Source organism: Colletes latitarsis, chromosome 11 (genome assembly GCF_051014445.1).
Source record: "Colletes latitarsis isolate SP2378_abdomen chromosome 11, iyColLati1, whole genome shotgun sequence".
Lineage (NCBI taxonomy): Eukaryota > Metazoa > Arthropoda > Insecta > Hymenoptera > Colletidae > Colletes > Colletes latitarsis.
This window is the reverse complement of record NC_135144.1, coordinates 29,806,460-29,878,548: the sequence shown is the minus strand read 5'-3', so window position 1 is coordinate 29,878,548 and position 72,089 is coordinate 29,806,460. Positions and strand designations below refer to the sequence as shown.

Sequence of the window (72,089 nt, the reverse complement as noted above, 5' to 3'; positions counted from 1 at the left end):
AAAAAATTTCAAATCGTTTTGGAAAAAATATGATTAGCTGTGGGGGTCAATTACAATCATTTTTGGTCATTAGACATAACCTCGAAATCCTACCCACTTTCTAGAAAAAAATTCGAGAAGGAGTGAAATTTTTCGACAGAAAAAAAAAATTTCAAATCGTTTTGGAAAAAATATGGTTAGCTGTGGAGGTCAATTACAATCATTTTTGGTGAATAGACATACCCCCGAAGTCCTGCGCATTTTCGAGAAAAAAATTCAATACGTGTGGAACTTTACACGTTAATAACTTTTTAACGAAGCCTCCATCAAGAAATTGGTATTCTTGATTTTCGTCTTATTTTGGCCTCTAGAATCCCCCATTAAAATTTTTCCCAGGGGTGGCCGAACACCCTGTATAACTTTTGATACTACTGATACAAAATTCAGACAGAATATCCTTCTTTCGATAGTATCAGGATCGTAGAACGCATTTCTATGCTTAGATTACTTCTTTTAATACCTGTCGTGCAGTCGAATCGAACTGACTTCGAAAGAAGAACAGAATGGTTTCTACATTTTGTAGAAACCGATACTAGGAGTTCCGTTGCGACAATAATACCGCCATTGTACCGTGCACCAGCCAGACGAGTCAGACATCTTTCGCGGTGGTAATTAAATCTAGTCTTTGAGATCTCGTAAACCGTTGATGTACCCACAGTGTATACTTTGCACGCGTCTGGTCTCGTACCGATGGGCGCCACTTCAAACGGCCGCGAAAGTAAACTTTGCTGGAGCTTTGGTGGTTTTCGAGCTACGGCCAGTCGGTTTCCTACGGTCACCCGTGGCTTTGAACTTTGAAAACAAGGCCGATCCGTAGGGGATAGCCGTTGCCCGGGACCAGTTACCGGGAATAAGTGGATAACTAACCGTTAAATGAATTATTGTCGGGTAAACACGCCTCGCGACATTTAGTACCGCGGCGAATCGTACGCTCGCTAATCGCCGGGCACGGATTCCGCGTTTGTATTTAAATAGCAAATTTGAAGAGGCGCTACGCGGCAAAGAAGAAATAACCGTTTATATAAATATGCATTAAACGGCCAACCGCTTTACGTAATACTTCTTAACGAGTGCTTGCTTACATCGCATGTTCAAGGTTCGAAATGCTCGAATATAGACGCGATGCTCCTACGATTCCGTACGTCGTGCAGGATCTCTGTCCCCTCGAGAGACTTATTGCGCGACGCGCGAGTGTTTGCGTCAAACATTTATAAATATGTCGACAAATATTTCGTTTTTTTTCATTCACCGTTTTACGTCGCGTCAACGTTGGCGACAACCTTCTTTTGGTGTGGTTATATTTTTTGGTAGGTTTCTTTTAGATATTTCAGGGTATCTTCTATATGTTTCTGTGACATCACGTTCAAATTTCAATAAACATCCTGTTATTTTAAGTCCCATCTCAAGACCATCTCAGATCCACGTAGCACGACCGATCAACCAAAATTCTTACGTTTCAAACAATCACAACCTCAATCCCTTCCCGTAGTTTAAGGAATCTGACTCGTGACGAAGAGTTTGGCCCGAACGTAAACATCAGGAGTCAGGCTCGCGGACAACAAATGACGATCGCGATTGAGTTTCAGTTCCTATCGGTACGCAGTTTAGCATCGGTCTGGTCTGTTTACCGCGGGTCAAACGCACAGTCGTCGATCAGAACTCGGGCAGAACACAGTTAGACCTCACTCTATCAGCACGCGATCTTTGTACATTCGGTTGCTGTTTTTAAAAGAACTGTGTCAGCGAATATTACCAGTTGAAATCACGTCAACGGTACGTATATCCGTTGAACCCCTGATCGATCGTCATCTCGCGTCGCAGCAAACTTGGACGTATTGTTTTTCACGGCGGGTTGAAACGGTACAAAATCATTAATCGGAAGTTTGTAGGGGCTTTTTTAGAATTACAGTAAGCAGCCCATTCGCGGTAACGCGCGTTGATAGTTGAAACCACCGCGACGACAAAAAGAGTTACGCTCTTTTTTTTCGCAACGGCTGTCGATTATCGTGTTTTCCACATTAGCATTGCTCACCGGACCTCGACGTCTAGACGCACGCTTGTCGGATGTGCACTTCATTGAACCCCCTGGGTACTCGTACGCTTTCGTAAGCGTCGCGTAAGTACCGTACGAAGAAAAAGACGAAAGCACGTCGATCGAGGTGGACGCTCGTGTACGATGCACACCGGGTCTTGTCCGAGCTACGAGCCTCTTGTCTATAAAACTCATAATAAAATTACGGCTTCATAAGCTAATAACGAGCGGCACCAGTTTCCCTTCGACGCGGCCGATTAATTAGCTGGGAACGGCCACGTTTCTACGCTTACTCGTCCAACCGATCGACGATCGTGCTGGAACCACTTGAAACACAATACCATCGCAGTATAGAGAATCGCGCGCTATTGTAACATGTCGATGACTCGTTCAATACGATTAAATTATTCAAATTTTTATATTTATTTTCATTTAAAGGGGGAGACTCGTGTAAGATGATAAAACGAGCAGCAATATTTGAGAATTTTTTTACAATATAAGGGTTCGAGAAAACTTTTCGCCACTTTTCACACAGTAATATTTAATAATACCTTATATGAATATAATACCAAATGCAAATTTAAAAATTGCATATATGCATCGTATAGTGTTTCTGGAGTTCGAAAAATGTGCGGGTCCTAAAAGCACGTTGAACGAACAGAGTGCGGTACGCAATGTGTTAATAGGAAGAACCTATCGTTGTTCCAGGCGCTGCTCGAGCCTGGAGACCTGCCAAATTCGATGAAAAATCGGTATCCTCGTTGGATCGGCGATTCAGCTACGCAGCACGAGGGGATCGTTGGTGTCGATCGCGCGAGGAGTCAGCACGAGCGGGACAGGTTCCCGTAATAAATCGCGATCGCGCGAGGAAGCCGCGCCATGCAATCAGCCAACGATGCGTCTGCAATCTGAGGAGTTGCACGTACGCGCATGTACGTGTACGTGGATGCATCGAGAGGGAACGAGGACCGCCGAAATTACAGCCATTATCGCGATAAAGGTGAGAACCAGTCGCTGTTTGTTTAACCCGATCGAGAATCGGGGTAGAGGTCGCGATCTTCCTATACGAAGAGAGAGAAAAAGAGACGAATCGAGAAAAGGAAAAAGAAAATGGGTCTCGAAAAAAATGGGGCGGAGTTTGACGTTTAACCCGCGAGTTAACGGGGCGTGTCTCGGTGAAACGGTAAGACCACGATTTACTCTCTGGCGTTTCACGCACGCTCTCGGGGCCTCTTACGATCCGCGCTGGACCGAATTTATCGTTTCCCCCGCCGATATTAACGAATGGATCACGATCGCGAGTAGCGTTTCTGTCCGTTCGCACGTGCACCGAACCCTGGTTCCATCCGATTGTTTGTTTCCATCTCTTCCGCGCCGCCGCGATGCGGTTTGCTCCCTCGTTTGTATAGACTCCGGCTGCCAGACAAGTATTACGACCCCACTGATCGTACGCTCTTGCGCTCGAGCCGCCGTTGCCTTTCGGCGATATAAACTTTGGTAAATTATTTCGAGGGGAGAGTAGCCAACGAACTTATCGAATCCACCGAAGGAAAGATTAACCTACTGTTGCTGGACACGCCAGACGATCGAAACATTCAACTTTCGAATTCCTATTAATATTTATGCTCCGCGCGTGTGTCCTGCCATGTTGCAGAACTTCCTTTATCGGTGGAACTATCGAAACAGTCGAAATTAGCCATTAGTCATATTCGTATATACGTATATTAGTTTATCGAAGCTGGTGTTCTCAAGACTGGTCAATTCACTGAAGACTGAATTTTTCTAAAATTTAGATTGTACATAGCGTTAAAACGAAATATTACTGAAATATGTTATTACTTCTAAGTTAGTCCACTCAACGGAAAACCGACTTAGGGCCGTTATAAAAGCCAAAGGTGGGCCAACTTCCTACTAAAACTTTCAATTATTCAATTTAAATAATTATTAAATGTTCCGTTCGAATACTTTTGTGAGCCGCTTCTGGTACGTGTTTACAATAAATGTAGTGTAAACACGGTACAAATCGTTGAATTATTGTCTAATCTTACTTATGTAGTCTTAAGACCAATCCCTTGCTATACGTGTCATATTACATCAAATGCTTCAATTTAACATACATATTTCATTAGTTGAATATTAGAATTGTAAGCGTTCGAATACTTTCGTGTATGAGTGTACATACGTTTCTTCGCGTATCTTCGTGAATCTGGCTGTTCGTTTTGTACTGGTAGCTTCTACACCCCTATTAATTGCTTCGATTCGAGGTGATCGAAAGATTTTTCTATGGTCAACGAAATTTCTAGAAGAGCTTCTGATATTGCAATGTTATTACGGGGTCTTAGGAACCTTTAAATTTTGTGATTCGTTTACCTTTAGAGGCACTCTTGGGTGTATTGCTAAAGATATTTTTTAAGGGTGGAAACCACTACGACGGATTGAAAAAATTTTTTCTTATCTCCTTCCAATGATCCTCGAAAATATTTAAATAAAATTCGCAAACGTGACAAAGTTAGAGAAGATTTAGTCGATGTACAGAATGTCACAGTTTTTTGAAACTTTTCCTTCAAAGTTCCACCGTTTTATAAAGAATATTTATTTTTTTTAATCCGGTACGTGCAACAGAAGCTACTGTCTTATAGTTTAAGAAAATTGCATGATTTCACAACTTGCAGAAAAAAAAGTCCCCCCTTTTTAACAAATTTTTGGAGGCCTCTCACGCTGATTACTATTGTGGCTATTATAGTAAATATTTTTATACGAAATTTTTAGAAGAAGTAGTTCAAGAAACGCACTTTCGAAAACATTAAACATTTATCAGAAAAAATTTCGTAGCTACGCCCAAAAAATTCTTGAAAATTTCCTTCAATTTCACAAAATTAACCCTCGAACGGACTCTCAATCTCAACTGAATCATTTTGCTTAAGGGTCAGGGCTATAATAATGAAAATTTTTACAAAAAACGTACTGTCGAAAACATTGAACATTTATCAGAAAAAATTTCGTAGCTACGCCCAAAAAATTCTTGAAAATTTCCTTCAATTTCACAAAATTAACCCTTGAACGGACTCTCAATCTCAACTGAATCATTTTGCTTAAGGGTCAGGGCTATAATAATGCAAATTTTTACAAAAAACGTACTGTCGAAAACATTGAACATTTATCAGAAAAAATTTCGTAGCTACGCCCAAAAAATTCTTGAAAATTTCTTTCACTTTCACAAAATTAACCCTCGAACGGACTCTCAATCTCAACTGAATCATTTTGCTTAAGGGTCAGGGCTATAATAATGCAAATTTTTACAAAAAACGTACTGTCGAAAACATTAAACATTTATCAGAAAAAATTTCGTAGCTACGCCCAAAAAATTCTTGAAAATTTCTTTCACTTTCACAAAATTAACCCTCGAACGGACTCTCAATCTCAACTGAATCATTTTGCTTAAGGGTCAGGGCTATAATAATGCAAATTTTTACAAAAAACGTACTGTCAAAAACATTAAACATCTATCAGAAAAAGTTTCATAGCTACGCCCAAAAAATTCTTAAAAATTTCCTTCATTTTCAGCCGCCACAGTGGTTTTCCCCCCTTCAACTTGAATTCCTTGCCTTCACGAAATATATAGGGTGGTCTAGAAATCGTAGAACACGATAATTGTAAAAAATCGTTTACAAAGTTGAACGAACTATCAATCTTCTCGAAAATGGAGTCGAGAATGAGAAAATGTGAAATTTTGTTCATCTCGGCGTAAAATCGTTCTTTGCATTCTCCTACCACCATGGAAAACAGAAATCAGAATCCAAAGCTCGTAAAGTTTGGTCGGTTTATCGCGTTACGAGTCAGCGGAGTCCGAGATCGCCATTGAAACGTATCCGAGAAGAGGTTGTCGTTTTCGATGTAATTTAAGCACACCTAATTTGTGTTACGGTTCAATCAGGGTGCGTTAACGTGTCACGCCGCGTACTATACGTCCACCGTGGTTTCGCAATACCCAAGATTGAATACCTTCGGATACATTTAAAGTACTTATAGACCGCTAACGTCACTCTTATCGCGTATGTTAATTCATGGTAATTTTGCTGCGCGGCGGCATCGTAAGTGGAGTAATGGTCAATCAACAAAGCGTCGCGCGAGTGTTTGTGCTTCGTGAAAGGATACTTGCCCACTTGGTAAATAATCGTAGAAAATTCTAACCTCGTTGGAAAATTCATACTAAACGGGGAGGGACAACCAAAAGCGAGAATTAGCGTTTTCTTTTTTAAAACGGCGTTCAAATTTATGGATCACGACGATCTTCTTGCTGGTTACAAAATGGGGAACAAATGGGGTACGAATTTTAGTGCAAAATAGAGATAAAATTCGGAAGTGAAACTTTTAAACGAACCACAAACTCTTTTGTGTGTTTGACAACTGTTTGAGAATTTTGCTACCACGGTTACCGGTCGAGATACGAATTTCTTCTACGAAAAATTAATCTCAATTGCTGTACACGCCTCGATCCTTTACGGAGTCGTCGGTGGATGGGGGAAAATGGTTTATTACGTGAAACGTAACAACGCGTAACAGGAATTCGCCGAAACTTGAAGAGTCAACGAACTGACGGTTTATAACATAAGAGTGGATAAATTTATTTTTATTTCAAGAGAAATTTACTTCTCCCATGGACTTGTGCTCTCTTAAGAATTGAAAACGTCATTTCATTGATTTGAAAGTGGCGTACGAACAATCATAGCCATCAAAAACATATTATTTCTTAAATAATGTTATTTATGCTAATTGGGATGATAAATTCGACACCCCTAGAAACTCAAAAACATTATTCTACCCATATTTTTAAATTTAATCTAACGCAAATCCTTCGATACCTCGAATGGACTTACGCCACTTTCAAAATAAACGGCTCAATTAATCAATCCCCAAGGTAAAGTACTCGTCGCGTTAAAACGTACTAATTTTCCTAAATTGCCCGTTATTTCTGACGTCGTTGTTACGACAAATACATAAATATATCTTCTTTATCTGGTTGTCAATTATTATCACAATTACGATCTACGATTACATGCAGTCATTCACATTCCGTATATATTTGCATATTAATTTCCGTGCGTGATTAAATTTTACATTGATTACGTATGCGCGCGCTCGAGCATGTTCATACCGGGGGGAGGGGAGGGAGGGAGATAAATATTAAATGAAAGAAACCGGGACTTTCTACCCGATAAACAAATCTTTAATTGATTAACCTGGTCCGTGCCACTTTTTTTTTTTTTTTTACTTGTTTTCGTAGACGACGTACGACTTTGAAATTTAAACAAAATTAAAATATATTAAAACCGAAGCGTGACTACTAATTCGACGCGATCCGCCGTTTTCTGTAATTAAATATTAAAATGCAAATTTCGACCCGTTTTTAAAGTTCAGGCTGGATCGTCGGATCTCGCGAAGCGATAGATAGACCACAGACGTTTATGCATTCGTGCAAAACGTAAGATTTACTCAAATCCATATACAGGGTGTTCGGTCACCCCTGGGAAAAATTTTAATGGGGAATTCTAGAGGCCAAAATAACACGAAAATCAAGAATACCAATTTGTCGATGGAAGCTTCGTTAAAAAGTTATTAAGCATTAAATTCAACAATTTCAAATCGTTCTGGAAAAATTATTTTCGGTTCCGGGGGTCAATTACAATCATTTTTGGTGAATACACATAACCCCGAAATCCTACTCAGTTTCGAGAAAAAAATTCTAGTAGGTGGACAAATTTTTCGACGAATTTGAAAAGTTTCTAATCGTTCTAAAAAAATTATTTTTTAGTAAAGGGGTTAATTTTAATCATTTTTGGTGGATAGATATACCCCCGAAATCCTACTCACTTTCGAGAAAAAAATTCGAGAAGGTGTGAAATTTTTCGAAGGAAAAAAAAATTTCAAATCGTTTTAGAAAAATTATTTTCGATTGCAGGGGTCAATTACAATCATTTTTGGTCATTAGACATACCCCCGAATTCCTACGCACTTTCGAGAAAAAAATTCAAGAATGTGGACAAATTTTTCGACGAATTTGAAAAGCTTCTAATCGTTCTAAAAAAATTATTTTTAACTAAAGGGGTTAATTTCAATCATTTTTAGTGAATAGACATACCCCCGAAATCTTTCTCATTTTCTAGAAAAAAATTCGAGAAGGTGTGAAATTTTTCGAAGGAAAAAAAAATTTCAAATCGTTTTAGAAAAATTATTTTCGATTGCAGGGGTCAATTACAATCATTTTTGGTCATTAGACATACCCCCGAATTCCTACGCACTTTCGAGAAAAAAATTCAAGAATGTGGACAAATTTTTCGACGAATTTGAAAAGCTTCTAATCGTTCTAAAAAAATTATTTTTAATTAAAGGGGTTAATTTTAATTATTTTTAGTGAATTGACATACCCCCGAAATCCTACTCACTTTCGAGAAAAAAATTCGAGAAGGGTGAAATTTTTCGACGGAAAAAAAAAATTTCAAATCGTTTTAGAAAAATTATTTTCAATTGCGGGGGTCAAATACAATCATTTTTGGTCATTAGTCATACCCCCGAATTCCTACGCACTTTCGAGAAAAAAATTCAAGAATGTGGACAAATTATACGACGAATTTGAAAAGCTTCTAATCGTTCTAAAAAAATTATTTTTAACTAAAGGGGTTAATTACAATAATTTTTGGTGGATAGATATACCCCCGAAATGCTACTCATTTTCGACAAAAAAATTCGAGAAGGTGTGGAATTTTCGACGGAAAAAAAAATTTCAAATCGTTTTGGAAAAATTATTTTCGATTGCAGGGGTCAAATACAATCATTTTTGGTCATTAGACATACCCCCGAATTCCTACGCACTTTCGAGAAAAAAATTCGAGAAGGTGAGAAATTTTTCGTCGAATTTGAAAAGCTTCTAATCGTTCTAAAAAAATTATTTTTAACTAAAGGGGTTAATTACAATAATTTTTGGTGGATAGATATACCCCCGAAATCCTACTCATTTTCGAAAAAAAAATTCGAGAAGGTGTGGAATTTTCGACGGAAAAAAAAAATTTCAAATCGTTTTAGAAAAATTATTTTCGATTGTAGGGGTCAAATACAATCATTTTTGGTCATTAGACATACCCCCGAATTCCTACGCACTTTCGAGAAAAAAATTCAAGAATGTGGACAAATTTTTCGACGAATTTGAAAAGCTTCTAATCGTTCTAAAAAAATTATTTTTAATTAAAGGGGTTAATTTTAATTATTTTTAGTGAAATGACATACCCCCGAAATCCTACTCACTTTCGAGAAAAAAATTCGAGAATGGTGAAATTTTTCGACGGAAAAAAAAAATTTCAAATCGTTTTAGAAAAATTATTTTCGATTGCAGAGGTCAAATACAATCATTTTTTGTCATTAGATATACCCCCGAAATCCTACCCACTTTCTAGAAAAAAATTCTAGTAGGTGGACAAATTTTTCGACGAATTTGATAAGCTTCTAATCGTTCTAAAAAAATTATTTTTAATTAAAGGGGTTAATTTTAATCATTTTTAGTGAATAGACATACCCCCGAAATCCTACCCACTTTCGAGAAAAAAATTCAGTACGGGCGGAACTTTAAACGTTAATAACTTTTTAACGAAGCTTCAATCAACAAATTAGTATTCTTGATTTTCGTCTTATTTTGGCCCTTAGAATCTCTCATTAAAATTTTTCCCAGGAGTGGCCGAACACTCTGTGTGAATTGTCGCATTTAAGGGTTGAGATCACCCTCTGCGAAGCTCCAGTTTCGTTAATTCTATCGATGAAAACCTGAATTTGTGTAGCGATAGAAGTACTCACCAGAACGAGCGTCGCACGAGCTTCCGCAGGTACCATTCGTAGATAATTTCGTCACCGAACAGCACAGATTTTTTATCCTGAACACAGACACGATGCTCGAATCTTCGCGAACGGCTTCTCCAACGATCCTTCACTGAACAATTTCACCATCGATCCCACGTTTCCTCGTTTCATCCAAATTCAGTTCGAGTGATATTAAAAGAGAAACTATCGCGATCCGTACGTTCGTACGTCAGATTTCATCGTAGAGCTCCCAGGGTCGATTGCCAAGTCCCGCGATCATCGAGATCTCAAAGTAATTGCACTCTCGACACGCGTGGCTGTTCACTTTCGAGATCTAGGTAAACGGAGCCCGCGGACACCGAATAACGGTACTCGATGCTTCCTATTTTCACTGACAGCTGTGCGACAGTGTCGCAAGAATTCTTCCGACAGTCGGCCAACGATGTTCAAAGAGTAGAAAGCATCCTGGCGGATTTATTCGCGGCGTAGAATCCTCGATGTTGTTCGATCGTTCCTCTCCCGCCAGAAAAATCAATCGCTTCGACACTGTTCCCAGACGCGTGCGATTTTCGGCTCGAGACGCCTTCGTGCAGGGCGGTCGGGGAAGAAAAATCTCAAAGTTGCAAAAGAGTCGCGTGAAAACACCGGGGGCGTCGCTTGGATGAGTAATGCCTCGTCTCGTGGCACGCGGAGAGGACGTCGAAGAAGAACGCAAATTTCACGAACGAGGGACGCCCAAAGTCGTTTCTTTAACGACGAATGGAAAGAGACGGCGGAGCAAAAGCGTGGCAGGAATATGGGGAACAAGAGAGGCAACTGTGGACGCCGGATTATCCGTAAGCGTAAACGCGCAACCGTTGCTCGGTTTTCTCGGTGGCCATGGAGGCGCGAGACGCATAATTTGTGCGCATTACCGACAAGATATACGACGTTCCTGCACGAGGACTATACTTCCTTCCGATCCACCGACTCGAAACCTGCGCCCCGAGCCCTCCACGGGGATTCCCCCACTGGGTAATTTTCGTTTCTCGAGATCGATCGCGATGTCGAGCACCGACGCGATAATAACGATTGTTTTATACGTCCGTGCCGGAGTCCTTCGAGGGGATGATCGATCGAGAAGATCGCGCAGTTCTTTTCACTGGAATCACATCGAAACCGCGCGTATCGTCCTCCGCGTTCCTCGAATCGAAGTCGCTGCGATTCCAAACCTAAACCAGACCTAATCTCGACCAGTTTCTTTTATATTTATTTTCGAAATTCCATCGAAACCGCACTTGGAGATATTCCGCGTATCTATCGTGTTTCCTCGATCAAACTCGGTGCAGTTCTGTCGACGTTGCGACGCGTGTCGGAAGAGGCAACGACTGGCGCCGGGCTGCGATCTTTTCACTTCCGTCTGCGAGAAATCGCCTCTCGTCGGTTATAATGTGCAGCGACCGTCGGCTGGCCTGTCCACGCAACACCGGTTCCGGACGATTTTCTCGATCCCCGTTGCACCCGTGAGACACTGCGAAAAACGACCGACCGATCGATGGAAAAGAACACGCACGATTCCCGAATTGCTCGCGCGGACACGTGCTCCTGATAACGCGCGTAAACGGCTCGCGAACAATTCGATTTCTCTCTGCTTACCCCCCCACCCCCCCATAACCCCGAGCGTAAAAATAACGGCGGAATCACGTTTATCGAATCGATACAGATCGCCGGGTACATACACGCCTCGATAACGGTTTTATCTCGCCGTGTATTTTTAGACGATCGCGCTCGATCGAGGTTCGATTCGATGAAAACACATTTCGAAACGGGTCCAGTCTCGCACGGATTCGCACTGGGGGGAAATTCACTTTTGTCGTTCGCGCGGCAATTCACACTCGTCTCGTTCTGTTTTTTTCTACTCCGTCCGTGGCGATCTAACGATTGCCCATTTTCATTCGAGCGATTTCACCGGGGTACATGCGTCGCTCTTCGACGCCGGAACGTCCGTGGACGCGCGACACTCATTTTCACGACGCCTCGGCGGGGATCCGTCGATTCGGATGATCCGACGGGTGGTTCGATGACGGGCAGGCCGCGGACCGGCACTCGCGCGGAAATCAAGAGTAACACTGACTCGATCGTCCAGTTGCGGAGCGATAGGTGGACCGCACGGGTTGGTCCTCCCGCGTGCGGGTCGTAGCAAGTTCGGGGGTGCGTGCGTGGTCGCCACGACGTGATCGTTGCCTGCAAGCGACCGTGGAGGCGTCCACGTTCGAACTCTGCGCTCCCCGCTGAATACGGGCTCCGGGTAGACTTTAGAATTTCTAAGGAACGAAAGGCAAGAGGCTCTGTCTTCTCTGTGTTCCGGGCGTCGACGAAGGTGCGATGCTCCGGTGATGTTTCCCCGACGTGCAGCGGTCGACGAACGGTCCCCGTGGATCCCGGCGACGGTGAAATTTCGCGGAGGGTCGACGATAGATTTTTGCCTGGTGTCGACGAGGATATCGAAGGCGACGCATGGCCATACGGGGACACCGTGAGGGCCGAAGATCGCCGTAGACTGCTCCGACCGAGAGCAGCGAGGCTTCTCCGCAGCGTGTGTGCTGGTGCTGCTGCTGCTGCCGCCGGCTCTGTTTCTCCACCACCGGTCCCGTGGCTCCTCACCACCACACCGAACCCTAAATCCTGCGTAACACACGCCCCCACTCTCCCTACAACTTCCCCCCACTAGCACGCCTCTGTCAAACATCCCCGATACCGTGTATACGCGACACGCGACAGCCAATATCTCGAGAAAGTTAATATTTCGACAAACTTCTACGCAACCAACCACACTGTATCGACACTCTTTAGCCAATAATCTTCAGCCAACGAGGAATTGTTCCAAATGCCATTTTGACAAATTTCTTCAAACCTCTTCAACACCCAACAGTGTATTGACACTCTCGCGATAGTTAAAATCAATTTTTAGCGCCCTCTATTACTCAATTATTTCAAACGTTATCCCATATTTCGACAAACTTATCCACACCTTCCCTCTTCAACTATTAACAACGTATCAACACTCCTCGTATATTTAAAAATAATTTTCAACACCGGGTAATACGCAATTATTCCATATGATGTAGATTTCAATTAACTTTTATATTCCATGAATTTACGTTACGATAAACTGGTCTATATTTTTCCTCTTCAATTACCAACAGCATGTTAACACTCTTCCTATAGTTAACAACAATTTTTAATGTCCTGTAATATGCAATTATTCCAAATCTTGTCGTATTTTTCAATTAACTTTTACATTCCACGAATTTATATTTCGACAAACTTCTCCAGACCACCAACAGCGTATTAAGACTCTTCTGATACTTAAAAACACTTTGTAATGTCCTGTAATGTGCAATTATTCCAAATATTGTCGTATTTTTCGATTAACTTTTATATTCCATGAATGTACATTTCGACAAACTTCTCGAAACCACTGACAGCGTATTAAGACTCTTCTGATACTTAAAAACAATTTCTTAGTATCCTGTAATATGCAATTATTACAAATGTCATCGTATATTTCGATTAACTTTTATATTCCATGAATGTACATTTCGACAAACTTCTCCAGACCACTAACAGCGTATTATGACTCTTCTGATACTTAAAAACACTTTGTAATGTCCTGTAATATGCAATTATTCCAAATATTGTCGTATTTTTCAATTAACTTTTACATTCCACGAATTTATATTTCGACAAACTTCTCCAAACCACCAACAGCGTATTAAGACTCTTCTGATACTTAAAAACACTTTGTAATGTCCTGTAATATGCAATTATTCCAAATGTCATCGTATATTTCGATTAACTTTTATATTCCACGAATGTACATTTCGACAAACTTCTCCAAACCACCAACAGGGTATTAAGACTCTTCTGATACTTAAAACCAATTTTTTAGTATCCTGTAATATGCAATTATTCCAAATATTGTCGTATTTTCCGATTAACTTTTGCATTCCACGAATTTATATTTCGACAAACTTCTCCAGACCACTAACAGCGTATTAAGACTCTTCTGATACTTAAAAACAATTTGTAATGTCCTGTAATATGCAATTATTCCAAATGTCATCGTATATTTCGATTAACTTTTATATTCCACGAATGTACATTTCGACAAACTTCTCCAGACCACTAACAGCGTATTAAGACTCTTCTGATACATAAAAACAATTTGTAATGTCCTGTAATATGCAATTATTCCAAATATTGTCGTATTTTTCGATTAACTTTTACATTCCACGAATTTATATTTCGACAAACTTCTCTAAACCACCAACAGCGTATTAAGACTCTTCTGATACTTAAAAACAATTTTTTAGTATCCTGTAGTATGCAATTATTCCAAATGTCATCGTATATTTCGATTGACTTTTATATTCCATAAATGTACATTTCGACAAACTTCTCCAGACCACTAACAGCGTATTAAGACACTTCTTATACTTAAAAACAATTTGTAATGTCCTGTAATATGCAATTATTCCAAATATTGTCGTATTTTTCGATTAACTTTTACATTCCACGAATGTACATTTCGACAAACTTCTCAAAACCACCCACAGCGTGTTAAGACTCTTCTGATACTTAAAAACAATTTGTAATGTCCTGTAATATGCAATTATTCCAAATGTCATCGTATATTCCGATTAACTTTTATATTCCATGAATGTACATTTCGACAAACTTCTCCAGACCACTAACAGCGTATTAAGACTCTTCTTATACTTAAAAACAATTTGTAATGTCCTGTAATATGCAATTATTCCAAATGTTATCGTATATTCCGATTGACTTTTATATTCCATGAATGTACATTTCGACAAACTTCTCCAAACCACTAACAGCGTATTAAGACTCTTCTGATACTTAAAACCAATTTTTTAGTATCCTGTAATATGCAATTATTCCAAATATTGTCGTATTTTTCGATTAACTTTTACATTCCACGAATTTATATTTCGACAAACTTCTCCAGACCACTAACAGCGTATTAAGACTCTTCTGATACTTAAAACCAATTTTTTAGTATCCTGTAATATGCAATTATTCCAAATGTCATCGTATATTTCGATTGACTTTTATATTCCATGAATGTACATTTCGACTAGGAGTCGACTATTATATTACATATTATATTACAGTCGAAGTATATTTCCATTAACTTTTATATTTCGAGAAACTTGTCCACCAACTAACCAACACTGTTCCGATAGTTGAAAACAATTTTATCGTAGATTTCGTTTTATTTTTACGTTCCGCGCGAGCACGAATTTCTATATCGACGATAAGATTAAATTGCAGGTGTATTTCGCTCGGATGTGTTCGTTTGTTTCTAACATTTTTCCCGATAAACACGTGTTCGCCGATCGAGTTGAACGCGTCCCTCGCGCGGAACCAGAGTTCGACGGGTTCTGTTCGAGATGCACCTGGAATGATGCATAACGCGGGGCCCATGCATAAAACATCCCCACTTCTCGGTGGGAAGCGACGTCAGACCAATCTCCGGCCACGCGAACAGGCTTAAACTACTTATTTCTTCGCAAGCTGCTTATCTCAATCTTGGAACCGATCGCGGGGTTCGATGCACCGACCGCGGAGATACTGGTCGCTCAACAGAGAGCGCCGCTCTAAAAATAGCGGGTAAAAAATTTTATCGTAGAGTCACGCGAATTACCGGATTCCTTTTGATTGCGGCGAAATTAGCGCTCGGTTTTCGTCGATACACTCCCCGACAAAATTTACGCGCCCAAACCCCTCGAATTCAAATCTTGTTTTCAGCCAGCTGGAAATCAGCTTACCCACGATTCCCCATTGATCTTATTTTTTTAATTAAAATTCGAAATCTCCGTCTAGATTTATTTTCTTTAACATCTGAGTGTGACTATACTGTGACAAACAATCGTACAACGATCAAAATGGGAAGCCATTTCGGGACTTGACTCGCTCGTATCAAAACTTTTTTTCAAGCAACTGGTGATCAGTTTACCCACAATTCCCCATTGAACTTATTTTTTTAATTAAAATTCGAAATCTCCGTCTAGATTTATTTTCTTTAACATCTGAGTGTGACTATACTGTGACAAACAATCGTACAACGATCAAAATGGGAAGCCATTTCGAGACTTGACTCGCTCGTATCAAAACTTTTTTTCAAGCAACTGGAAATCAGCTTACCCACAATTCCCCATTGATCTTATTTTTTTAATTAAAATTCGAGAGCTCCGTCTAGATTTATTTTCTTTAACATCTGAGTGTGACTATACTGTGACAAACAATCGTACAACGATCAAAATGGGAAGCCATTTCGAGACTTGACTCGCTCATATCAAAACTTTTTTTCAAGCAACTGGAGATCAGTTTACCCACCATTTCCCATTGATCTTATTTTTTTAATTAAAATTCGAGAGCTCCGTCTAGATTTATTTTCTTTAACATCTGAGTGTGACTATACTGTGACAAACAATCGTACAACGATCAAAATGGGAAGCCATTTCGGGACTTGACTCGCTCGTATCAAAACTTTTTTTCAAGCAATTGGAGATCAGTTTACCCACAATTCCCCATTGATCTTATTTTTTTAATTAAAATTCGAGAGCTCCGTCTAGATTTATTTTCTTTAACATCTGAGTGTGACTATACTGTGACAAACAATCGTACAACGATCAAAATGGGAAGCCATTTCGGGACTTGACTCGCTCGTATCAAACTTTTTTTCAAGCAACTGGAGATCAGTTTACCCACAATTCCCCATTGAACTTATTTTGTAATTAAAATTCGAAATCTCCGTCTAGATTTATTTTCTTTAACATCTGAGTGTGACTATACTGTGACAAACAATCGTACAACGATCAAAATGGGAAGCCATTTCGAGACTTGACTCGCTCGTATCAAAACTTTTTTTCAAGCAACAGGAGATCAGTTTACCCACAATTTCCCATTGAACTTATTTTCGACTAGTCTTGAATATACTGCAACGAATAATCGTGCAACGATGACAAAGAAAAAGCATTTCGAGGCTCAACGCGTTCGCCAGCAGCCATTTTTTTCGTCCAAGTTCAGCCTCGCTCACGTGTTCGTAAAATCGTTAATTTCTCTTATTTAGAACGTTATAAATACGGTATCATAATCGTTATAATAACGATTGGTATCGTATTTAAATAATAAAATATCTCTGGTAGTGAATTTTCTTAAAAATTTTCTAACCTAAAACGCCCATGAATGTACAAAGAATACTCCGTCAACTTCAATATTTTTTCACTTAAACGTAACAGGAGGTTAATCGTTTGGTACGCGACAAATTGAACGTAGATGTTGCAGAGATAAGAATAAAGTTAACAAACGTTTCCTTTCTTGCAAAATGATCGTTTTAATTAATTTCTTATCAATTGCTGAAATAGTCGTAAACGTTGGATGTTCGGGAGAAAGTAGTCGACCATGTAAGATTTAAAGACGATGGACGCCGGTACGGAGAATGGGACAGTAAAGAGCAACAAAATGAGTCATAAAATATGACGAACCTCGAAGGCCTCGCCCTTTATGCACGATGCAATTCATCTTGGCGAGTATTACGGGGCCCTTATCTCATCTTTCGAGCTCGTTTAAGACCCGTTTCGGCACCTCGGTGTTCCCTCGATTGCATCCCGCTTCAATTATCCGCGTTCTCGTTCCAAGAATGGACCCCCATCCATCCCTAGGATCAGCTCCACCTGTAAATTTCATTATTACGCGAAGACTCGCCTCGCGGAACTAGGCAGAGCCGTGTTATCTTCCCGGAAGATTTAACGCTGTTATAAGGCGAGAAATGAGACACTTTCAGCCGATACATACATCAGGATTAGACTTGGGCCGAGTAGTTCCATCAGACCGTTCAATCTTGAGGAGATAAAGCTCTTATAAAATTGATTTAGCTGAATTTACAGCGTGAGATTATGACTTTTTTGTTGGGTTTAAGCGCCATTTGCGAGAGTTGAAAGTTATTAGATCAATCTTGCCTGTGTCGACCTACGGACGATAGTTTCTTTTTTTCTCTACGATGAAATGCTAATGCAAACGATGAATGATAAATGTTCTTGCTGAATTTATGATTCGGCAACTTGTCGTGTCTTAAATTTATGGTCAGATAAACGCACCGTTTTTTCTACGTGTATCTAAGGTATTTACATACGCTTTAGGTTGGTAAAAGTACAGTCTCGTGCTTTTCCTCGAATTAATTTTAATAGAACGGAACGAAGTTCAATTAAGTTTGCTGCGTGGTAATAGATTTGTACGATACGCAAGATTTAGAAAAATCGCTTTTGGACTCGTAGAACCCGATTGGCCTTGGATTCGTTGGACCTAATACTCATCTTGCACTTGCAGAACCCGATAACGACCGGTTCTGGACTCGTGAAACGCGATAACGACTGATTCGAAACTCGTCGAATTCGATAAGGACGACCTCGAAACACGTAGAACTCGGTGTCCGTCGGGTCTTCGATTTATAGAACACGATAACAGCTGATTCTAGACTGATAGGACCCGATACCGGCGATTCGAGGTTCGTAAAACGCGATAACCATCATCCTTGGACTCGGTTAGATCTAGACTCGTTGGGAACGGGTGACCTCGACTTTCGACAGCTCGATTTCCATAGGCATATTGGACTCCCGGGACACGATAACGATTTTAAAATCACGGATCTCGGTATCGACGATCTCAAGATCACGAGACTTGATATTAGTTTAATCCAGACTCGGGGGATTACGATAAGAGTGCAAGGACAAGTGTCCAAGAATATTCGAATCTACCAAGAATTCTCTTCGTAGATTTTCAGGGGAGCCTGGAATTTAAAAGGTCTACAGGTTTCGAGGGACTCGTGGGATTTGAATATCCCCGGGAATCCCAAGACTCTCGAGAGCCCGAGTAGCAATCCTCGAAACTCAGAGTTTGCAGAGCCATGGATAGGACGAACCTCGCGCGTCCTGAGCTTTTCTCGTCAAATCAAGGTTGCTGATCCTCGAGGATCCAGGATACCTAAAAATTCCCAAGACTCGAGTTCTACGATCACGCGTGAAACCTAAATTGGATTGTCGTACGACTAACTCGTAAGCTAACATAGACACAAATTCCAGCCTTTCTAGCTTCCTGTACCCAGTTACTCATTCCGTACGCTAAGCATTGCACTCTCACCCCTTCGATACATATACAACGCGCATCTTTGGACTCAGTGCAGATCTCTGAAGTTTGTACCAACGTGCGGAACTTGCCGTAACGATCTAATAAACCTACGCGTCTCTTTAGTAAAGCGTTGCTCTTAATCCCGCAACCCGGGATCCAACAGGATCCCTCGTGTCCAAAGATGATTTGGATCGATCTCAACGAGTTCACCCCTGACTGGCATTAACTCGTACGTTTTCAAAGCCCAGCTAGACTAGGACTGGTCGTTCCTGCGTCCCACGAATCCAGAACCGGCCGTTATCGAATCCCGCGGGTCCAAGGTCGACGAGTATCTAGTTTTACGAGATCAAGATCACCTCTATCCTGTCCTACGAGTCTAGAACAGGCTGTTATCGCGTTTCCTCAACTCTGCTGTCACCTACGCCGGATGTCATAAGTTCGGTGCAATCGACGAGTGTACTCCGGGGCCTTATTTACTCGGAATCTTCCTACGAGTTCTACGAGCCCAAAGCCCAAATCTAAGGAAGCTTAGAGTCGTTTGCATCGGAGGTTTTGTGCGTTGTAGTCGGTTGCAGACTTTGGTTTTTAGAATTCGCGCGCCAAAGTTATGATTTGCCAGACCAATATCAGCTGATGTCAGTTTCCACGCGTTCAGATAGTTCAGGTACCAAGTTCCACGAGTTCAAGTTCATGAATATCGTCTTCGACTCATAACTCACAAATTGTTTCGGTACAGTTGTCAATTTGTTTCAACGCGAATTGCAGTTCTGCAATGTATTCTAAGTTTGTCTAATTTTTACGAGTTTGGACCAGTAGTACGGTCTTTACGAGGTTAAAGTTATCGGTAGTGGTGTATCGACTGTTGATGGAAATTCATATTTTTATTAATAGAATTAATGGAATGGGAGATTTCTATTGCCTCATATTAAGTGCCTTCTGTAGTTTTTCCATAAAAGAATCTCAACGAAAAATGAATTTCTTGCTCCAATCCATATTATCCACCTTTACGCGATGCACCTCGGGCGTTTTCTATGAATAATTTCCAGCTGTAATTATGCAACAGGAAAACCATCGACGGACGCATTATCGAAAGTTTCGCGTATTTAGTAGCACGTGCACGTACGAGATATAAGTTTGATATTGCGTTTGCGTGCAGAATCACCAGATTATTATCGACTTACAGTGATGGAGGCGCGAAGCGTGCCGACGGATTCGTGCATCGAATTTATAATGGATTTTCAAGCGCGAGAAGCTCTCCCTGCGCCTTTCCTTATAAGAAAAACCGTTCGAAAGTTAAATTAAATATCGATATCCTGTACAAACGTATGTACGTGGTTGGAATTCTATATTGGACGTTTAATATCGTTCGTACCATTGAAATATTTTTCATGCAATTTTAATCTCGCCGGTCATTTTATACGCCAACGACTTCGAAGCGACACACTGGCGTCGAATGATCGTGTGCAAATGTAAAATAAGTTCAATAATTGCCCAGAACAATGGCACCGTGTATTTATAAGCCGTATCGTTTTCCTTCGGTACGATTATCTTACGACGTACATGCTCGCCGGTCTGTTTACGTACACTTTCATCGGCATCGCCCATGAGCGATCTGACTTTCAGATAGTCTATCGATCTGCACGCTTGTATCGTCGCTTATCGTGCCGCTTGTAAACGAGAATCTTGCACTCTCATCCAGACCCCGTTCGTCGACGATGCCTTCCACTACGATTACCAATAAATTATCACCGAAACCTCCGGTGAGTGCTTTTCGCCGAGCGTTCGCAACGAGACGCCGCGAGAGGATAGACGAAGAAGATAAAAGGGTCTAGCCGAATAAGCATGGTAAAAGTGCCCCCAAACCAAATTGAACGGGGTTAATACCACTGGATAGGTGGTTCGAAGAAACCCCTTTTCCCAAAGTTTTAATCCGGTATCTCTACTACAGGGGTAATTACGGGGTGAAAATCATTTTTTGGTTTATCCTTAATATCTCCCGTTCTACTCAATTAAAGATTATGAAAAAAATCATGGTTATTCTATCGATTGATGTACATGTTTGAGAATTTTTTCAGAATTTTTGGATGCAAATTCGATTTTTAAAAAATTCGAAAATATTTCAACCGTCTTTTTTTTGTCGAAGTTATCAAGTGACCACATTTGTTTTTATACAGTATAAAGCTCTCAAAAGAATTAGTAATCCCTAATTTTTTCAGATTTTTCGAAGGGGTGGAACGTAGTGAAAAAAATAAAAAACGATTAAAAAATAGTGAAAAAGCTTTATATTGTCTTAATTACTTACGTGACCATGCTCATATTTGGCAGCGATGAAGATTGAAGAACAAACCGAGTTATTAATGCTGGCAATAAAAATAATAGCAGGTAAACCTTGTTTAGATCATTTATTTTAATTAAAGCAAAAATATTTAAGGAATATTTAAAAAACTTCATGTATATAATATACACACAATATATATTATATACATTATAATATTAATTTTATATATTATATACACAAGGATGCTGTACCAAAATGATCAACGCATCGCGATGCACGGCGCCGCGCCGTAGTGGTTCTAATCAACAGGAGTCCAGTATCACACGTATATATTTGAAATTACATCTAGCGTCCAGTTAACAAAGTATGTAAACAAATATATTTTAATTATATCTATTTTAAAAGCATGTGCGGCCTTTTTTGGTATGAAGAAGTAGGAAATATGAATTCATATTTATTTAACAATAATGCACTTTTCCAAAAAATCTGAAAAAATTACGCATTAATAGTCATAATGTTACGCTATAGCTGTAAAAATATGAGCATGGTCACGTAAGTAATTAAGACAATATAAAGCTTTTTCACTATTTTTTAATCATTTTTTATTTTTTTCACTACGTTCCACCCCTTCGAAAAATCTGAAAAAATTAGGGATTACTAATTCTTTTGAGAGCTTTATACTGTATAAAAACAAATGTGGTCACTTGATAACTTCGACAAAAAATCGACGGTTGAAATATTTTCGAATTTTTTAAAAATCGAATTTGCATCCAAAAATTCTGAAAAAATTCTCAAACATGTACATCAATCGATAGAATAACCATGATTTTTTTCATAATCTTTAATTGAGTAGAGCGGGAGATATTGAGGATAAACCAAAAAATGATTTTCACCCCGTAATTACCCCTGTAGTAGAGATACCGGGTTGAGACTTTGGGAAAAGGGGTTTCTTCGAACCACCTATCGAGTGGTATTGACCCCGTTCAATTTGGTTTGGGGGCACTTTTACCATGCTTATTCGGCTAGACCCTTTCTATACGCGTACACGAAAATGCACGTTCCCCCGATTTCTGGACTCGTGGCTGCTCGGATCGCGGAGTCGTCGTCGCTGAGGAATCGCAAGATTCTGGTATAAACGAAATCTACAAACTGGATGACGGATCGTTACAAAAGAACGACACCGGTGTCAACGAGAAATGATCTATCGATATGAGTTTCTACTTCCGTCCAAAGCCGCGGACGCGTGTCGTGCTTGGCCAGCGATGCACGACCAGTCGACACGCTAGTCAAAATACGACGCGAAACAGTCTTTTTTCTATGTTTTACTTTTTCCATCGAACGTGTTCGAGCCTGATTCCGGGGAACGCGACGTCGAGAGCCCGTCCCTGGCGCCGTGGGCTGTTTAATTTTAGGGCATTACGCGCGCAGGCGGCTGCTTGGACCGGAGCTAAAGGGTTCCACGGGTTGGTATTTGTCGAGATATTATCGCGAAAAGGGAGAAGCCTTGGGTAACGAGGAGGGCGTGACTCTTCCTCAGACTCGGGGCTCTAGGATGCCTTCGACACCGTTTCGCGAATTAGCCGCGTCTCCCATCATCGTTTCCATCGAGGAATCGTCGTGACCGGAGGTTCCTAGCTCGATTGCATCCTGTTCACTGCGATCGACGATGCTCCACAGTCCACAAAACTCCTTTTTCGTCCGAGTAATCAAACTATTAGTATGCATATTCTTCAAGGGAGGAAATCTTTTTTCAATGCTTGGGATTTTAAGAATTATTGGAATTGGGTAGTATGATTGAATTAAACAACAGTATTTGACTGTAGAGTATGTACCATCGATGGTACACGGAACGTGTTAAAAACGTCGAACTGCACGAATTTACGAGACGACCTAAAATACGAACTGGAATTCGTTTCTTTCTCAAATCGAAGGCTATTTCGAAGCACGTTGTAACTGAAAAATACAAATTACTTTCTTCGAATTTTTCTTGTTCAAGTTGTAAAAACAGTTGAAAGTGTTAACGTTGCATCTCTCGGTCCAGCTTAACGGTTATCCCCGAAGATTGTAACTCGTTAGGTGTACGGAGACTTGTTTGGCCGAGTGTACGTCGTCGCGTAGGAAATACTCGCGGTTTATGGACGCCCACTTAATGGCACGTTAGCGGCAGCGGTGACAGATTATTAGGCGAGCCATCTGCTAATGCGGATCTCGTACGGCGTTAGAGCAACCCCGGGGCCCCTATCGTTGGCCAGGCTGAGAATTTACACCTAAACCTTTCAGATAAGATCGCCGACGGTCTGTCGTCGGCTGGGTACCTGGTGCACGTCAGCCGATTCTTTCTTTCTTTCTTTCTTTCTCGTGGGACTACCGACGCCTCCGCGGCGATACGAGAGGATCGTCGGTGTCTCGAATTTATAGCGCGAACCTTTTTCCCCCGTGAGAGAAACGCAACCGATGGATAAAAGAAATTAACGGTAGCGAGGTCCACGCGTGAACGACGCGGACGGAAGCGTTTCCACGGCCGTTTAACCGCGGAAAGTAAACAGCAATGAAACGTTTATATCGACCAGCGGTGGCCACCGTGTGGAAAATAATTGGGTTTGTTTCGACCGTGCCACTTTCTCTTCGGTAAAATTTCTTCTAACGCGACGCATCAATTTGTCACCGGTTTTATTCGACAACGGGTTCTAACTGTTCTTTCTCTTTGTCATTCCGAGCGACAAATTCGTTCCTGGCTCCTGAGACGCGCGTCTGGTAACCGTATCTCGGAAACGTTCTTTATAAGAATGGGTTTCCACAAGCGGATCGACGCACAGGCGCTTACGGTACACGCCCGGGGAAACTACATTTCTGTCTTTATAATTTTCTCCGTAAAGAAGAAGAAAGTACGCGGCGTGTTCGAAAAGTAACGAGACTGATTTCTGGTCTCTCAGGGCGTATATTTACTTTCGTGATTCGATTTTAAATATTTAATTAACACGTTCACTGTCCGTGACCCGTATATGAGTCGTATCACCGTGCTATTGAATACGCCGCTGAGAGACCGGACAGTGAACGCGTAAGAACGCAATATTTAATTTTGTAGTTCTCATTCGTTTTTTATTTATATCACTATTTCTGTCATTTATTTTGAAAGTAAATTTCAAATTTACATTTGCTCTGCCCTGGGCACGCTCTTGATTTCCAGTATAAATTTCAGAGCTTTTAGAAGGGAGACGTTGACACGTTTTTTAGTTTTCAATTTTTAATCGCTAATATATAGGGTGTTCGGCCAACCCTGGGAAAAATTTTAATGGGGGATTCTAAGGGCCAAAATAAGACGAAAATCAAGAATACCAATTTGTCGATCGAGGCTTCGTTAAAAAGTTATTAACGTGTAAAGTTCCATCCGTATTGAATTTTTTTCTCGAAAATGCGCAGGATTTCGGGGGTATGACTATTCGTCAAAAATGATCGTAATTGACCCCCACAGCTAACAATATTTTTTCCAAAACGATTTGAAATCTTTTTTTTCTGTCGAAAAATTTCACTCCTTCTCGAATTTTTTTCTAGAAAGTGGGTAGGATTTCGACGGTATGTCTAATCACCAAAAATGATTGTAATTGAACCCTGCAATCGAAAATAATTTTTCCAAAACGATTTGAAATTTTTTTTTCCGTCGAAAATTTCACACCATCTCGAATTTTTTTCTCGAAAGTGAGTAGGATTTCGGGGGTATGTCAATTCACTAAAAATGATTGCAATTAACCCCTTTACTAAAAAATAATTTTTTTAGAACGATTAGAAGCTTTTCAAATTCGTCGAAAAATTTGCCCACCTTCTCGAATTTTTTTTTCGAAAGTGGGTAGGATTTCGGGGGTATATCTAATGACAAAAAATGATTGTATTTGACCCCTGCAATCGAAAATAATTTTTCCAAAACGATTTGAAATCTTTTTTTTCCGTCGAAAAATTTCACACATTCTCGAATTTTTTTCTCGAAAATGGATAGGATTTCGGAGGTATGTGTAATGACAAAAAATGATTGTAATTGACCCCTGCAATCGAAAATAATTTTTCCAAAACGATTTGAAATCTTTTTTTTCCGTCGAAAAATTTCACACATTCTCGAATTTTTTTTTCGAAAGTGAGTAGGATTTCGGGGGTATGTCAATTCACTAAAAATGATTGTAATTAACCCCTTTACTAAAAAATAATTTTTTTAGAACGATTAGAAGCTTTTCAAATTCGTCGAAAAATTTCACACCTTCTCGAATTTTTTTCTAGAAAGTGGGTAGGATTTCGGGGGTATATCTCTTGACAAAAAATGATTGTATTTGACCCCTGCAATCGAAAATAATTTTTCCAAACCGATTTGAAATCTTTTTTTTCCGTCGAAAAATTTCACACCTTCTCGAATTTTTTTCTAGAAATTGGGTAGGATTTCGGGGGTATATCTAATGACAAAAAATGATTGTATTTGACCCCTGCGATCGAAAATAATTTTTCCAAAACGATTTGAAATCTTTTTTTTCCGTCGAACATTTCACACCATCTCGAATTTTTTTCTCGAAAGTGAGTAGGATTTCAGGGGTATGTCAATTCACTAAAAATGATTGTAATTAACCCCTTTACTAAAAAATAATTTTTTTAGAACGATTAGAAGCTTTTCAAATTCGTCGAAAAATTTCACACCTTCTCGAATTTTTTTCTAGAAAGTGGGTAGGATTTCGGAGGTATATCTAATGACAAAAAATGATTGTATTTGACCCCTGCAATCGAAAATAATTTTTCCAAAACGATTTGAAATCTTTTTTTTCCGTCGAAAAATTTCACACATTCTCGAATTTTTTTCTCGAAAATGGATAGGATTTCGGAGGTATGTGTAATGACAAAAAATGATTGTAATTGACCCCCGCAACCGAAAATAATTTTTCCAGGACGATTTAAAATTGTCGAATTTAATTGTTAATAACTTTTTAACGAAGCCTCCATCAACAAATTGGTATTCTTGATTTTCGTCTTATTTTGGCCTCTTGAACCTCCCATTAAAATTTTTCCCAGGGTTGGCCGAACACCCTGTATATGTACTTTGTTAATTCGATCGTTTAAAAACGCACCTATCTCAACGATTTACACAGTTTCTTTCGTTCTCTCTCCACTTTTGCTTCATCTCTCATTATTTTACCAGTTCCCCTCGACGACGACGAGAGACTTTTCCAATGATAGAAAAGATTATAAATCGAAATTAGCACGATTTTAATTTTCAAACGAGAACGAGCAGAGTTTCGTATTTATCGTTAAAAAACTGTCGACAACTTCACGGTTCGCGGATGGCTGACGCGATTACCAGAAGGGTACCGAATTCGAATCCGCAAATGGGAACGCAAAGAATTAAAGTCGACGCGTAACGACCGAAAGGCGACATGAAATACGATCGTCGGAGGGTGTTTAAGGACGAGAATCGACGCCACTCGATGACATCCTGGCGTGAGGTCTTCGGGCCTTGGAAGATAATGACTTATATTATATATACGGAGCAAACCATCGGTGATAAATCAGAATCATTAGAGGATTGGCTGCGCTTTTCACGATTCACCAGTCGTTTCTTTTACCCTCGCGAGATTTACGCGGCTCGTAAAAATCTGTATCGCGCCTGGAAGAGGCTTCCTCCGCCTCCGCTCGTCGAGAGACGAGGTCCAAACGTGACAAGCGTAACGTGAATTACGGGAGGCCGATCGGGAGGAAACGTCTTCTTCTCGTTCGCTTTCGGCAGACTTTTCAAAGGATGTCCATTCGCCGACGTCCACAGTGGTAGGTGATTTTTATAGTCGAACCTTCTAATGGCCGCTAAGAGGAAAGGATTCGGCGTTCGCGCGACTCCCTGGCGTTTATGTTTCCTTCGAACTCGCATAAATAAGCGGGTGATCCGTATCGTGAAAGGTAATTGCGCCGTGGCTCGGAACGGAGATCGAAATGCAAAATACACGTTGTTGCAAAAGGGTAATTACTTTTTTATTAACTCTTGGGACGACGCGTGACGACTTTCAGCACGGCTACAAACTCTTCTCGAACTTAAATGCGATACAAAACTGCACTTATTCAAGATGGTGATTTGTGAACAAAAATGTAGGTACTTTTTTGTGTGAATATACAGGGTGTTGATTAAAAATTTTAATGGAAGATTCTAGACGCAAAAAATTATTGTAATTGACCCCCACAACCGAAAATAATTTTTCCAAAACGATACGTAAGTTCCATTATCGTCACATTCATACTTCGAACGTATTTTTGACAACTTTCCCGTCGTTTCTCGGAAAACTGATAAGGACATTTTTTGTTCCTTGGGAGACACTAAAAGATCCTGCACGAATTTTTCATTTCCAGACAATGCCAAAAATGGGCATTTCTTAACACCCTCCTTTCTTATATGGACCGTTTATTTTGAAAGTGGTGTAAGTCCTTTTTTTAAAAAAAATGAGATATGATGTGATTTATGCTTAATTTAGTGTAAACTTTTTGTTTATGACTAGTTAGTATTTGATATCTTAAAAAATGCTAATGCTTTGTTCAATTTAAAATTTGCCAGTAAAAGAAATTACGTAACCATTGATTATGAAAGTGGTGTAAGTCCAATTTCCATACTTATGTTATTGCATATAGTGATACGTGTACTGGGCAAAATTGAAATTTACAAATGGCGTTGATGTGGTTGAGGGTTGTCCAGTCTTTGCAAAATAACATTGAGGTAATTGATCATCAATTTTTACTATCCGGACATTCGTATCTTCCAAACGATGCAGATTTTGGTATCATAGAAATGGCATTACGAAAAAAGAATTTCCTGGACACACCACAGGATTATTATGACGTTATAAACCAATGTAGACGACATAATAAATTTATTTTACACGAAATGAAACGAGAGAATTTCGTTTCAACAAAAAATCTACAAAACGCAATTAAAAAACAGATAAGAAGAAACACTAATGGAGGAAAAGTAAATTGGTTGCAAATATGTTGGATGAGATTCTGCAAAACTGCACCGTATACTATTTCATATAAAACATCAATGGAGGACACAGAATTGAAGACTCTAAATTTATCACCTACATGTCGAGGAAGACCGCTAAAATTTGAAAAAATCGCCCTGGCGCCTTTGTATCACGATACCAAGCCTATTACATACGAAAAATATAAGGTATTACCTTATATACCTCCTGTGCATCATGAATATTTCAAAACACTGCCACATAAAGAGCATAAATAATTAATAATACCAATATCTTGTGTTAAGTTTAACAATATATAAATATAATTAACGTTCAAAATAAAAAATGCTAATCCTACTTTATTTCTTGTTATTATTTATAAACAAAATTGGATTAATATGAGATATATTTTAAGTGATATTTGTTATTTCAAAATTGAAATTAAATGATATTTACAATTGACTAATTATGAAAGTGGTGTAAGTCCATTTGCAGCCTGGAAATTGTACATTATTTTAGTTAAATTCGCCTAAAAGAAATTTATATAATTAAATTACATATTGATAAATTAGTACAAACATTCCCAGACTTCACATAATTAACCTATATTTTTTAATTGTCAGATCTGCTAACATTCAATTTTCTCGAAACAAAAGTAAATGGACTTGCACCACTTTCAAAATAAACGATCCATATGCTGAAACTACGGGCACGATCATTACGTACAAAGCTTTTACTCGCGGTAATTTGTAACCGTTGGAAAACCGATACGTCTTATCAATAGTTTCTCTATAATTTAATGATATTCTCGTCGCGTTACACGGGTCGGACCGACGGCTATCGACAATCGTTATCTCCGTTCAGGTAGCTCGTTTATTTAATTTAAATTCGACGACAGAACGTCATCGGTTGCTAGGATCCGAGACCGATCCGATCACTGCAGGCGAGATCGTCTCGTGTTCGTCGGATAACGTTCCCGAAAGACGCATACGTAATGGCGTACCCGCCGAGAAATCATCGAGGACGTAGCCTCCGTCGAAGGCAGGTGAATGTTTGACATTCCTGTCGCGGTCGTCGGTTTTAGCGCCCGTGACTTTTCATTGTGGAGAGATCGAGCAACCACGTTCCGTAAAAAAAACGACAAAGAGAATTCAAATTCGTTACGATAAAAAAAAAAAGGAAACACCGTTTCGTCGTCGAACGAGAGGACCGTAACATTTAATTCGAGAAACGAGACCGCGTAAATTACGCGCGTTTAATTTACGTATCGTTCAATTTGAATTCGATATCGGAAACGAGGGAAAGGACCATCGACGCGAACGCTCGTAAAAAGGTACGTCTCCGCGAATTTATGGCGTGTTCCTTATCTGTATCGACGCAAGTGGGTCCCGAACGGACAAATTGGAGACATCGATGCCGACCGCCGCCGCGCCATTGCTCCGATTTTTCGTCTTGGCGCGTACCACGAATTAATATGTATAGGCAAAAGACCCGCTCACGATTCCTAGAGATCGAAACGTTGGTATTCAAGCGTTTCTATAGCCGTGACAAATCGTACTCAACTAACTGTTAACGCCGCTAATATTACCACTGACGACGAGTTTATAGTCCACAACGGCAGTGTCAGCACAAGAGGTCCTCGATCACGTTAAAGCGAAGGCACGTCGGTGTACGCAGTGTCATCTTTCCCTCTGTCGATCTCGACGGGACGAGAGGAACGTTCCTCCACGTGACAGATTTCACGCGCGTCTCCGACAAATGCATTTACACGCATACCTGCCTCGAGAATACCTGGCAATCGACGAACAAACTACCAGACGAAAGTCCGCTTCGAAACTAGGAGAAATAGCTGACGATTTCTCGGAGCACCAAGCAAAAATTTTAAAGTTTCGTTCGTTTTATCGCGGTTGCTCGGAAAGCAGTTTCCAGAAAGACACTTCGTATCTTATTCGTATAAAATTCTGCTCGATTCCGTGCAATTGTATTTCGTTGATGTCGAATATGGAAAATCAGAAGCTGTATTTTCGGCATGTTTTGGGCTTTTCGTTACCGAAAAAAGTAAGAGCGCTGTTCAAGCAAGAAAATCGTTAAGAGGCTAAAGTCGAATTCGAAATAAAGACATTTGGGTTCCACCGTGATAATAGTAGACTTTGTACAAATTTAGCAACTCGTCAGAAGCTACTGTAATTTAAAACACCGTACAAAATTTCTTAATCGATGTCAAAAATCACTTGCATCGGTTCTTTTATAATGAGAAACACGGTCACGATGGTTAAAGAAGGTTCATTCACGCGATCACAGAAAATTTATTTCGTATAAATAAAGATTCGAAATTTTACGAGCGTGGAATCAAGTTACTGACAGAATTTACCACACAGTATTTGTTTAAATAAGTAATATATTTAACATATCAGGAAATAATTTGATAAATATGAATGAACGCAAGCAGGCTGTTGCAGCTCGTAATGCAAATCAAAACGAAACATACGAGAAGCGTCGCGAGAAGGCGTCTCCAAGACGAAAGAAACAAAACCGTCAACGATGTGAATGACGCGCATCTCAACGACCTATTTTATATCAAACACATATAGATCGCTTTCTCACAGTTACTACCAGGAAGATGGATATTATAAGAAGAAATGTTCCCTTTCACGAGGAAGAAAAACGAAATTGCTTTTCAAACGACCCAGTGGGGCCCAGGGAAATCAAAATTGACCGATGCAATCGCGACGCGGTGAATGTAAAATGGCGGGCGTTCCGATTGAAATGCAGAATCGCGGTTGCTGTTCGAGAAACTCGTTTGTACCCAGCGACCAACAAACGACTCGACAACAGAAAACTTTTATTCTTACTCCTTTGACGGGCCCAGGGTCGATGATGTACTAACACGGGGGGAGAAAAGGTTTTATGGACGATGGCCACCGTGTCGGCGTTATGTAAACTTATGTGGATGCACGTTCGACTTGGCTTCATGGGAGTTCGAAATTGGTAGCCGATCCCACGGCTCATCTTCGCACCTTTTGTCCCGTGGCCACGGGGATAACCCGTGAAAATCCACTTTGTCAAACCACCGAAATGCCTTTTAGGTAGACCGACCTGACAATTTTTTCCCCTTTTCTACGATTCGATACGTTACGGGCGTACGTCGCGCCATTAATTATCGAAACAAATAGAAACGGTGAATTATACCAACACTCCGCGGAACGAACGCCTTATCGTATATCTTCCGGCGCGAGATACGATTTAACGCTACGGTCCGCGTTAATATATGTGCTTTTGTTGGCCGCAAATCTGCTGCTAATACATGTTGAGCATTCTTGTGCGCGGCACGGACGATTGTAATACCATTAAACCCGTGTTGCTCGACGATATCTACGGTACGATCGTGTTTTGAGAGTTACGCGAACGGATTCGATATTAAACGGGATAAAATTTGCCAATTGGCTAATAGATTTCGTTCGCTACGACAGGTACCATTATTGTACGTTTCAGCGAATATTAATTGGTCGAGGTTGTTTCTGGCAAACTCGAAAGTCATTCGTTTCTGGGTCCGATGAAAAATTCATTTGCGTACAAAACTTCTTTCCTTTTTTCTCCGGCTAATTGACGTTCGAATAAGCTCGATAAATATAAAATAAATAGAAGTTTTCGATCCTCGATAATCTCTGATGATGCATTTTTGGAGACGTATTTGACACGTATCTTTAACATTAATACAAAAGATATTGGACACGGTATTAGAACGATAATTAACAGGCGTTAACGTTAGGTGCGATTAATAACATGGCTTACCATCGAACAGGTTTAAATCTGTTGTAATTGCTCGGTGAATGGTCCGATTATAATTTGCTGTAGATATCGAACTGTTCGGTGGGTTTCGAACGACGTTTGCGCTCGAGTCATCGCTGGAACGATTTCCTGGCGCAGACCTCGCCAGAGAAGGCTATCGGGCATCACGGTGCACGAAACATGGCCCGATCTCTCATCCTAGGGGATACGGATGAGTAGGCGCGATGGATACACTGCGCAGAACACGTCCGACACACTAAACGCCCGCCCCGTACTCGTGTAAACAATTATTCATCCGGTAGATCCGATTTGCTCCATTTCTCAATTAGTCCCGACCGCGCGGAGGGCCGTGCTTTGAGTCATACTTACCAGTGCCAGCCGTTTCCGGTCCGGAGAACCAGGAAGACTTCTGGAACCACGTTTTTATTTTTATAATCGCGAACGTTCGGCGTCTCTTGCCTTCGTGCACCGTTCGCGATTGACTCGTTTACGTCCACGGAGGGACGAGACAGATCTATAAAACATGACGCCAAAAAATAAATTACGCTTCTCTGCCGGTGGCAATTTCTTTCTTAAACAATTAACCAACAATTGTGGCACACATTATGTTTTCGGTAAGAAATTTTTTTCTCGAAACTGCGTAGGATTTCGAGGGTATATCTGTTCACCAAAAATGATTGTAATTAACCCCTTTAGTTAAAAATATTTTTTTTACTACGATTAGAAACTTTTCAATTTTGGCGAAAAATTTGTCCACCTACTGGAATTTTTTTCTCGAAAATGCGCAAGATTTCGGGGGTATGTTTGTTCACCAAAAATGATTGTAATTAACCTCTTTAGTCAAAAATATTTTTTTTAGAACGATTAGAAACTTTTCAATTTCGTCGAAAAATTTGTCCACCTACTGGAATTTTTTTCTCGAAACTGCGTAGGAATACGAGGGTATGTCTGTTCACCAAAAATGATTGTAATTAACCCCTTTAGTTAGAAATATTTTTTTTAGAACGATTAGAAGCTTTTCAATTTCGTCGAAAAATTTGTCCACCTACTGGAATTTTTTTCTCGAAACTGCGTAGGAATTCAAGGGTATGTCAGTTCACCAAAAATGATTGTAATTAACCCCTTTAGTTGAAAATATTTTTTTTAGAACGATTAGAAACTTTTCAATTTCGTCGAAAAATTTGTCCACCTACTGGAATTTTTTTCTCGAAACTGCGTAGGAATTCGAGGGTATATCTGTTCACCAAAAATGATTGTAATTAACCCCTTTAGTTAAAAATATTTTTTTTAGAACGATTAGAAACTTTTCAATTTCGTCAAAAAATTTGTCCACCCACTGGAATTTTTTTCTCGAAACTGCGTAGGAATTCGGGGGTATGTCTGTTCACCAAAAATGATTGTAATTAACCCCTTTAGTTAAATATAATTTTTTTAGAACGATTAGAAGCTTTTCAATTTCGTCGAAAAATTTGTCCACCTACTGGAATTTTTTTCTCGAAACTGCGTCGGAATTCAAGGGTATGTCTGTTCACCAAAAATGATTGTAATTAACCCCTTTAGTAAAAAATATTTTTTTTAGAACGATTAGAAGCTTTTCAATTTCGTCGAAAAATTTGTCCACCTACTGGAATTTTTTTCTCGAAACAGTGTAGGAATTCGAGGGTATATCTGTTCACCAAAAATGATTGTAATTAGCCCCTTTAGTAAAAAATATTTTTTTTAGAACGATTTGAAGCTTTTCAATTTCGTCGAAAAATTTGTCCACCTACTGGAATTTTTTTCTCGAAACAGCGTAGGAATTCGAGGGTATGTCTGTTCACCAAAAATGATTGTAATTAACCCCTTTAGTTAGAAATATTTTTTTTAGAACGATTAGAAACTTTTCAATTTCGTCGAAAAATTTGTCCACCTAGTGGAATTTTTTTCTCGAAAATGCGTAGGATTTCGGGGGTATGTTTGTTCACCAAAAATGATTGTAATTAACCCCTTTAGTTAAAAACATTTTTTTTAGAACGATTGGAAACTTTTCAATTTCGTCGAGAAAGTCCATCTATCCCTTGTCTAGTTTTCTTAAAAATTCGTTTTTTATTTTTAATAAATTCGTTTAACGCCCTACAGAAATGTTCCTCGATGGTCAAGGCCTGTTGTGGAGTTCGTGATCCTCGCAATCCCCATGAACAATTCGTCTCGTCCTACCTGGATCCATCCGCGATCGACGAAAAGCTGTAAGGCTACGGAGAGCAACGTCCAGCGGCGAGCTTCGAAACCGGCCGTGGAGTTTTCAGAGCTCGAAATTTTTCTCACGATACCGGTGGCTCCGGGGATCGGACGTTCCCCATTCGGCGCGGTGGTTTCCTTTCGTATTTACTTTCGAGGCACGGGCATAAATTAGTAGTACGTGCCACGCGTGTAACGTATACCCCCGTCCCCTGATTGGAGAGATTAGAAGGATTATAGAGCCGCGTCTCGGTCGCGGGTCCCCGGCACTCGATTTTCTCGGTCGTTCGATTGCGTTCTGTAATCGTTGGTGGAGCACCAGGGTCCGGCAAACGAGCGGCGGCCGTGCGTCTTTGCCGGGCTGACAGCCACTCGAAAAGTCGGTTTTCTTTTTCCACCAGGCCAGGTATCGTACGCGGGGAATCTTAATGTTAATACCGGCCGTGCAGCGCGGATGCATCGGTGTGTTTGCCGGCGACTGCAGATCCGCCGATAAATAACGCTTTTTAATGCCTTATTCGTGCCACGCACCGGCTATCGCATTCACGTGTCTCGCCGATCTACGAGCTTCGCTACGATGCCACGCAGTTGTAACTAAGGATTGTCACCTGTCCGGCCATTCGTCGCCCCGTGACATTTCGATAAACGCGAGATCGGTCTTTTTATCCTCAACGTGCGTCTCTGCTCGGTAACATCGCGTAGTTTGTACCCGCGATGTCGCTGGATTCGATCTAGGGTTTCGACAACCTCGTGGTAATTAAGGAGGTATTGCTGTCTAGACTGTCGATTTCACGGCCCTTTTTGTGATTTTTTTTTTTAACGATAGGTAGGCTGTTTTGTGCTGAGACTTTGTAGATATATTTATTCATCTTATAAGCACGTACACAAATTTTTTCATGGAAAAATATTAAAAATCGTGGGAATTGTAACTTCTTATTTAATGGCTCTTTTGGAAAAGGTGCTCCAATGGCTTCCGGGATTCCAGATAATTTGTGTTAGAATTTATTTATTGTGGACGAAATAGAAAAATAGATAATAATAGTTTGTAACAGAAAAACATGGATGCCCGTCCGCTGAACAGAATTAAACAAGCAACAACCCAGGCAATCAATAAAACAAAACGTTTGCAGTCAATACCCGGACTCGCTAATTACCGCTAAATTCAACAATTTGAAACAGAGGGGGTTAAAGTATCTTCGTAAGGAAGGTTGTAGTTATAGCAGGAACTAGGGAGAAGTCAAAATCCTGATAAATAAAGGAATGGCGACGCTACAAATTTCGAATTTCTATTTGTTAATCGTTCTTTTGTCTTTAGCGTACCAAAAAATTAGTAAAACTCAATATTTTTTTAAATCTCTAGTTCCACCTATAAAGGCGTGTCTGCTGAATATTCTCTCCAAATTTGAAGCCAATCGGTCTGCTAGATCTTGAAACATCATGTAAGCCAGTTTAAATGCGTTTTTTTAAACAAGAAGCTATAACTCTCGCAATTTTTAATATTTTTTTATGAAAAACCGGCCACCCCAGGGAAAAATTTTAATGGGGGATTCTATCTAGAGGCCAAACTACTATTGGCCATGTTGTTACAAAACTTTTTAAGAATCTTGGTCGGTCAGGGACGCTTGTATCTCCTTTCTTGTACCTTACGAGAACCTTGGCGTTCATATTTCGTTGGTCCTCGCCTTTGTCGGTCTTCTTATTACCAATGGAGTCCATCTGCATAGACAATCGTCGATACTTTCTTGTTTTCTCGAGAGACCAACTGCCTGGTAGACGACTATTATTAGGTTGATCAAGAATTTCGTTCCCAACGCGTAAATAGAAAATGATTTCTTTCCAACGATAGAAAATATCTTTACTTAAGCAATGTCCCACTCTAATTTATAACCTCTTCCCATCTTTCGGTCAGCTTCGTAAATCCTTGTTCATAAAAATCTCATTCTTCGTTATTCTTACGTGTCTCAACGTCGACATTCTCGAATTCTAGCCTAGAATACTTCTAAAACGCGTTCTGCTTTTGTTTTCTTTGGTATATTTTTGATAAAGAAACTATGCAACTTCTTGCATCGACGTTTCTCATAATTTGCTACACGTTTAATAATATTTACAAATCTTTACGAGGAGTAGTCAAAATTGACAACAGTACAGATCGTTCCCATGGTCTCCACGAAACGACAACAAGCTAAAGAAAAAAAATAATGATTTCGACTTCGTCGCGAGGCTATAAGATAAAATTAAAAAATCGAATTTTTTAATGGTGAACGGTAGAAGACACCCTTATCGCGATCAGATGTTTACGTCTAACGTCTAATTGCGCATTTTCAAGTTGATTACTTTTTTTCCATCCGGGAACTGGTCCGTGATAGAGACATCGACGCTCGGTTGAAATTTCATTGACTGCACGGAGCGAGCATACGCCGAGGGACCACGGAATATTTTATGACAAATGGTATTCCCGTCTCGTCTATTTATTTATTTTTCTAAACGACAGCCGCGGACCGACGTTCAGTCGTCGATGAACACGCTTCCCGGTTATATTTCCGCGAGACTGGTCGTGCGTGTATGTTTGCAATAAAAGGAGGAAACTAAAAAATTTTTTGCTGGATATAAAGTGTCGGTATTTCTGCGTCGTAAATTCTTCTCGTTATCCTGCCAGCATCCGGGCACAACGTTCATATTCCGCGGATATATATATAATATATATATATATATGTATATGTATATGTACGTATATATGCATATAAAGACACCGGTGGAGCGAGGACCTCGGTTTCTCGATTTTCATTCAACGCGGTCCGCGAATGCTCGTCTACGATAGAATTATGCGTAACGCGTTCCAGTGTACGGATATTCTTGCCGCATCGACTTATATTTTTTACGCGCTTTTTATTGGCACGAGCGCCGCTACAACGAAACGCACGAATCCCCAAACAATTTTACGCTCTTTTGGAAACATCTGATAATTCATTATGTCTCGTATCCTCTGGAGTCCCTTCAATTCATCTTCATCGACTGGGAACTTTCCCCATCAGATGGAAATCAAATCTTATTTGTCCGATCTATAAATCTGGTGATAAAGCCAACATTATCAATTATTGGTCTATCTCCATTCAGAGTATAGTGCCAAAAATATTGGATGACATAATAGCAGGTTAACTTTCGTCACTGGTTTCCGATATCATTATAAACGATGGTTTTGTCACCAAAAGATCCACTCTTAGTAATCTTACAATTTATTCTATACCAACCCAGGGATAAATTTTAATGGAGAATTCTAGAGGCCAAAATAAGACCAAAATCAAGAATAGCAATTTGTTGATGAAGGCTTCGTTAAAAAGTTATTGACATTTAAAGTTTCACGTGTTCTGAATTTTCTTCTAGAAACTGGGTAGGATTTCGGGGGTATGTCTATTCACCAAAAATGATTGCAATTGACCCCCGCAACCAAAAATAATTTTTCTAAAACGATTTGAAATTTTTTTTTTCGTCGAAAAAAGGCATGCAATTAGATTTTCGATAAGGAATTTTTTTCTCGAAAGTGCGTAGGATTTCGAGGGTATATCTAATGACAAAAAATGATTGTATTTGACCCCCGCAACCAAAAATAATTTTTCTAAAACGATTTGAAATTTTTTTTTTCGTCGAAAAAAGGCATGTAATTAGATTTTCGGTAAGGAATTTTTTTCTCGAAAGTGCGTAGGATTTCGAGGGTATGTGTAATGACCAAAAGTAATTGCAATTGACCCCCGCAACCAAAAACAATTTTTCTAAAACGATTTGAAATTTTTTTTTTTCGTCGAAAAAAGGCATGTAATTAGATTTTCGGTAAGGAATTTTTTTCTCGAAAGTGCGTAGGATTTCGAGGGTATGTGTAATGACCAAAAGTAATTGCAATTGACCCCCGCAACCAAAAATAATTTTTCTAAAACGATTTGAAATTTTTTTTTTTCGTCGAAAAAAGGCATGCAATTAGATTTTCGGTAAGGAATTTTTTTCTCGAAAGCGCGTAGGATTTCGAGGGTATGTGTAATGACCAAAAGTAATTGCAATTGACCCCCGCAACCGAAAATAATTTTTTGAGAACGATTTGAATTTTTTTTTTTCGTCGAAAAATTTAGGTCTGGGTTATATGGATGTTTCGAACTGGTAGGATTAAATGTCGGTAACTTCCATCGATAGAAAATTCAGAGACACTTCGGGTACTGGGACACATATTTTGGGAGATTTTCAGATTTTTTGATCGAAGAACCAGGTAGTAAAAAATAAAAAACCGCAAAAAATGCCGAAAAATGCCAATTACGTATCGAAGGAGGCCCGGAACTACTTTTATACTTTTACAGTAAACACGTATTGCTATTACTATTATTCTCAATTTTTTTCAGATTTTTCATTTTGGTGCGCCGCAGTGAAAAAAAATAAAAACCGATTTTTTCCTCATTTTCTGCGTATTAGAGTAACTTACACGTTGAATTTTTATGCATTCTTCAATATACGAGTGTTTTGTACACTGTTTAATGTTTCTACACTAAGCAGAATTACATAACAATTGAAAGAAATAAAATAAAGCAACTGTTGAGCGCAACATATCCTAAAAAATCAACGATGTTTTCAACGACGTCGTTGGCGCAGCGTTAGAGTGTCCGACTGTAAAACCGCTGGAAGTTTTTTTACCGTAAGTTCGAGTCTCACTTTGGGACTTAGAATTTTTTTTTATTCGTTATTTTTTTTTTCAAATTCTAACTATATAACAATGGTTTCTATTTATTTATAAATATTCTAAAGGCATTTTACAAATATTTTAACCTGAAATATGTATAAATATAATTTTGGAGCGTCTTTGCGTCCTTATTTTTTTTGTCAACCACGATTATTGTTTAACATCTCTTAAACTGAAATTAATGTGAAATGTTAGTTTTCAAATCTCTTACCTTTGACTATTGCGAATGGATTAGAACAGAAGATTCTATACTGGCTTACTCTTACTTCTTCTCCCCCTTCGATCAAGCAGATCTTTCCTTTTTTTTCTCTTTCTTTGATAAATATGAATGTTTGCTACAGAGTAACTTGCTAAAGAGTGACTAATAACGAAAAATAATGTTACGAAAAAAACGATTCCTAATAACTACAATGTACCAGAAAACTGTGTCATAAACCGAATTCTCAAATCACTTTGGATTTTAACAGTATATTAAATATTGCTATAGTTTAACAATATGTATCCTTAATTTTTTTGAAGTTATTTTTAAATGATGTGGAGATAAGAAAATCATCCTATGCAAAAATCGCTCCAAAATTATATTTTTACAAAATTACATTTTTTTGCGGTTTTTTATTTTTTACTACCTGGTTCTTCGATCAAAAAATCTGAAAATCTCCCAAAATATGTGTCCTAGTACCCGAAGTGTCTCTGAATTTTTTTACATTTTTTTACTCAATAGGTTAAGAGAAATTGTTCAAAAACATGATTTTCGTTTTCACCCCATTACTACCCCCACGGTCGAGATTTCAAGTTAAAAATTTGCACACATGGTTTTTTTTGGATAAGCTATCGAATGACCTATCATTCGTTCAATTCGGTTTGGGGGCACATTTGACCCCCTTATTCGGCTATACCTTTTGACGGATGTTAGATTCCATATTTAAAATTGCATAACACGTAAATATTATTTTCTAACAACTTATATCGAATTTGATTGATGCATTGGCACGAATACATATTCTAATTAAAATAAAAATCGTATTTTAAAGTAATCGTCAACATGAAAGGTATCAATAAATATACGTGCTATCAATGCCCGTAAATCTAGTGATAATTACATTCTTGAATTTTCTCTTTCGAATTATAAGCATTTTAACAATGTCAGCGATGCTACAGTTACGCCCCGCGGAGTTGGTCATCTTGCATAAATTGAACGGTGCAAAATAATTGCTCGATCTCGCGTCTGTCGTTTCGTAGGAGCGTGAAGAAGCTTATAGTCGTCCCGATCGCTTTGAAATCGTTCCTGGTAGCACGGTTTAGTAGCCTTATTTGTGTTCTCGGGCGTGTTTCGTGTCCGTTGTGTGTTCTTCGGCATCAAAACGGTCCGATGCGTCCTCTTAATGCGACGTTCCCTCCGGATCAGCCGACGCTGGGCAACGGTTTAAACGGATTAGACGGAATCTACGGGCCCGATCGAGTCTCCTCGAACGAGTAAATGTACCAGCAAGGATCATCCGCGGCGTACGAACACAAAGATCGTGTCGATCGGGGAGATTCGCTTGTTTATCCGCCGCCAACGTCGACCAACCCCTGAAATAGTTTCGCCCACGACGCCCTGCCGACATCTCGCCCGCGATCAAACGACGTCGTTGCATTAAACATGAAACATTGTTTCGATAAAGAACGTTCGTTTACCGGCTTAACGGGGCGCAGCCACCAGGATCCGATCCTGGTCTCCTTCCGGTGAACATTTTGATACTCTGCATGCTCGTCGCTTGATACTTTTCCGCGCGAAAGCTTCCAACGATCCGAGTCGGTTCTAACAAGGGGAGGTCACGACCTGTCAACCTGGGATTTGAACGAAATTTGGCAGAGTTGTAGGGGCTGGTGTCCAAACGCAATCTGTAAAATACTAGACGTTTATGGCCAACCGTTTGTTTAAAAAATGGCTGTTAAGTGTAAAGTTTCGAAGTCGTCGGATCGACGTTTTTTTTTAAAAAAATTGTAGGTCTTAACGAGTGGAACACAAAAGTCCAATACATTTTTGCCGTAACATCAATAGTTTAAACAAAAATTTAAGTTTTTGTAACGAAACAAAAATTGCGTATGTACCGTGTAGTTTGACCGTGCTTTCAACAGCCATGGCAGCCGTAGAGTTAGCATCGAGACCTAAACAGCGACAATGCCAAATCAGCAATAGCATTTGCAGACGATTTATTAATTTACCATAGACACAACAAAGCGTCCAAAATACAGACAGAACTTCAGAACACATTCGAAAAAATTCAAGACTATTTTCACACATGGAAACTTAAAATCAACATTAACAAATGCGAGACAGTCCTATTTAGACCATACATTTCCAACGTCTCTGAGGCAAACAACGACGTACGCAGACACGGAACGAAATTTCACCTCCACGACAGCAACGATCGAAACAGGAAAATTCCCCACAAAGACATTGTTCGCTATTTAGGTGTACATCTAGATTTTAGGTTAAATTACAACCACCACGTACAAATCCAGATTGAGAAAGCTCAAAAGGCATTTTTCGCCCACAAACGCCTCTTCTACTCAAAGGATCTTAACACATCTGTTAAAATCCTTTGCTACAAATCACTGATTAGACCTATTTTAACGTATGCATGTCCTATTTGGTTCAATATTAGCGCCAGCACAATGGAGAAACTAAGACTTTTTGAGCGGAAATGCCTTAGAGCTTGCCTAGACAAATACAGAACACCCGAATCCAATTACACCAAACACTACAGCAATTACAGACTTTACGAAGACGCTAAAATCAGACGCATAGACCTGTTCATCCTAAACTTAATTAGAAATCACTGGACAAACACCCGTAAAATCCACCTAAATAGCTTAATTTTTGGCTCCACGTACCCGAACCCTGCATACCATGACAAGACAAGACAGACAGGCTACACGCCCCCCGAATCCTTCATCTACCTTGACAGCGAAGGATACATACAAAACAAAGACAACGTTCCACTAATCTATCATGTCAATCGGAAAACTTATAACAAGAAAATAGTATACGACAAGAACCTACCACAAGACAACGCGGACAGGCGCTTCAATTACAAACTCTCAAGCATTGACATAAAAGACAATCATAGGAAAAACACAGACAAGTACTGGTGGTTGTAACAAATGTACAGTACTTTTAGATACAATTTATAACTAGATCGATAAGCTAAAGTAAGTTTTATTAAGAAAACACATGCGCTAATTCCTTGATAGTATAGTGGTCAGTATCTCACCTCTAGATAGAGGAAAGTAAAATAAGACATCCTTCTCCCTGTACATGTAACAGGATTTAATCATTCCTTGTATAGTTTTTTTGGTGCCATTTTTCTATACAAAAATTAAATCTTGCCCCTAGTATAAGATACCATTCTTGTAATTACTTTATATGTAGCATTAAGTGCGACAAACATTTCTCTAATGTTAAGATTACGCGAGCTCTATGTTGAGCCATTAATCTGACTGTATCTTCCGTTATAAGATAGCCGTTTGTTCGTTTAGGTTTATTGTTCCCTTTGTACATATATTTATAATTGTTTTCTTGGCACAATAAACGATCGTTAAAAAAAAAAAAAAAAAAAGAGTTAGCATCGAGGAATTCGGCCCGGAAAACTGGAGTTCGGTCCCCGGAATTTTAGAGCATTTTGTTTTGTTCGTTTTTTCGCTTATTTTTGAATTTTTATTTATTTTTAATTTCAATTTTTAATATTATGAAAAAAGTTGGCTGTTACAAATAAATAAAATATTGTTATGGTTATAAATGTTTATTTTCACACATATTTACATCTCACGTATAAATAAATACAAAAATTAAATAAGTATTTCATGCGAGTTTTTTGTATGTTTTCCACACGACCTAAAAAATAAAAAATGCTGTACAGAACAAGCATTTATAACATGCCCTCGCTGTATGAAACCATTTTGTTTTTCTTGTTTTCGTGATAAAAATCATACAATGCCTTGTGAAACTCGTATGAAATATTCATTTATAACCATAACAGTATTTTATTTATTTGTAACAGCCAACTTTTTTCATAATATTAAAAATTGAAATTAAAAATAAATAAAAATTCAAAAATAAGCGAAAAAACGAACAAAACAAAATGCTCTAAAATTCCGGGGACCGAACTCCAGTTTACCGGGCCGAATTCCTCGATGCTAACTCTACGGCTGCCATGGTTGTTGAAAGCACGGTCAAATTACACGGTACATATGCAATTTTTGTTTAAACTATTGATGTTACGGCAAAAATGTATTGGACTTTTGTGTTCCACTCGTTGAGACCTACAATTTTTTTAAAAAAAAACGTCGATCCGACGACTTCGAAACTTTACACTTAACAGCCATTTTTTAAACAAACGGCTGGCCATAAACGTCTAGTATTTTACAGATTTTTAATTTCAATTTTTAATATTATGAAAAAAGTTGGCTGTTACAAATAAATAAAATACTGTTATGGTTATAAATGAATATTTCATACGAGTTTCACAAGGCATTGTATGATTTTTATCACGAAAACAAGAAAAACAAAATGGTTTCATACAGCGAGGGCATGTTATAAATGCTTGTTCTGTACAGCATTTTTTATTTTTTAGGTCGTGTGGAAAACATACAAAAAACTCGCATGAAATACTTATTTAATTTTTGTATTTATTTATACGTGAGATGTAAATATGTGTGAAAATAAACATTTATAACCATAACAATATTTTATTTATTTGTAACAGCCAACTTTTTTCATAATATTAAAAATTGAAATTAAAAATAAATAAAAATTCAAAAATAAGCGAAAAAACGAACAAAACAAAATGCTCTAAAATTCCGGGGACCGAACTCCAGTTTTCCGGGCCGAATTCCTCGATGCTAACTCTACGGCTGCCATGGCTGTTGAAAGCACGGTCAAATTACACGGTACATATGCAATTTTTGTTTAAACTATTGATGTTACGGCAAAAATGTATTGGACTTTTGTGTTCCACTCGTTGAGACCTACAATTTTTTTAAAAAAAAACGTCGATCCGACGACTTCGAAACTTTACACTTAACAGCCATTTTTTAAACAAACGGCTGGCCATAAACGTCTAGTATTTTACAGATTGCGTTTGGACACCAGCCCCTACAACTCTGCCAAATTTCGTTCAAATCCCAGGTTGGCAGGTCATGACCTCCCCTTGTAAGATTTATTCACACTCGTGCCTGTAATTATGAAACTGGTCCAAGTCGAAAAAGAAAATGAGTTTGTCGGTTATTTCACGTCGCAGTGTCTTGAACAAAATTGATTCAATGTACATTCGTGTGCAAAATCATAGGGGTTGATAGGCGAGAGATTTTGTGCAAGTAAATTACTTTCATTTGTTCGATACGACAATTACAAGCGAAAGATTCCGTTTATAATGTGGAATATTTATTCGAGAAGCAGAAAACAGTGCACTGAAATAATTTGTGCAAAAAGTTACGTGATATAATTAATCGTAATTATTTAAACAGATAGAGAATAATCGAAACGATAATATCACTGATTTTTCATGAAGTCGTTACTGATATTGTTATTTGATCAAACTCAGCGTTGTATTTGTTAACGTTGTTAACATTGTCGTCTATTGAGCGTTACGAAGTCAGGGTTTTGAAGTCACCCGCTACATATTCGTCATTCCATGTAGAATAAGAACATACTAAGAACATACTACAGAAATAAGAAAAGACTTTTTCGGTCGACGATGGAGACCGATAACAGTGAAAGTCGTCGCTTGACCCTATCATCGGGATTCTAGTAAATTCTGAGTGGATCCCATTGTGATAAAGGCAACATCGAAATTTAATTAAACGTCCGGATTGACAGATTTACCCTTTTAAAAAGAGTTTGTAAGCGTGGACCGTCGCGTTTCTCTGCCCGACCTAGCTCCACGAAATTTCGTCGACCCGAAAAGGAACAAAATTGTATTAACACGGCCAGATCAAAACCGTATAGTGTTCTGCAAAAGTAAAATTTTTATTTCAGACCATTGTAAACTAAATAATTTAAAATTTGTTCCGGCACTTGTTCTTACAACCTTGCTAAAATTTCACAAATTCTATCCAAATTTATTTCCCTCGACGTCTTAACTTGAGAATTAATTCTTTACGTGTTAAATCGTATCCGACGATACTCACCGTAAAATTTGTGAATAAACTTCTGAAAACAATCGAAGAATCGGTTATCCATAAATGCAATAATCGACTAAGAAAGATACACAAGTCTACACATAGGTTTGCCTTTAATATTCGAGATTTAAGGATCTTTCTGAGTTAATTTTATATTCGTTGCTTGTAATTCTTATAATTTTCCACGCAAGAAACGCTTGTAATTCTGTAATTAGGCAAATTTTATTGGCGTAGAAAGGCGACTCGTGTTCCGGAATCGATCGGTGAGATTTCGAAGGGACTTTCGAAACACGTATTTCGAAGAACCAGCCGACCAGTGGTCGCCATAAAATAATATTGTCCGACCGAATGCCTAACTACGCTTCTCCACAAACTATTTTAAGTAAACCGCGCAGCCTCTTTTATTTATTTACGAGCGCACTGGTTTCGTGTCGTCGCCCGGAAGATGTTATTACAAGGACCTTCCCGCGCGACGCGGGAAACGATTAGGAAAAAAACGTCGGAAAGTGTTTGGGAACAGCGTTTCTGAGAACTTTTGCCAAGACGTTTTATCGGGTAGTTTAATTTTTTACCACGCAATTTTTTGTACACGCGAGGAGCCAAATACAGAGGTCGAAATAACGATAGATTCATCTTATTAACATCAGACTCACTGTAGTTCTATAATTCAGGGTGTTCGGCCACTCGCGGGAAAAATTTTAATGGGGAATTCCAGAGGCCAAAATAACACGAAAATCAAGAATACCAATTTCTTGATGGAGCCTTCCTTAAAAAGTTATTAACGTTTAAAGTTCCGCCCATATTGAATTTTTTTCTCGAAAATGCGCAGGATTTCGGGGGTATGTTTGTTCACCAAAAATGATTGTAATTAACCCCTTCAGTTAAAAGTATTTTTTTTAGAACGATTGGAAACTTTTCAATTTCGTCGAAAAATTTGTCCACCTAATGGAATTTTTTTCTCGAAACAGCGTAGGATTTCGGGGGTATGTCTGTTCACCAAAAATGATTGTAATTAACCCCTTTAGTTAAAAATAATTTTTTTAGAGCGATTAGAAACTTTTCAATTTCGTCGAAAAATTGGTCCACCTACTGGAATTTTTTTCTCGAAACAGCGTAGGATTTCGGGGGTATGTTTGTTCACCAAAAATGATTGTAATTAACCCCTTTAGTTAAAAATAATTTTTTTAGAGCGATTAGAAACTTTTCAATTTCGTCGAAAAATTGGTCCACCTACTGGAATTTTTTTCTCGAAACAGCGTAGGATTTCGGGGGTATGTCTGTTCACCAAAAATGATTGTAATTAACCCCTTTAGTTAAAAATAATTTTTTTAGAGCGATTAGAAACTTTTCAATTTCGTCGAAAAATTGGTCCACCTACTGGAATTTTTTTCTCGAAACAGCGTAGGATTTCGGGGGTATGTTTGTTCACCAAAAATGATTGTAATTAACCCCTTTAGTTAAAAATATTTTTTTTAGAACGATTAGAAACTTTTCAATTTCGTCGAAAAATTTGTCCACCTACTGGAATTTTTTTCTCGAAACTGCGTAGGAATTCGAGGGTATGTCTATTCACCAAAAATGATTGTAATTAACCCCTTTAGTTAAAAATAATTTTTTTAGAGCGATTAGAAACTTTTCAATTTCGTCGAAAAATTGGTCCACCTACTGGAATTTTTTTCTCGAAACAGCGTAGGATTTCGGGGGTATGTTTGTTCACCAAAAATGATTGTAATTAACCCCTTTAGTTAAAAATAATTTTTTTAGAGCGATTAGAAACTTTTCAATTTCGTCGAAAAATTGGTCCACCTACTGGAATTTTTTTCTCGAAACTGCGTAAGAATTCGAGGGTATGTCTGTTCACCAAAAATGATTGTAATTAACCCCTTTAGTTAAAAATATTTTTTTTAGAACGATTAGAAACTTTTCAATTTCGTCGAAAAATCTGTCCACCTACTGGAATTTTTTTCTCGAAACAGCGTAGGATTTCGGGGGTATGTCTGTTCACCAAAAATGATTGTAATTAACCCCTTTAGTTAAAAATATTTTTTTTAGAACGATTAGAAACTTTTCAATTTCGTCGAAAAATCTGTCCACCTACTGGAATTTTTTTCTCGAAATAGCGTAGGATTTCGGGGGTATGTCTGTTCACCAAAAATGATTGTAATTAACCCCTTAATTAAAAATATTTTTTTTAGGACGATTAGAAACTTTTCAATTTCGTCGAAAAATTTCACACCTTCTCGAATTTTTTTCTCAAAAGTGGGTAGGATTTCGGGAGTATGTATATTCACCAAAAATAATTGTAATTGACCCCCGCAACCGAAAATAATTTTTTGAGAACGATTTGAAATTTTTTTTTTTCGTCGAAAAATTTAGGTCTGGGTTATATGGATGTTTCGAACTGGTAGAATTAAATGTCGGTAACTTCTATCGATAGAAAATTTTGTAGCCTGCGTGTCTCGAAGCTAGAATAAATACTGTCGGTACGAATCAAAGGGTAAGGTGGCCGAAAAGATTGGCCTTGATGCGTTCGACTGGGCAGAAGAAATCTGCAAGCTCACGCCCTTCGAGAACACCTTCTTGCAGCGTAACTCGAGTGGGCTCGGTCCTCTCCGCTTGTGCGCCGTTTCTGTTGTTGCAACACATTTCGTCCGCGGCAAACAACAGACCGCGGTTTACCTGGTAATTGCTGGAAACACCGGACCGAGTGTTTACAGTGTCATCGAGTTGTGGTCACACCTTGCCGCACCGCCACTTCGAAAGCTCGAATTCTTCAGCTGTAATCACACGCTTCAACATCTTGCGAAGGGCCGTCAAACTATTCGAACCCTTGCGAAAACTTTCAAGCATCGTGTTTTAAAACGTTCTACAGCCAGAAGTTAGGCGTGGGTAAATATAAAATAGTTTCTTTAAATATAAAAGTATTATAAAATCCTTCGCCCTCAACGGCAAAATGCCCGAGTTATTACAAGAATTTCTGTTATTACAAAAAAAACCTAACTTATCCTTTCCGACACTGTATCGTAATTTTTTACTTTTCTTAGTGCATTAACGTAATTTTAATTATGTTTATGTGCATTAATATTTAATAAACTTAAAAAAGAATGCGCTGATAAACGAACGATTGCACCGTCATCTACGGCACAACGTGTAAGTTTGTCGAGAAATAGTACACTCTTCGATGCTAGGTAGCGCCTCGCTCGTATTCGATCGAAAAGTATTTTTCCATAATTAGTATTTACGCATTGTACGGCCATATGGTTCTAAAGCCAAGATACTTTTACATCACTTAAATTAGTTATAAACCATATACGAAACACGAAAAGTTCTCATCGTTTGCAACTCTAAATGCTTTGAACAACCATCGCTGTGATGTGCTCATATCACAGATGAGGTATACGAGTAGACCTTTTACCTTATGGACTTTCGTGATCCAATCTGACTGCCATACCGACCTGAAAATTCAGAGGTGATTGTAGCGTCCTCTTCTCATGGATGGCGGTCAGTTGAGAAACTATTCACTGAATTAGTTTGATACATGTGAGTTGGCTATACAGGGATTGAAATTCATTTCTGAATCTGTTGGTAACGTTGCGAATTACACGAAAATGGTAATAGGGTTTCGAGACCCCATAAAAATGGGCCGAAAAAATACATTGGGTGAAAGATCTACTCGTATACCCAGGTATTACCCAGGTCTCACCATGTGGAGGTTGCTGCGAGTGGAGACCCAAAGGGAGATAGATGGAATCAAAGTTCCATCGATCTCTCTTTTACATTCTTACAAGCTAGATTACTAAACTAAAAAGATAGAAGGAAGCAATGTTCCTTCGATCTTCTAGTTTAGTTGTACCAAGTAATTATTTCGTTTTGAAAAGGAATGAAGGTAGAGGGAGTATGTGTCTGTCTGTCTAATGAAATTACTTCGGGCAGCTTCGGAGAATCGAGAAAGAGGGCATGCGTCTGTTTGCCTTTGTCGACTCCCCGAAACTTAAAAGCTCACGTACGCGTAATCTGGCATAGTGTGAGTAGTGCACGCGGTGCTCGATCTGGCACCTCTGCTACGCCATCTATGTTACTAGTGACAACCTCTATTCACCATACATCGATTGTACTTCTATGTCGTATGAATAAGCTTTTTTGCGTCGTGTGTTCATGAAAATAAAATAAAATTTTGTAAGTAAATTTTGTTTGATAGCTTACTGTACTTTTCAATGGGAAGAATATTGGAGAAAGAATACGTGTGTGGTTTTGTAAATGCGTGATAAAACCGAGTCGTAATATATATCGAATATGTAATATTAGTCTGTTTCAGAATAATATTTGCTAATCGTAAAACTATTATAGCACGTATAAAATTAACAAACGATCGTAGGTGTCTGAATTCTGAATAGAATAAAGAAGTGCAAATAGAAACAAAGTTTGATATGTGAAAGTAATATGTTGGCATAGATACATACGTACCATCAGAAAATAGACAATAACGATAAAGTTGATGTCATATGTTGATTAAATCAAAGGTATGTTAATGTCTTTCATATAGTCGATAGAACGTAATAATATATACAAGTTATATTAATTTTATAATATCTGAGAAAGACAAATACGCCAGTGAGTATATTTCAATAACGTTTCAGAGATATATTGATAAAAAAAGTGCTCATTCATTCTTTTCATACTTGACTAAGTGTCGATTTGAAATTAATTTTCAATAAAACTTTACGCGAATTATTACTTTTTTTTTTTTTTATTTTATTGCATTATCATTGTTTGTGTATTTGATGATGTGTTATCTTGCATATCATTGTCATATTTGCATTTTTTTTTAAAACGTTTATGATACGATGAAAATAATTATATATTTTCTTTTTTATAATTTTCAGGAGATATCTTAATTTTTTATCACAGTACAGCGATTTATGAATTAAATATAGAAATGTTCAACATATACGATAAAGATTATAGAGTCTTGGATTTGGTACGGCAACGTGAAATACAGGTATGTTAGTGAAAAATGTTTATAACTTGAAAAATATTTTCAAATTCTGTTCTTGAATATTCACAAATTTTTTAAAAGAACTATATACATGTAAGTATTTTTATCATTATGAGCAGATTACATTTCTAAAGCAGCTTTCTCCAAATTTTCCGTGTAATGTCAGTTATAAATTTAGTTGAAAGTTACAGCTGATTTTACACAAAAAGAATTATATATAATAAATCTTTGTCATGTACGATTAATTAGTTACAAAGATCAAACCATAAGTTATTTATTGGTATAGAGAGATTAATTCTGCGTTAAGATTAATGTGATATCTTGAGTAGAGAATAGAAATATGGAGGCAATATGACTTGTAATTCCTTCAAGAACTAATTGTTTTTCTTCCCTTTGTTATATTGTTAAAAAATTATACACTTTATTCTTCTAAATTCACAATGTGTTATAAAATCATTTGCAATAAAGGGATCCTGATATTTGTAAAATTGTAAATAATGCTACTGTTGTTAGGAATGCTGTAATATAGCAGGTGCATAATTAAATTATTAAATATTTCTATGTTTTAAGCTATAATTTGAATATATGTTGAGAATATCTGTTGACATAGAAAACTGACATGGTAGTCAATGTGTTAATATTCAATGACAGAAGGTTACTGTATTCCTATATTTCATTGGAAGAATTTTATTTAGGATTCTGTGGCATATGCGGTTTCTCAGAAATTACACGTTACAGAAAGTTTGATATCTCGATTAGGTTTAGAGAAAGAATTGACTGGGCACACAGGATGCGTTAATTGTTTAGAATGGAACGAAAGTGGACAGTAAGCACTATTACTTAAATAACAAGTATTGTAATAAGTAACACATAATGTAAAATTTATTCTAAAAGAAAATTTATGATTACTTACTTAACACTAGATTTACAGAACTCATAAATATTATTTGTTAGCAATTTATGCTAAACTTGATTGATATAATGATACGAATATATATCTATATTAAAAGAAAACCTATATTTTAACGTAATTATCAACATAATGGATTTCAATAAAAATTAATACATATACATTAATGTGTACTTTTAGGATTCTTGCTTCGGCATCCGATGATATGGATATTATTTTATGGGATCCGTTTCGATATGAAAAGAAATTGGTACTTCGGACAGGTCATCATGGAAATATATTTTCCGTTAAGGTAATTTCATACGTTTATTTTGAATGTGATAATTATTTGATACCAGATATCTTGTACTCAAGAAGTTTTCAATTTATAAATTCTAAGAATTTGTAAGATTGACTTTTTATCAACAATAAGAGAAGTATTGAATCTTTTTATTGTACATATGGTTTTAGTTTATGCCAAAGTCAAATGATAGTATAGTGGTGTCAGGTGCTGGGGATAGTGAAGTACGAGTTCGTGATCTTACACTCCTTGAACCCATACTTATATGTAATTGTCATTATGGTCGTGTCAAACGTATTGCTACCGCATCTACTGTACCTTTCCTATTTTGGAGCGCTGCAGAAGATGGTCTTATTTTGCAACATGATATTCGCACTCCTCACACCTGCAAGAACAATGAGTGTAGTACTGCACTGATAAATCTTGTTAATCATTTGGGTCGATATGCAGAAGGCAAATGTATTTCTGTGAATCCGAAGAAACCAGAACTAATAGCTATCGGAGCTAACGATGCCTACATACGAATGTACGACCGCAGAATGATTAAACTTTCTCAGGTAATTATTAAAATAAAAAAAAAGTGATTCTGTTCTATTATGTTACTACTCTACAGGACAGTTAAAATATAAACATACTACTTTACGATATTTTCTTGCGTCGTATAAATTATTCTTCTTTATTTAAGTTTAATTGGACTAACATATAAAGATTTATAAATAAATACATTTCGAAATAATTAAATTTAAAAAATTGTTTTACAATATATGCAAGACCTTTACTATGGGCTGATAAATGTGTAATGATGGGTGACTATAGTCGCTATTAGTATTAAAAGGGTTAAAATCATATAGTTTGTATCGACGAACCTTTAACATCAGAGTAATTTTCTGTATTTTTATACTATGAATTAAATTTATAAAATTGTTTTCTTCTTTTAAGTATTTTTTGTATTTTCTGTATAATAGGTGCCTGATATCTCTCCTCTACGCAATGACTGGGAGAGAGCAACTTTAAATCTACCTCGTGCTGGTGAAGGTGATCCAGATGAGAATATACCATTGGGTTGCGCACAGTACTATATCGCGGGTTCGTTCGTACGATCAGAGATAGCGTACGCGACTCCTTTACCCTAATCTTCCTCTTTTGCTACATATTACATGATTGCTTTAACAGAGACTGTTAATATTTGATATTGAGCAGGCCATCTGCAGTCTCGACAGCCTTACAGCAGGACTCTCACTACCACATATTTAACCTTCAGTGCTGATGGAACTGAGCTACTTGTTAACATGGGTGGCGAACAAATTTATTTATTCGACATCAATAATCCGAAAACCTTGAAGACGTACCTTGGCTATTCCACGAATATTTCGTCAGGTAACATTCAAAATTATTGTAAACTTTAGTGCTTTCCTTTCTAATCGTAAAAGAAATATGAATTTAAAATTCTATAAAATATATTTAACCCTTATGTCGACAATCAAAGGACTTACGAAGGATTTTACAATATTATAAATACATTAAAAATTTGTTAATGAAGTATGGAAAGGAGTATTCTAGTATCCGATTATTGACACAAGGGTTAAACTCTGTTATAACGGGTACAACAAGAAAATAATAATGTAATAATTTGAAATAAACGAAGCAATTCTTTACATTATTTAATACATTAAGCTTTACTTGTGAATTTATATATAAAATACAAACTCGAACATATTCACATTATTATGAAACTCATGACTATAGAAGATTTTAAAAAGTGCTGTGCGGATAAGAATCACTTGGACAGTATAGACGTCACTAGTAAGGATGTTAAAATCTTGCCAGCTCATGTTGAAGAATTAAAATGTCAAGTAAGTTTACTGTTAAAATTACTGCTTTTTAATTATCTAACAGTTTAATCAATGATTCGATATTTAAGAAAAAGTACTTTTTTACATATTGTATGCATATTAAATGCCCTGTTTATCACGTTAAACAACAGTATCGAATTTAAAAAAATATTACTTTACAGTTCATATAATATTAATAAATATGTTTACATTTTTTAAATCTAAGTCTAAGTTTAAATTTAAGTCTAAATGGAAAGTGAGATGAAATTTGCTCTGTGTATTAACGTGTTAATTCAAAGTAAAAAATTTGTTTATTACAATAAATTTAAAAGTACAATAACCAAGTAAGTTAATTCTACTTTTCTTTCTTATTTTTTTTTTCTTTTTTTCTTCATTTTTCTAGGCTAATCAATGTTTTGACCAACGAAAGTATACATTGGCAATTACTCTCTATAATAAAGCAATAAGTTACTGTCCCAATGCAGCTGTACTTTTTGCTAACAGAGCTGCAGCATACATGAAACGAACCTGGTATGAACTTTTAATTATTGCATTTAAAGATTTCGAATTCACAAGAAAAGTAAAACGGAATTCAGTTTTGGAGCGATAAATAATTTTGTATATCAACGCATCGGCGTCGAGGTGTCAAAAGAATTAGTATAACTTTTTGACCAATTGATATGTTTCAAAACAATTTCGAGAATAACAGTAGATTATTTTTTTGTATAATAATTTACACTCTCCAACGTGCGTTTATATTAATATATATTAGTATATTAGTATGTATGAGATATTTAATTCCCTTCAAAATTTCATTTTCATTTTGGATCAAGTTTTTTAAAAATGCAGAATAATTTGAATAAAGTACAGGAAAGAAAGTAAAAAAATTTATATCTGTTCATTTTCGTTAAAACATTCTTGTGTGCTATTATGCATTAGAATGTTGTAAATGCTGTGTTTAATATCAATCAATGTAAGATTAACTTTTTAAGTGATTCTCTTATGAGAATACTTAAAAGATAGTGTTTTTCTATCGTGTTATTTGAGTTCAAAACATTCAACACTGTATTATAGAAAGGGCAAACGAAAGTGTTAAGTAATGTAAAGAAAAGAGTGAAAAATTATTTAGACTGCAATAGTAAACCGTTTGAATATTTGTTGTAGCGTGAATATCCCATAACATCTGTAAAGTACAACAAAATAATTTAATAAACTTTAAAGTGGTATAACTTTTGAATTATTAAGTATAGGACGTAAGTACGTTTAATACTTTTTTGTAGAAATTCAAAAGTTTCATCGAATTGTGCAATCGAAATTATAGAGTTTCGCTTAGAAAAAGGACACAGTTGCATTTTTTTTAGATGCATCGATACATAAAAATGAATAAAATTAATTTGTAGGGATGGTGATGTATATGCTGCTTTTAAAGACTGTCAAACTGCACTACTTCTTGATCCAGATCATATAAAAGCGCATTTTAGGTATTAATAATTGTATATATTACGATATTGCATGTATTGAATACATGAACATACGAACATATAATGTATTACATATGTATCCATAGATTAGCACGATGCCTGATCGATTTATATCGGTCGGTTGAAGCTGACAAAGTAATTACAGATTTTCAGCAAAAGTTTCCTAAATATGCATCCAATTCTGCTTGTGAGGCATTAAGAATGGATATAAAAGAAGCTATAACTTCTGGTATGTACCGTTTTACATTTTATTCGAATCTTATATTATTGTTACATTTTCGAGTAAACTTGTATTAATCTTCAAGTTAATATATTTTTACTGGTGTATTTAAACACTTGCGCTGAAAATATGATTACTGACGCATTTGAAACAAACGTCGTTTCCGGTGCAATTGTTCAAGACAATTCGCCCTTTGTACAAATTCGTTAAAAATCTTTGTTTAATAAATGGCCTGGATTATACATAACTATTTTATAATTAGGCAGAGATAGTTATATGAATCAATCAGTGATACAAGTATCCGAATACGAACAGGCATGGCAACATAATACAATTGACTATAAAATGAGATTTTATGGGCACTGTAATACTACAACCGATATAAAGGAAGTTAACTTCTTCGGAAAGTAAGCATATATATTTTAAAAAGTACTTAATAATCGTTTAAGGTACTTTTAAGTTTTAACGTTTAAGGTTTATCTATTGTATATTGATGGTTGTTAATATTTTTCTTTAAGCAGTGGCCAATATATTGTGGCAGGATCAGACGACGGTTCTTTTTTTATTTGGGATCGAAATACCACGAACATTATCCGCGTATTAAGGGGAGACGAACTCATTGTAAACTGCCTTCAACCTCATCCATCCACCTGTTTATTAGCTACCAGTGGTATCGAGCCAGTAATTAGATTATGGAGTCCATTACCCGAGGTACGTACTATTTATCCATAAATATTTCATTAAAAGGGAACGCAACAATTGCACGTACAAAATGGTTCTATGCATTCCTATTTGTTACTCTAAAAATAATACAGATCGCACAAAGATATTATCTTTTCCTCGATATAGGATGGTAGTATAAACGAAAGAGAAATTCAGAATTTAGAAGACGCGGCGTCCGCAAATCAAGTACTTATGAACTCCGATCCGTTCTCGGTAATGCTCATGCACATGGGATATCGATTTCCTGTCCAACAGATTCAGATTATATAATGAAGGTGACGACGAGCATCGCGATCAGTCAATTATGCAACCTTTGAATTGTAGACCAAGCTAAATTGTGAAAAAAAATTATGAAAAAGTGAAGCAGAGTGTGTTGAGTTATTCGTATCACCGAATGCGGAATAATCTACGAGTAGTGACCCCCGTTAAAACTGATTTATACTCTATTTAATATTTTATTAAATATATTTCTCTATAGAAGCGACACTTTTCTCTATAAAAACGATTCTTGATATGTATATCGTTTCCTTCGCTTTGGGTCGGCTCAGTGTTCTACCTCTCTTGGTAGAGGTCGCAGAACGATACTGATTCCGTATAGGCTCCATCAAGAATCGTTTTTCGTCCATGCTACAGCCGAGCGTCGCTTCTATAGAGAAAATACTGTGCCTCGGACTATCTACGACATCGACATTCCGTTGGCAATCTGCTGGTATTATCGATATTTTCACTCTCTCCAGATCGTTACTCTACTTGGCCATTGTAACGCTTTCGGTGGTATACAGTAACGGATAAAAGTTCAAGACTATTTTTTATGGATTATCATACTAAATTAGCCAATTCATAGTTGGTCTTGCGATCATACGTACTTTTACACTTCATCTGTGATCGACTTGACAAGCCTCAGAACATAAGCAGTACGTGACGTAAAGACAATGAAATATTTGATGCTCTATTTTGTCGCGAACATTAATTTAAGACTATATTTGAACAAAATTGTAAATTAAGTTACTTCAAATCGGTTTTTAATATCCAAATTATCTGTAGCGCTGTAGATGTTCCTTTGTATGCTAGTAACAGCTGAGAAGTTTACGTTTATTATGTTTATGAGCGTATGTATGTTTGTAAGACCAACTAGAAATTGTTCATTATTTATAATATTTTGCGATTATCTATTGAACAAGTAGTCGTCTTAAACTTTTGTACGCTACAGTAGGTATCTTAACACCTGCGAATTATTCCATGACCAATGATACGAGCTCGATGTCGTCGTGTGTGGAATATTCCGCTTTCTCGATGCAAATGAGTTGAATCATGGAAGACTTATTCAGTGCTGTATTGTAGAATATTGTTTTAATTCCAATTATCTATTTTTTTATTAATTCTGTGCAGTTGTTCACTTTTCCATAAATAAAGCGCTAAGGAATATTTGACAAGATGTTAATAATACACTAAAAAGTAAACGAAAATAGTGGCATATAAACCATTTATTGATCTTTCTATTGACAAAATAATGAAGAATACTTGGCAAAGTGTTGTATTTAAAAAAAAAAAGTCAATACTATTGGTTTATTGTATCTCTCACACAGTTATCTACTAAATAGAAAATAAATCGAGTTATGCAAATCTTAACAAAACGTTTATGGATATATTTTATTGCTATAATTATTTTCTTTATATTATTAAAATATTTCTTTGCTATTAGTTCCGATTATATATGTTGTATGATATTACTTTCATTTAATACATCAATACACAATATAAATGGGGAGTTATTGCAATTTTAGGTAAAAAATAATATGTCTATAACACTTAAAGTTTATAAATATTTTATAAATTAATTTTGAGGCACGAGTTCCCATATGCTCTGCAATTTAATAGTTTCTTCAGAATTTTCTGCAGCAAGGCCCAAGTAATTTGAGAAACTAGGTTTCCTTTGATTAAATCCTTCGGAGAAATAGTAACCAAACACATTTAAAATTTCGACTTGACTGTCCTGTATTTCAGAGTATTGTTCTATATTTAGCTCCTGTTGTAATGGCGCCTGTAATGATTAATGTACTATTAAGTGACAATGTAATATATTTACTTATTCAATAAATCGTTTTTAAAAATTACATTTCACCGATATTACCTCGTGTTCAAATGTATAATCTACACCAAAAATCGGAAACTTATCAAATGTTTTGTGTAGCATTGAAATTTCTTTATGAAGAGTCTGAAGCCTCTGTAAAGGTCTAACTCGAAAACCTAATATGTACCCTCCGCTAGATTCCGTGCTACTGATGACTAAAGTTGACCCAAATTTTGAATTTTTAACAGTGATCTATTGGAAAACAAAACCTTCGTTAAATTTTTTACTGTACATATGTAACACATTTCCATAGGTCTACTTACATTTCCTATTACGAGGTATGGAATTGATATATTGAATTGATAATTCATATTAGCAAACCATACTAGGCGTATATTTGTTACAATTAAAGTTCCCATATTTCCCTAACAAAACAATCATAATATTTAATATTTCTAGAATAGTTAAAATTTGTTGTAAATGATAAACTTGGATCTTAAACCTGCTCTAATGATAAATTCCAAATATCTTGCGAAGTCGACGATACTATTTCTTGCGGGAGTAGAGTTAACAATTGTTGATCGTTAATTATTCCACTCCTTAATTTAATTTCACGATAAATCTTGGATGAAATGTAAGCTCTGTAATATTGTGTTTGTAGAGCATCATTTATTTATGTAATTTACATCGTAAGTATAGTAACAGTCACTGTTTAGTGAAAGACTCTTTGTAAAATCATTTCTATCTCCATCAACTAAGACAATCCTACAAGCTAGAGGTGTATGAAAACCTAATGATTGGATAGAGTTGGGTTTCCAGAAAAAACTAAATCACAATTGTGTAAAAATAGTCATAATGTTTATGACTAATCACGATGTGATTTTGGATAATTTTTAGGTATTTTGGCATTAACTCCTTCCCGTAGATCGCTTAGATATATTATTTGAATGTTACAAAAATGAAAAGAATTGGAAACAAACGAGTACTTCTATACTAGGAACTGTTCCTCTGTAATCCTAAACTGATATTTTGTCTTTGGAAAACATAGTACGTAATCTCAGTAATAGGGTATTTAAGGCTAGATTAAAAATATACCTGTATATACCAATAACAGATGTATAATGTCTTGTACTTTTTGGATTTTGATTTGTAAATATAAATTCATATCTACAATTTCGATAAGAGGTTAAAATATATAGAGCTTGCATATGCCTTCCTTGTAACTGTAAAAGTTATTTTTGATTTAATAAATAGAATACCTCGGAAATAAAGGGTCCCACTTTGATAACATATTCTACTTTTCCTAAGGATAAAAGATTCTGTGCATAATCGAAAGTCTGGGAACTCTTTCTTTCCGAAATATAAACACATTTTATAAAAAATTTTCATGATTAAGTTACTGCATGTAAAATTACAAGCACAGTCAATGTTCTTTTTCTGTCAAAAGTAAACAATGTATATCATGCCATTCTGACATTGAAGATAACATATCATGTTATCAGGATGATCTATTCTTTGTTAGATCTTTCTTTTTCACATATGATAACATTTACGATATATCAGGAATTTTTAAATACCAATGTAATGTGTGTATAGTTGCAGAAAGAAGTCACTTTCAGTAATTTCTTTAAGCAAAGTTTAAGCATTAAGCAGATCTATGTTTATATAGAATATCCTATCAAAGGAGGACCATCTGTTTCAGAGTTCATATATACAAAGTGTTTAAGTTTACTAAAGTATACCAACAGTGTGTATAGTTTTAGAATTCACAGCTATGAAAGCATTATAGCCAATACCTGTAAAGAAAGTATATTTGCGTAAGATTTTATAACTGTTAATATAAGAATTTATAACATGTGTCTTGTAATAAGTTTGTTCTCGTTCCAAAAATATATGGTATTTATAATAAAAACTGCGTATGTAGATAAAGGCATTATTTAAAATATTGTAAACAGGGTTTATTATTATTATCTACTATCATTATTATTAAGTTCCTTTTTTGGCATCTGGAACAAGTTACATTTTTCCAAAAGAACAGAACAAGAAAAGTGAATTATTTTTAAGAGATGGAAATTAAAATACTTCACTTATATTTAGATTGGTGGTTCTTACTTAGATTTATTCGTGGAAGAAGCAAAGAATGCCATATAGTTCTGAGATTTGTTACTATGAGTCTTCCATTATCACCTGCATTTCCTTTTGTATCTTCTATTAAATCAAGTTTGTCAACAGCGAATTCCCCCAATCGTAGTTGCATTTGACTAAACAAAATTTAAAATGTTGTATAAATCAAAATTCGTTTTTTAATACTTTACAGAAAGTATAAACATATTTTTTTTTTGCATTATTTTATATAAAAAAAGTAATTGTACACAATATATACTTTATATGCTGTTTTATTTTAAACATTAATATAATTTTCACAGTATTAAAATATATCAATATTATATTAATGAAATACGGTATTACTTGTAAGGAATATCAAATCGAACTTCTCTATCCTGCCACATTTCTAACGAAGACGTATTAATATCAATAATTTTGCAGGATTCATATAATATAAAAATCAATATTGTTGCCATACCTACGAAAGTATAACAACAATGGAAGAATTCTTATGCTTCTAACAGCTTCATATTATATTTTATTTTGAGTTACTTATGTTTCCAAATTAAATATAATTTCAATCATAGAAAACATAGATATTTTAATGTTTTACATTTATAATTTGTTTCATCATTTTTATAGTTTCAGTTACGTTATTCGTGCTATGGGAGTATGTGGAGCTAGTCTCAAATTTGAGCGTACATTCACATTAAATCTGTGCCTCATAAAAATACAGTAAACAAAAAATTGTAATAATTAATGGATTCAAACATTTAACTTTACTGTATTTTTATCCGAATTCGCTTGCGGAAAAAGTAATATTAAAAATAAGTTAGTTTTCTTTTTTATTAATGTTTCAAAACCTGCAACGATCTTACCAACATAAAATTAAACATATGGAATAGGATTCCCCTAAAAATGTATATTATTAATGTATGTAGTTTTGTTAATTAAAAGGTCTCGAAATTTTAATCTTCAAAAATAGCGGAGAAGTCACGTCTGTATCGTAAACCCACCGATCTTTAACACGGTCATTAAGAAAGTTTATAACCCTCGGCTTTCCTCGGCTTGATTTTGCCCGCGTTGAATTTCATATAATAATAATAGGTGGCGCCTCAGCCGCGTCAGCTATTACCACAAGTTAGCGACGAAGCTAGACTGCCTGCACAAAGGATGCAGCTTCCATCATCATCCGGTGGATGGCGCTCGAGTCCGGGAATTAGTTCGCCACGTTACCGTAGGAAGGAGACTCTAAGCCTCGCGTGGATTTCTAGTTCTTTCTTCTACTTCCGACTCTCGACGAGAAAACATCATGCGTGAGTTATTGTGAATTTGTTGCGTTAATAAAATATCATACGAACCAGGTCCGCATTATTCAGACTTAACTATATCAGGACTGAAATTTCCTATAAATATACATTTTAATACGCTGGTTCGTTTGAATCTTGCTTGCTTGAATCGCGCACTCGATGGTGATTAATTCAGTTCCAATCAATTCCCGTCGCGGCGCCATGTGTATTAAACCCAAATTCACGCGATAGCGTAACATTGCCTTAGATTTCATTCCTAACATGACACATGTATATCACGCTTGTTTGAATTGTGTCAAAGGAATGTTTATAGTGAAAATCGCGAGTGGAATGGTGTGATAACAGTGCAACATATAAAATTTTGTCTATTAAACTTGTAGACAGTATGCGATTTATATATAAATAACAGTACAAATAATAAATAATAGTTATAAGTAATTTGGAAAGTCAATTAAAATGAATTTAGTAGTTGCTTTAAAATGTTACATTACGCGAATGACAGAAGAAAGTGGGCCTGGTATGAAAGTTCTTTTGATGGATAAACAAACGGTAAATATTTACTAAATTGCATATTAAAATTGTATGGAATTAAAGGGAATTATAAGAGCATCTGTCCATTTTGTACATATCAAATGTTAAATATATTTTATTAACAATCGACAAAAATAGTAAATAATAATATAAATCTATATATTCTGTACATTTATAGAAGTACAAAGTAATTTTTATCTATTTGTTCGCTACTGATTGAAGCTTTACTGATGAAATTTTAGACTATACCTCATTTTTCAATTATTTTTGTTGTTGAAGCATTCTGGTTAATACATTGACTGTCGCATGTCATGCGTTTAATTTGTTGATGGATCAGAAATAGAAAATAAATGTATTATGTTGATTTTCTTGAGAGGTTAATATTATACTCAATGATTTTATGCCCATATAAAAGAAATGAAGCTTAATTCATTTTATATATACAATATATTATTCAGAACATTTGGCTGGTTTATTTGATCATTTGTTCATAATTAAAAGTACCTGCTACATTAAATAAGGCAACTATAATTATAGTGTAGTATATAGTAGATAGTTTTTAACTAAATGGTGATAGCAAATTTGGGAACATTCCTAGAAAACGGACTGTTCACAGCTCGGTGTGAGTCATACGTCATTCGATTTGTTTAAACTTGCAATACAAAAGTAAGGTTAAGTATATTTTAACAGGTTCACAGGAAACAAATGACTGTCGCTACTGTGTTTATATTGTAAATTATAGATGTCAGGTAGTCAAATGCTAATTTGTTAAAGATATATGGATAAAAGTCATTCTTTTATATACATACTATGCAGGAGTAGGTCAGGTAGACAGTATGTGCAACAACAGTACAAAATATTGTATCCCCCCCTCTGGTTTCTAACCTAACACAGACCTAACTTAGCATATACAGAGTGTTCGGCCACCCGTGGGAAAAATTTTAATGGGAGATTCTAGAGGCCAAAATAAGACGAAAATGAAGAATACAAATTTGTTGATGGAGGCTTCGTTAAAAAGTTATTAACGTTTAAAATCGCGCCTGTGGAACGGCAATCCGCGAACAGCTGCGTGTGCACAATAGTGGAACTTTAAACGTTAATAACTTTTCAACGAAGCCTCCATCAACAAATTGGTATTCTTGATTTTCGTCTTATTTTGGCCTCTAGAATCCCCCATTAAAATTTTTCCCACGGGTGGCCGAACACCCTGTATGTTAATTTTAAGACATCTGTAGCTAACATACAATTATGAGCAATGTCATATTATTAAAATTAATTGCGTACAGTGCTAATACTTATTATTGAAACTATCGCTAGTTTTAAATCGAAAAATTCGTAGGATTAACTTACCGAGTTCCTAAACAAACATAGATCCTTAGTAAGATAATGTAAACTACATCGTAGAAAAATTTCTGTATTTACAGACAAGTATAGTAAGTTTATTGTACAGCCAGTCGGAGATATTCATGAAGGAAGTTTATCTGTTCGAAAGAATCGACGCAAATATTCGTAACGAGGGCTTAAAGCATTTGAAATGCATAGTTTTCGTAAGGCCGACAAAAGAGAATATCGAGTTTCTTTGCGATGAGTTACGATGTCCTAAATATGGCACATATTATATTTGTAAGTAACGATAATGTATTAATACTGTTTAATTGTTTTTAGAGTAAATAAATTAAGTAATACAGTTTATATACGCGCGTATAAAGTATTGCATATAACGACTTATTTTATTTCTTATCTTATCTTATCTTATCTTATTTTGGTCTCTAGAATCCCCCATTAAAATTTTCCCCACGAATGGCCGAACACCCTGTATAGTGAAATTTTAGATTTCTGAGAGTTCCAAAAGTTACTTAAAAAATGAAATTATAATATTTATTTTATAGAGATGAGAAAATTTTGTTACGCTTTTCGTAGATTTAGTTATTTTTTTGCTTCAAATATGTTCTATTGATATTTCTTTCTCGAAGATTAATCGAATAAAGTGTGATTCAAAGAATTTATTCGAAATGTTGTAAAGCGTTAACGATGACAATACGTTTGTAAACTAAGTTTAATTAAATATAATATTTTGCACAGATTTCAGTAATATCATCGCAAAAGCTGATATTAAACTTCTAGCTGAAAGCGACGAACAAGAAGTAGTGAAAGAAGTTCATGAATATTATGCAGACTATTTAGCTATTAGTCCACATTTATTTTCACTTGGAATTAAAGCATGTTCTCAAGGTAATGTAATTTCTTTATTTGTAAGTTAATTGATAATTTCGTAACGTTAACGCAACGTTTAACACATTGACTGCCAGACTAAAGCTATACGATTTTTGTGAGTCGAAAACTTTGATTTTAAACAATTGTAAATTACACGAATTAAAATTTGTCTTAATAATTATTTTCGTAACAACTAAAATTCATGAACCCCATTCAAAGTTATTTCTTTCAACATTTCAGCTTGAGAATGAATTGTTTTTGTTCCAAAGCGAAAAGTCTTGTCACCCAAATATGGATGACATGGCAGTCAACGTGTTGATCAGACGCGTGTTAAATTACATATGTATGTACAGTCCTCCGCTGACTCGAAGTGTCGCGGAAGGAATGCGGGAGAAGTAGAGGGGATACACGTACTCCCACGCACACATTGATCTCTAGCTCGCTATTCGTCGCTGCAGTTACACACACGTGTGGACTGCCTGAGAGCAAGGGAGCGAGATAGATAAGTGGGCGGTCCGACTCCCTTTGCCCCTGAGTCGTCCCGCGAGACTTCAAGTCAGCGGACCACAGTATTGAAAGCAATAAAACTTTAGGCACGTACAGTTGCAAAACTACTAGAGCTTTACCCATAATTGTACCACTGTTAGAAGCAACAGGGCCTCCTCTTTAAAGTAGCTTTCGTTTTATGTCAATTCGACTTTCCGTTTTGGAAATAACGTCGCGTAAAGGAAAGTGTAATATTTTTATTTCCACTATCGTTGTTTCCCTCTCTCTCTCTCGCATGTGAGTCGTGACCGAGTAACGTAATATTTCCAAAAATTGACGTCCGTCAACAAAAAGTAAACAAACGCTTGGAACCTTTATATTCTCGGAACTAATCACGCTATCGACTCGAAACAAGTTTTATTTTAACTCTTCACCTTCTATCCGTCGAAAATTGTATAATCTCTTGTATAATCTATTACTAATATTGAAAGGAATATTTAACCAACATTAATAACATCATTTTTTTTATTCTTCCATTAAGGTTTATCGTGGAATCCAGTACATTTGCATCGAACCCTTTTAGGCATAATTTCCGTGTTATTATCAATTAAGAAATGCCCCTATATACGTTATCAAAATAGCTCCGAAATGGCGAAGAGACTGGCAGAGAAGATACGCGAGATATTGAGTAAGGAATCGAATTCGTTCGAGTTTAGACAGGAATCAAGCCCAGTTCTACTTATACTTGACAGGAGAGATGATCCCGTTACTCCTTTATTAAATCAATGGACTTACCAGGCAATGGTTCACGAACTACTAACCATTAACAATAATCGTGTAAATTTGTCACATGTAAAAGGTATCTCGAAGGAATTAAAAGAAGTTGTCCTTAGCGCGGAACACGATGAGTTTTATGCAAACGTAAGTATCATATTTAAAATATTAATTATCAGACTACGGATTTTTATGTCACGATGAATATTGCAGAATGCATACGATATTCATGCACGAAAAATATACAAATATTCGTAACATTGAACATTAATAATACAATTTACAGTTACCGTGGTTGTAGAGTATTTTGAATTACAAATAAATAATAATAATTCTCTTCAAATGCCGGTACACTTCGAAAATGAGATTTATAAATATACTTTATACAGGGTGTTCGACCAACCGTGGGAAAAATTTTAATGGGAGATTCTAGAGGCCAAAATAAGACGAAAATCAAGAATATTAATTTATTGATTAAAGCTTCGTTAAAAAGTTATTAACGTTTAAAGTTCCGCTCGCACTGAATTTTTTTTCTCAAAAATGCGCAAGATTTCGGGGGTAGGTCTATTCATAAAAAATGATTGTTATTGATCCCCACAACTAACAATATTTTTTTCAGAACGATTTGAAATATTTTAATTTCGTCGAAAAATCTCACACCTTCTCGAATTTTTTTCTCGAAAGTGGGTAGGATTTCGAGGGTATGTCTATTGACCAAAAATGATTGTTATTGACCCCCACAGATAACAATATTTTTTTCAGAACGATTTGAAATATTTTAATTTCGTCGAAAAATTTCACACCTTCTCGAATTTTTTTCTCGAAAGTGGGTAGGATTTCGAGGGTATGTCTAATGACCAAAAATGATTGTAATTAACCCCCGCAACCGAAAATAATTTTTCCAGAACGATTTGAAATTTTTGAATTTAATTGTTAATAACTTTTTAACGAAGCCTCCATCAATAAATTGGTATTCTTCATTTTCGTTTTATTTTGGCCTCTAGAATGACCCATTAAAATTTTTCCCACGGGTGGCCGAACACTATAATAAATCATGCCTTATAGTTTTTAAATAAGCGAAAAATAATTTTTTATTTCTGTTATTTTTTATCTTGCTATACATAAATAAACAGAAGGTAGTTTGATCATAAAAGACACAAACTATTGTTTACAATTTCTTCGTCGGTAATTATAATAGTAAAAAAAGAACGTTTTAAATAAAGGCAATTGTTTTGAACAGAATTTATATTGCAATTTCGGTGAAATTGGACAAACGATAAAAGAATTGATGGATGAATTTCAAAAGAAGGCTAAAAACCATCAGAAGGTGGAGAGTATAGCTGACATGAAAAATTTTGTGGAGACTTATCCTTTATTCAAAAAACTTTCTGGCACTGTGGCTAAACATGTGACAGTGGTTGGAGAGCTTTCCTCGTTCGTGGAAAATCATAAATTGTTGCAAGTGTCAGAATTGGAGCAGGAGCTTAGTTGTCAAAATGATCATTCTATGCAGGTACATAAAACATAATATTTTTCGTTACTACACGTTGCAGTAATTTTCTGTTTCTTGTTTTGATTGTAGCTTCAAAAATTAAAAGTGTTAATCAATAATCATCAAATTCGAGAAATTGATTGTGTGAGATTAGTAATGCTGTATGCGCTTCATTATGAGAAACACACGACCAATGATATCGGTGGTTTATTAAACTTACTAAAAAGTAAAGGGATTTCAGAAAAACACACCAAGGTATATTGGAACTAATATACGTATAATTGTGGTCAAGTTTTTGATACATCAAGTTTCAACGCAAGTAACAAATGATACTGTTTCAGCACGTGCATAATATATTACAATATAGTGGAATTAATACAAGGCAAAATAATTTATTTGATCGTGAATCGGTAGCCAAGATAACTAAAAAGTTGTTCAAAGGTTTAAGCGGAATAGATAACATATATACTCAACACACACCGTTATTGTACGAAACGGTCGAAGATTTAATAAAGGGAAAGTTAAGTTCACAGACGTTTCCATATCTTGGAAATACAATAATATCTAAAAGGTGAATTTTTGGAATTTCCTTGGAAATTTTGTTTAAGCTGATTAGTGACACGACGCGATGTAACGTGTCCATAAATATACTTAACAAATGATCGAATACACAAATTATCGTTTCAGACCGCAGGATATAATTATTTTCATGATTGGAGGAACAACGTACGAAGAAAGCTTAACCGTCTATAATTTGAATAAACAAAATTCCGGAGTGAGAGTTATTTTAGGAGGCACCACTATCCATAATTCCCAAAGCTTTTTAGAAGAAATTAAGCATGCTACATCGGGCATCTTCTCAAAATATAAAAATAATAATAATTAAAATTATAATATATCATAATATATTTTTAATATATTATATTTTATGTTCATATTTTCAATCGAATTATTTATTACTAGTAAATGCGTATTAAAATTATTTTTCTTTTTCCAAAAAAAGCTCCGCCGATAAAATAAAAAAAAATGTAACATTAACGAAAATAGAATGTTATATTAATGTTAAGAATACACTTGTTTTTTTGTTTTTTTTTTTGGTGTTATAACTGTATTTGCTTAAACTTTTTCCTCGATTTTTCACCAATGCATATTCTACTAAAGACAAGAGGATCAAGAATCACTGTTTTCTAACGATTTTAATTGAAGGAATGCAGTGTCCATTGCTTTTAACAAAATTTATCATCTAATATCTCCATTGCAAGATAAATGAAACAGAAAAAAATTGTTTCTTTCACAGTTTCTATTTTTAGGTCTTTCTGCATTAATTAAAGGTAAATAATGTATTTTTTTAGTATTAAACGTGAGATTATTGAGCGCCAAGAAGATAGAAAACGCCCTCTAGAATGAGTTAACTCTTGTTTCCGGTGTAACGCTGGTTCTAGTTCTTTTTAATTCCGATGCAATTTCAGAGATATTATCGAATGGATTAATATCGAAAAATTAAATTTGTAGAATATGTTAGAGGATAGTAGCTGTTATAATTTATTAATGATTTATATCCCAATAGTGTTCGCCATAGGTACCATCTACATTTGCCCATTTAACCTGTACAAATACAATTTCTAGTTTGAATAGTAATACTATCGAGCTTGACGAAGAATAATTCCTATGCAAGATAATAATTTTAATTCAATCCTTGCAACATTACCTTTCCTCGGTGACGATTTTTTGAAAAATCCTTCTCTTCGAATCTTTGCTCCCATTCAATCGGATCCTCACAAATATGTCCAAATTGTAATTTATTACCGAGTTGACGTTCCGCAAAAATATCTCTGAATTTTTTAATGCACGTGTTAAATTTGTATATTTTATAATCTTTTCAAACAAAATTTAAATATAATAAATTTGCAGTCTTTTTTCTTTGTGGCGTTGCATCACTGCGGTGTGGGGACTTGTGAGAATCGTAGGAGGACAGAAAAGGACAGGAGAGGGCGCGCTTGTGTGAGCGAGATCCCTCTGGTGGCGAGCATGGGAGGCGACGCCATATTTTTTTTTCTTTTTTCTGCTCAAATCGATTCTGTATTATACTTACCGAAACAGTTGTTTTTGCACTGCAATTCCTTGAAGACCTTCATCGACGGTCTTTCCTCGTAATTCTTCGACCGCATCTGTAACATTTTTACCATTTTCATAGATTGACGCATTGACTGCCAGACCAAATTTTTGAAATTTTCTACGAGATCATTTAGACAGTTAGATACTATTTAATTAAAAATTCGTCGTAGTATATATTTTGTAATCTAATCGAAATTCATGGGCGTCATCCAGATTCATTTTCCTTAACGTCTCATCATACTAATTAATTAAAAAATCGATTGTTCTAAAGGTTTACAATAAAATAAATAATACAGTAGAACACCTCTGTAAGTTGGAAATGTGAAGATTACGGTTCACTTATTAAATGGCATTGTTTAACAGATAATTCGTCCTTATTAATTGCAATGTTATAAACTAAAGAACGTTAGTAGGTTTTTAGATACTTCGATATTCTAAATATGCTACGTTTGCTTTATAATTTTCCTTTAACATATTATGTTCTCGATAGTCTTTCGCTACTTTTGAACTTACTATTCTTTAACTAAATAATTGCGTCATTGATGTTTGAAAACTTGATATTTATTAGTAAATTTTGTCACCAAGTATGCGTTCGTGTTAAAATAAATTAATAGACTACCTGGCGAAATTTTAATCATTTGTTTTCTAGCGCTCGTAACGACGAAGAGAAATAAAACCAGTTGTAAAGTAACCAATCGAAGCATATCACCGACTTAATTACTTCGATTATGAACACTTTTGAACGATTTTCAAGTAAGGGAAACTACAGTCTCTGATAAAGTTTCGAACCGAACTGGTGATCGATTGCTCGGAGAATATTTGTCTGTGCTGCTCTCATTACGCTGACATTTTTTGTCATTATGAAAGTTAGTAGCTATAGATCACGTCTGTAGTCACAAATGATAAACTTTCATCGACTAAGACTTTGCTACAGTACTGGATGAAAATATAAGGCACTTCATATTTCTATATTTCGTCTATTTAAAAGAAGATAATTGCTTTTTTTTATCAGAAATTTTTGAATTCAACATTTTATAAATACTCAGAGGGTTACAGGTGGCGCCTGGATCGCGCTAGGGTCATTCATATTCTGCACAGAGATGCCAGAGTCAAGACAGAGTCCCGGACAAAGATGCCAGATTGAGCACCGGGTGCACTACTTAACTCTGCCAGATCACGCGAACGTAAGCTCGTGGAGTTTCGGAAACCTGACAAAGGCAAAATGACGCATGCTCTCTTTCTCGATTCTCCGAAGTTGCCCAAAGTAAGTTCGGACCGTCTCGTGGGAGTCGAGAGAGAAAGGCTCACACTTCCCTTCTCGCTCTTGAACAATTAATATCCGACCTCTCGTCAACAGGTCTCCACTGGCCTCTGCTGACCGCTGCTGAACACTCCTGGAATTTCTGACAACGTATAACGATTACGACTGGATACTGTTAGCCTCTCCCAGCCTCTGCTGGCCTCTGCTGACCACCGCTTATATTTCTGACAACCTATAACGATTACTACTGACTTCTGCTAACCTCTGTTGGTCTTTACTGATCTCTGTCAGCGTGTGCTTGTCTCTGCTGAACTTTCCTGGCCTCTGCCGAACACTACTGACCACTGCAGGTATTTCTGACAATGTATAATGATTAATACTTACCACTGCATGCCCCTACAAGTCTCTGCTTGCCTTTGCAGGTTTCTGCTTGCCTGTGCATGCCTTTGAGGCCTCTGCTGACCGCTGCTGACCACCTCTGATGCTTCCGACAACATATAACGCTTACTAATTGCTACTATTCGCCCCTGGTGATCTCTGCTTGCCTCTGCTAGACTCTGCTGACCGCTGCTGACCACTCCTGATACTTCTGACAACGTATAACGATTACAACTTGCTACTGCCTGCCCCTGCTGGACTCTGCTTGCCACTGCTTGCCACTGCTAGCCTCTGCTGACCACAGCTGACCACCCCTGATGCTTCCGACAACGTATAACGATTGCTACTTGTTACTGCTTGCCCCTGCTGGACTCTACTTGCATCTGCATGCCTCTGCTGGCCTCCGTTGGCCTCTGCTGACCGCTGCTGACCACTGCTGACCACCGCTTATATTTCTGGCAACGTACAACGATTACTACTGGCTACTGCCACCCTCTGCTGACCTCTCCCAGCATCTCCCGTCCTACGCTGGCCTCTGCCAACATCTCCCGACGTCAGCTGACCATCGCTGACCACTGCTGACCGTTGCTGACAACTTGTGACAGGATGTAATATAATATAATATGTTTATATGTATTAAATTTTTGTATAACGTAAATCTATGGCAATAAATGATATAATTTCAAAGTATTCAATGTGTTCTCATCATTTTTTACCGTTCTGTTCCTCTCCAAATCATTCTCTTACCTATAAGATGCGTACCACCTTCTTCGCAAGTTCACCAGCATTTTAGAAATGTTCCAGGGACTTTGGAAATCCGAATTTGACCTTGACCTTGGCCCAGTTTCGAAAGTGGGTCAAGGCCATTCGAATCTTAGAAAAATTCTGGGCAGTTTGAGAATCCGGATTTGGCCTTGACCCACTTTCGAAATTGGGTCAAGGCCATTCGAAATTTCAGAAATCTTCCGGCCGACTTGGAAATCCGGATTTGGCCTTGACCCAATTTCGAAAGTAGGTCAAGGCCATTCGAAATTTTAGAAATCTTCCGGCCGACTTGGAAATCCGGATGGCCTTGACCCAATTTCGAAAGTGGGTCAAGGCCATTCGAAATTTCAGAAATCTTCCGGCCGACCTGGAAATCCGGATGGCCTTGACCCAATTTCGAAAGTAGGTCAAGGCCATTCGAAATTTCAGAAATCTTCCGGCCGACTTGGAAATCCGGATGGCCTTGACCCAATTTCGAAAGTAGGTCAAGGCCATCGAATCTTAGAAAAATTCCGGGCGCTTTGGGAATCAGGATTTGGCCTTGACCCAGTTTCGAAAGTGGGTCAAGGTCACCGGCATTTCAGAAAACGCTCCGGGCACTTTGGAATTCCAGTTTTAAGTAGAGAAACGGTTTCTTATAACTAAGGGAATAATGGGGAGAGGAAGAGAAAGGTAAAAGTGACGAGAACACATAGAATTCTTTGAAATTATATCATTTATTGTCATAGATTTACATTATACAAAGTTTTAATACATGTACATCATGTTAGAAGTTGTTAACAAAGGTCAGCGTGGTCAGCAGGGGCCAGCAGAGGTCAGCAGAGGGATGCAGAGGCATGCAGAGACTAGCAGGGGCAAGCAGTAGCAAGTTGTAATCGTTATACGTTGCCAGAAGCATC

The 72,089-nt window shown here is 36.9% G+C and overlaps 6 protein-coding genes across 6 annotated transcripts in view; 3 read left to right on the top strand and 3 right to left on the bottom strand.

Annotated features, from left to right (window-relative positions):
- The window catches only part of LOC143348473 (uncharacterized), a 129,837-nt gene extending 126,768 nt beyond the window's left edge, over window positions 1–3,069 (top strand). Inside the window, exon 3 of the mRNA XM_076778700.1 lies at window positions 2,780–3,069. Coding sequence (XP_076634815.1) covers window positions 2,780–3,069 — 290 coding nt within the window. The remainder of the gene's footprint in view (window positions 1–2,779) is intronic.
- The window catches only part of LOC143347706 (uncharacterized), a 134,534-nt gene extending 124,482 nt beyond the window's left edge, over window positions 1–10,052 (bottom strand). Inside the window, exon 1 of the mRNA XM_076777140.1 lies at window positions 9,914–10,052. The gene's annotated coding sequence lies outside the window, so the exon portion shown is untranslated. The remainder of the gene's footprint in view (window positions 1–9,913) is intronic.
- Window positions 10,053–49,837: 39,785 nt separating this feature from the next.
- Window positions 49,838–57,801, top strand: Adp (WD and tetratricopeptide repeats 1). The gene is given in 15 exon segments (XM_076777134.1): window positions 49,838–49,856; window positions 50,129–50,244; window positions 50,937–51,067; window positions 51,332–51,443; window positions 51,602–51,988; window positions 52,397–52,517; window positions 52,632–52,808; window positions 53,178–53,284; window positions 53,667–53,794; window positions 54,664–54,744; window positions 54,831–54,973; window positions 55,227–55,371; window positions 55,483–55,675; window positions 55,814–55,954; window positions 55,956–57,801. Coding segments are annotated over 14 exon segments (1,995 nt in total). The 5' UTR covers window positions 49,838–49,856; window positions 50,129–50,181; the 3' UTR covers window positions 56,022–57,801.
- On the bottom strand, window positions 57,522–60,297 carry Bbs5 (Bardet-Biedl syndrome 5 protein). Its single transcript, XM_076777136.1, has 8 exons — window positions 60,228–60,297; window positions 59,871–60,019; window positions 59,505–59,554; window positions 58,854–58,981; window positions 58,261–58,399; window positions 58,082–58,183; window positions 57,819–58,010; window positions 57,522–57,728 (listed from the first exon to the last, which is right to left on the bottom strand). The coding sequence occupies exons 1-8, from the start codon at window positions 60,266–60,268 to the stop codon at window positions 57,522–57,524; spliced, it is 1,008 nt and encodes a 335-aa protein (XP_076633251.1). The 5' UTR covers window positions 60,269–60,297.
- Window positions 60,298–61,173: 876 nt separating this feature from the next.
- Window positions 61,174–67,705, top strand: Vps45 (vacuolar protein sorting 45). The gene is made up of 8 exons (XM_076777772.1): window positions 61,174–61,723; window positions 63,130–63,328; window positions 63,788–63,937; window positions 64,947–65,326; window positions 66,420–66,692; window positions 66,762–66,926; window positions 67,013–67,242; window positions 67,359–67,705. The coding sequence occupies exons 1-8, from the start codon at window positions 61,631–61,633 to the stop codon at window positions 67,555–67,557; spliced, it is 1,689 nt and encodes a 562-aa protein (XP_076633887.1). The 5' UTR covers window positions 61,174–61,630; the 3' UTR covers window positions 67,558–67,705.
- Window positions 67,500–69,561, bottom strand: LOC143348022 (uncharacterized). The gene is made up of 4 exons (XM_076777773.1): window positions 69,406–69,561; window positions 68,764–68,839; window positions 68,380–68,503; window positions 67,500–68,276 (listed from the first exon to the last, which is right to left on the bottom strand). Exons 1-4 carry the CDS (start codon window positions 69,488–69,490, stop codon window positions 68,217–68,219), a joined length of 345 nt encoding a protein of 114 aa, XP_076633888.1. The 5' UTR covers window positions 69,491–69,561; the 3' UTR covers window positions 67,500–68,216.
- Between the last annotated feature and the right edge of the window lie 2,528 nt (window positions 69,562–72,089).

Coding starts and splice junctions, on each gene's coding strand:
- Vps45 (XM_076777772.1), top strand. CDS start 61,631: ATGAATTTAGTAGTTGCTTTAAAATGTTACATTACGCGAATGACAGAA. Junction 61,724..63,129: donor TTTTGATGGATAAACAAACG/GTAAATATTTAC, acceptor CTGTATTTACAG/ACAAGTATAGTAAGTTTATT. Junction 66,927..67,012: donor TTTCAGAAAAACACACCAAG/GTATATTGGAAC, acceptor ATACTGTTTCAG/CACGTGCATAATATATTACA.
- Bbs5 (XM_076777136.1), bottom strand. CDS start 60,268: ATGTGGCAGGATAGAGAAGTTCGATTTGATATTCCTTACAA. Junction 60,020..60,227: donor CGATTTGATATTCCTTACAA/GTAATACCGTAT, acceptor AATTTTGTTTAG/TCAAATGCAACTACGATTGG. Junction 58,011..58,081: donor CATACCTCGTAATAGGAAAT/GTAAGTAGACCT, acceptor GTTTTCCAATAG/ATCACTGTTAAAAATTCAAA.
- LOC143348022 (XM_076777773.1), bottom strand. CDS start 69,490: ATGCTTCGATTGGTTACTTTACAACTGGTTTTATTTCTCTTCGTCGTT. Junction 68,840..69,405: donor AATGATTAAAATTTCGCCAG/GTAGTCTATTAA, acceptor AAAATGTTACAG/ATGCGGTCGAAGAATTACGA. Junction 68,504..68,763: donor GTGCAAAAACAACTGTTTCG/GTAAGTATAATA, acceptor TAAAAAATTCAG/AGATATTTTTGCGGAACGTC.